Source organism: Mustela putorius, unplaced genomic scaffold (assembly GCF_011764305.1).
Source record: "Mustela putorius furo isolate JIRA1106 unplaced genomic scaffold, ASM1176430v1.1 tig00000596_pilon_pilon_pilon, whole genome shotgun sequence".
In the NCBI taxonomy this organism is placed as follows: Eukaryota; Metazoa; Chordata; class Mammalia; order Carnivora; family Mustelidae; genus Mustela; species Mustela putorius.
The window spans coordinates 4798979-4869765 of NW_025421428.1; the positions used below are offsets into that span (position 1 = coordinate 4798979).

Here is a 70787-nt window from a genome sequence, read left to right on the forward strand (position 1 = left end):
TATAGAAGGGAGACACTGTCATTAAAAAAATAAATATGTAAAGCATATAGTACATTATAAGATAATTAGTTTTATATTATTTAATTATATTAAATTATACATAAATATCTATTTATATTATAAGCAAGGTGATGGGAACAAAGGGTGCTGAGGATTGCATGCAATTACAAGTGGTCTCGTGGTCAGAGTAGGCTTCAGTAAAAAGGAATAATTTACATAAACAGCTTAAGGGGGATAGGAAAAGAAGTTACTGTTTTTATCTGAGGGGAAGAACATTTCATACAGAAGGTGTAGAAACTGCCAAGGGTCTGAGATGGGAGAGTGGTTGGCATGTTGGAGAAACTGAAAGGAAGCTAAACTATCAGGGAGTGAGCAGTATGGTGGGGACTGGTAGGAGATAAAGGTTAGAAGTAACAAAGGATCTCTTTGGGTAAGGCCTTATAGGCAAGTATGACCTTTGATTTGACTGTATGTGATCTGAGAAGCCAACAGAAGGTCATCAACAGAGAAGTGATTTGATCTGTTTCAATTTCAAGATCATGTCTTGAGTTTGAAAAGCATCCTTCTAGCTCTTTTGTTGAGACTAGCCTGGAGAAGACAAGTGTAAAAGTAGGGAAGTTATAAGGTAATTGGAATAATATAGACAAGAGATTTAGTCCTTTCATGTCAGCATGGTAGCATTAGAGGCCATGATGAATGGACTCTGAGCAACCTAACAAGTCTCAATGAATTTAGATGGATTTAAATCACACAAAGAGTTCTCTGACCACAATGTAGTTAAATTAAAAATCAATAACAAAAAGATGTCTGGAAATTCTCCATATATTTGGAGACTCAGTAACACAGTTAAAAATAATACATAAATTGAAGAGGAAATAAAAAGTGAAACTATATTAGAATGGCCAAAATTAGCAAGACAGGAAACAACATGTGTTGGAGAGGATGTGGAGAAAGGGGAACCCTCTTCCACTGTTGGTGGGAATGCAAGTTGGTGCAGCCTCTTTGGAGAACAGTGTGGAGATTCCTCAAGAAATTAAAAACAGAACTTCCCTATGACCCTGCCATTGCACTACTGGGTATTTACCCCAAAGATACAGATGTAGTGAAAAGAAGGGCCATCTGTACCGCAATGTTTATAGCAGCAATGGCCACGGTCACCAAACTGTGGAAAGAACCAAGATGCCCTTCAATGGACGAATGGATAAGGAAGATGTGGGCCATATACACTATGGAGTATTATGCCTCCATCAGAAAGGATGAATACCCAACTTTTGTAGCAACATGGACGGGACTGGAAGAGATTATGCTGAGTGAAATAAGTCAAGCAGAGAGAGTCAATTATCATATGGTTTCACTTATTTGTGGAGCATAACAAATAGCATGGAGGACATGGGGAATTAGAGAGGAGAAGGGAATTGGGGTAAATTGGAAGGGGAGGTGAATCATGAGAGACTACAGACTCTGAAAAACAATCTGAGGGGTTTGAAGTGGCGGGGGTGTGGGAGGTTGGGGGAACCAGGTGGTGGGTATTATAAGGGCACGGATTGCATGGAGCACTGGGTGTGGTGAAAAAATAATGATACTGTTATGCTGAAAATAAATAAATGAAAAATAAATAAATAAAATCTTTTTTAAAAACACCAAAGATACAGATTTAGTGAAAAGGGTGGGGCACACGCACTTCAATGTTAATAGCAGCAATGTCCACAAAAGCCAAACTGTGGAAAGAGCCAAGATGCCCTTCAACAGATGAACAGATAAAGAAGATGTGGTTCTTCTTTATAGTATAGTTTATACTTTATAGTATAGTTCCACTATACAGTGGAATATTATTCATCCATCATAAAGGATGAATACCCATCATTTGCACCAGCATAGATGGAACTGGAGGGGATTATGCTCAGTGAAATAAGTCAATCAGAGAAAGACAATTATCATATGGTTTCACTAAGATGTGGGACATAAGCAATAGCATGGAGAACATTAGGGGAAGGAAGGGAAAACTGAAGGGGAAGAAATCAGAGAGAGAGACAAACCATGAGAGACTATGGACTCCAAGAAACAAACTGAGGGTGAGGGGAAGGGTTGGCCCAGTGACAGGTATTAAGGAGGGCACATGTTGTAAGGAGCACTGGGTGTTATACACAACTAATGAATCACTGAACACTACATCAAAAAGTAATGATGACCACATTGAGATATCACCTTACACCAGTTAGAATGGCCAAAATTAGCAAGACAGGAAACAACATGTGTTGGAGGGGATGTGGAGAAAGGGGAACCCTCTTCCACTGTTGGTGGGAATGCAAGTTGGTGCAGTCTCTTTGGAGAATGGTGTGGAGATTCCTCAAGAAATTAAAAATAGAACTTCCCTATGACCCTGTCATTGCACTACCAGGTATTTAGCCCAAATATACAGATGTAGTGAAAAGAAGGGCCATCTGTACCCCAATGTTTATAGCAGCAATGGCCACGGTCGCCAAACGGTGGAAAGAACCAAGATGCCCTTCAACGGATGAATGGATAAGGAATTTGTGGTCCATATAAACTATGGAGCATTATGCCTCCATCAGAAAGGACAGATACCCAACTTTTGTAGCACTGTTCTCCAAAGTGGCTGCACCAACCTGCATTCCCACCAACAGTATAAGAGGGTTCCCCTTTCTCCACATCCCCTCCAACACATGTTGTTTCCTGTCTTGTTAATTTTGGCCATTCTAACTAGTAGAAGGTGACATCTCAATGTGGTTTTAATTTGAATCTCCCTGAGGGCTAGTGATGATGAACATTTTTTCATGTGTCTGATAGCCATTTGTATGTCTTCATTGGAGAAGTCTCTGTTCATATCTTCTGCCCATTTTTTTATATGATTGTCTGTCTTGTGTGTGTTGAGTTTGAGGAGTTCATTATAGATCCTGGATATCAACCTTTTGTCTGTACTGTCATTTGCAAATATCTTCTCCCATTCCATGGGTTGCCTCTTTGTTTTTTTGACTGTTTCCTTTGCTGTGCAGAGGCTTTTGATTTTGGTGAAGTCCCAAAAGTTTATTTTCACTTTTGTTGCCTTTGCCTTTGGAGACATATCTTGAAAGAAGTTGCTGTGGCTGATATAGAAGAGATTACTGCCTATGTTCTCCTCTAGGAGTCTGATGGATTCCTGTCTCACGTTGAGGTCTTTTATCCATTTTGAGTTTATCTTTGTGTACGACGTAAGAGAATGGTCGAGTTTCATTCTTGTTCAACATAGTATTAGAAGTCCTAGCAACAGCAATCAGACAACAAAGAGAAATAAAAGGTATCCAAATTGGCAAGGAAGAAGTCAAACTCTCTCTCTTTGCAGATGACATGATTCTTTATGTGGAAAACCCAAAAGACTCCACCCCCAAACTACTAGAACTCATACAGCAATTCAGCAATGTGGCAGGATACAAAGTCAATGTGCAGAAATCAGTGGCTTTCTTATACACTAACAATGAAAATACAGAAAGGGAAATTAGAGAATCGATTCCATTCACTATAGCACCAAGAACCATAAGATACTTGGGAATATACTTAACCAAAGAGGTAAAGGATCTGTACTTGCAGAACTACAGAACACTCATGAAGGAAATTGAAGAAGACACAAAAAGATGGAAGACCATTCCATGCTCTTGGATCAGAAGAATAAACATTCTTAAAACGTCTATACTCTAGGCAGTACTTTTAATGCCATTCTGATCAAAATTCCACCAGTATTTTAATCTATACTTTTAATGACATTCTGATCAAAATTCCACCAGTATTCTTCAAAGATCTGGAGCAAATAATCCAGAAATTTGTATGGAATCAGAAGAGACCCCGAATTGCTAAGGAAATGTTGAAAAACAAAAATAAAACGGGGGCATCACGTTACCTGATTTTAAGCTTTATTACAAAGCTGTGTTCACCAAGACAGCATGGTACTGGCATAAAAACAGACACATAGACCAGTGGAACAGAGTAGAGAACCCAGATGTGGACCCTCAACTCTATGGTCAATTAATCTTCGACAAAACAGGAAAAAATATACAGTGGAAAAAAGACAGTCTCTTCAATAAATGGTGCTGGGAAAAGTGGACAGCTATATGTAGAAGAATGAAGCAGAGTCATTGATTTTATTTTTAACTCCATGCACATAAGGAAACAAGGAGGTGCCCATGCAATATTATCAACCATGATCTATAGGACCTAGAAACCATTCTGAAGTCTAACAAGACTTCTTCATTCAAATAGCTATCCCAAGTACAGATTGATTTTTAATGCAAAACAGAACAAATAATAACACTTAAAATTACTCACATATCTTCACCTCAGATAACAAGCATATGATATTCATTTTCTTTTTTTTAGTTTATTTTTTATTTTCAGCATAACAGTATTCATTATTTTTGCACCACTCCCAGTGCTCCATGCAATCCGTGCCCTCTATAATACTCACCACCTGGTACCCTGACCTCCCACCCCCCGCCCCTTCAAAACCCTCAGATTGTTTTTCAGAGTCCATAGTCTCTCATGGTTCACCTCCTATCTGGCTTCAAATAAGCGGGGTTAGAGATGTGTGAAATACAATTGGAATCAGTTTTGTAAGAGAGTTAATGGAAACAATTTCTTGAATGATTTATTCTATGATACTATAAGAAACTTGCACCAAGAGAAGGCTGACTCCACAGCTTTTGGTCACATCAAGATTTATAGAAACTGCATTCCATTCCTCAGGGTCCAGTTTTGGCAATAGGATACAAAGTCCCTTGATCTTTTGTTCCGAGAGTGAAAGTATTAGTGTTTCCAGTGTTCTTAGAATAACATGGAAATCAGAAACAAGAGACTTTGATTAATACACTCAAGCACCAGTTTGGCTTGTTATGGACTTGGAATTACATTTTTCCCAATATAACTGGAGAAGGCAAAAAGCTTTGTGAGTCACCAAGTTCCTAGTAGCTGCTTTGTGTTTATTATCATCATTCCTCCAATGTGAACTCTCCTATTCCCTGCTAGCAACAGTTCTTCCCTCCTGGGAATCAAAAGCAATGAAGCAATTATATCCTGTTTGTCTCTAACTTGGAGCTGGGAGTGGGGAGTTACCCCCTCCCATACTCCCTGGGTCCTCTCTGTGATTTGTAAAGCTATAACCCATTCCCATTGCTCAGGGATTGTGAACAAGTGTATATCACTATATATATTTGATTTGGTTTTGAACTGATAATTCTTCTCCACATTGCAATGCATCTTTGAGACCCTCAGAGACTCCACCTGCTTCATTGTATTCGGTGTCTTATGAGAGAAAAGAAAGAACCTTCCCAGACCTTCTGACTGAAGGTATATGTGCTCACCAATTAAGGGGCAATGTCAGAGCAGGAGTATAATTTATATTCAGTTGCACAATTGCGTGTGTGTGTGTGTGTGTGTGTGTGTTCAGTGTGTGCTACTGATCCCCAACATGGCCCTACCCCCTCACACCAGAGTGTAACAGACAGCCCATGTATAATAATTTATCTCTGATGATCCTCTACCCAATTTTGAGAGGATAGTGAAATACATACCTCCTCCTGCTTATACTTTATTTCCCCATTAAGTCTTACTGGGTTTTCCTCCAAATTTTATCCCAATTAACTTCATCTCCTCTGCCATGATTCAGGTGTAAGTAGGTGTTATTTTGTACCTGAACTATGCCAATAGCCTCCTGTTAAATTTTTGCTGACAATACTGCCTTGCCATAATCTGTTCTCTATGTAATAGCCAGCATACTATTTTAAATTTTTCTTTCACTTCCTTACTTTAACTTTTCCATGGGTGTTCTGTTGCTCTGAGGAAAGAATCAAAACTTTCCATTATACAGAAAAGGACTTATATAATCTGGTTCCTAGATAATTCTCCTACCTCTTAATTTTCCCGTGCTGACCATGCTCCTGAATTTTCTCTGTTCCTCAAATACCATAGCCCTGTCCTCTCCAAATATTTAAAGATTGTTTATTTATTTATTTGCCAAATATTTAAACAGAATGTCCATTTTGGTAATGTCCCCATGGCAAGCTCTTATAATTCAGGGATCCCTTCAAAGAACCCATGAAAACAGGCTTCCTCACCAATTTAGCCTCTTGTAACTCAATGGCATCTATCAAAATGGTGAAAAAACGAATGATGTACTATAGTTGGCTAACTGAACAAAATAATTAAAAAATGGTGAAAAATATATGTCCTCCAAATCCATTTCTGTTTTAGATATGTATGTGAAATGTGAAAATAATGTGAAAAATGACATATGAACAATGTTATTATTAAAACATTGATGGAAATAGAAAAATGTTAGAAACAACCAAAATGCCCAGCAGACAACTAGTTAGCACTTTCATTGTGATAAACTGATTTATTATTAACATGGTAATGACTATACTGAATGTGTGCTTCATCTCAGGCAACATATTAAATTAACAGGACTTTTAATGTAGTGGACTGAAGAATGTAGAAGTTTTTGAGATAATTTCAGTCACACTGGGAGAATTGGTACATAATGTAAACTTAAGTTAAGCCCTAGGATGAATGTGGGTCCTATATTGAGTCACTTTCTTAGCTCTCAGAAAAAAAGAACTTTAAATTGAATAAGTCTTTATGTAGTATGTGAGTTCTATTTTAGTAGACAGACCATCATTTTCCCTTCCCCTTTCATTTTGTGAATGTTCACATGGGCAGGTCTAAGACTGGCCTGAAGAAAAAAGAGGGAGAAATGACAGTGTTAGCAAAGGGTAAGAAGTGCTAGAACACTTGTCATGCTAGAACATGACAAGAAAAAATTGGTAAGGAATCACTGGCCTAAAACCTAGGTTAGGAACTGTGAAAAAGAAGGTTATTTGGTAACCTCTGTTGGACAAACACTTACAAAAACCTCTGTTGGACAAACACTTACAAAAAGCTTATTCTTTGGCAGATCCAGGATATGATTGGAAAAGCCAAAGTATTTCCTGGCATTCTGAGAACTGGCATAAAAGCGATCTGGTTAGAACTCAGGGAATAGGTGAGACTTTGGAAGAGAAATGGACTCCTAACCCTTCACATTGCATGAAAAAAAAATTTTTTTTGTTAATTTTTTTATTACGTTCAGTTAGCCACTGTATATATCATTCGCTTTTGATTTAGTGTTTCATGATTTATTAGTTAGGTGTAACACCCAGTGCATATCACAACACGAGCCCTCCTTAATACCCATCACCCTTTTACCCCCTCCCCTCATGCCTCTCTTTACGAGACCCTCAGTTCATTTCCCATACATAGCCTCTCATGATTCATCTCACTCTCTGATTTCTCCCCCTTTAGATTTCTCTCCCTTCCCTTATGGTCCTCTGTGTTATTGCTTATGTTCCACATACGAGTAAAACCATATGATAATTGTCTTTCTCTGCTTTATTTATTTCAATTAGTCTAATCCCATCCAGTTCTATCCATGTCGATGCAAATAGTGGGTATTCACCCATTCTGATGGCTGAGTAATATTCCATTGTGTAAGTGGACCACATCTTCTTTACCCATTCATCTGCTGAAAGCTCCTTCCACAGTTTGGCTATTGTGGACATTGCTGCATGAACATTTCTTTAGCAAAAGAGATGGTAGACAGAAAATGTTGAGGAACAAGAAGGAATATTTTTTTTAAAGAAAGGACTAATGGCTATATTATAAGATATGTCATAGATCTTCTATGTTATTGACAAAGATTCTTGTCCTCAATGTCCTTGCCTTGAAGAGGTTATGTTTCCACTAAGCCTCCAGATCTTGGTATCAGGAGATCCAGAGCAGCCCATAGGGTTGTCTTGTCTTGATCCAACCCATGGAGATAAAATATTAGCCAAAGCACATATGAGAGGCATGAGGATGGTTAAGAAAGGCCAAGAGACCAGTAGGAGAGCCTCTACTTGCCTTTCCAATAACTGGCTACTGACCTAGACTTGCACCCTAATTTCTTTTTTTTTTATTTAATTTCTTTTCAGTGTAACAGAATTCATTGTTTATGCACCACACCCAGTGCTCCATGCAATACATGCCTTCCCTAATACCCACCACCAGGCTCCCCCAAACTCCTACCCACCATCCCTTCAAAACCCTCAGATTGTTTTTCAGAGTCCATAGTCTCTCGTGGTTCACCTCCCCTTCCAATTTCCCTCAACTCCCTTCACCCTAATTTCTTAATCTCAAATTTCTATCATGAACCGGAATCCTCAAGTTTGAGCCTGATCTGGTCCGATTACCATTTGGATGTTGAAGTTTCCTCCAAAAGAAACTGTGTTGGTTTCTTGGTGGACATATAATAGCCTGAAGTCAGACCATCACTAGCCCATTAGTGAGGAGAAAAGCAGGAGCTATTCAGGTTAAAATTCATGTACTGGTTAATTCAAAACCATATTTCCATAATGTGACAATCACAATGATTTCTTATTCTTTCACATATCCATCTCCCCACCTCCATTTCCAGCAAAAGAGAAGAGCATGAAGATGGATAATCAGAGCAGTGTGTCTGAGTTTCTCCTCCTGGGGCTCCCCATCCAGCCAGAGCAGCAGGGCATATACTACACTCTTTTCCTGATCATATACATGACCACGGTGCTGGGGAACCTGCTCATCATCCTGCTCATCAGGCTGGACCCTCGCCTCCACACCCCCATGTACTTCTTCCTCAGCCACTTGGCCTTCACCGACATCTCTTTCTCATCAGTCACAGCTCCAAAGATGCTCATAAACATGCAGACACAGACTCAATCCATCTCATATGGTGGATGCATTTCCCAGGTGTATTTCTTCTTATTTTGGGGGGATCTTGACAGCTTCCTTCTCACATCAATGGCCTATGACAGGTACGTGGCCATCTGTCACCCCCTCCTCTATACCGCCATCATGAGTCAGAGCCTGTGTTTCCGGCTAGTAATTGTGTCCTGCGTCCTATCTTGTGCTAGTGCCCTTTTGCATACCCTCCTTCTGGCTCGTCTCTCTTTCTGTGGAGACAACACTCTCCCCCACTTCTTCTGTGACCTTTCTGCCTTGCTTAAGCTCTCCAGCTCAGATACCACAGTCAATGATCTGGTTATCATCACTGTAGGGGGAGTGGTCATTACCCTGCCATTCATATGCATCCTGGTCTCTTATGGCCGCATTGGGGCCACTATCCTGAGGGTTCCCTCAACCAAAGGAATCTGCAAAGCTTTGTCTACTTGTGGCTCTCACCTCTCTGTTGTGTCTCTGTACTATGGGGCAATTATTGGACTGTACTTCTTCCCCTCATCCAAAAACTCCAATGACAAGGATGTCATTGTGGCCGTATTGTACACTCTGGTTACCCCCATGCTAAATCCCTTTATCTACAGTCTGAGGAATCGGGATATGAAAGGAGCTCTGGGACACCTACTCAGAAGAGGAATATTTTCACCATATTGAACACTGTTTTCCCTACTAATTAGATACAAGACCTGTTCCATTCTGCACATGCAATGTGAGCATCGTTTCCTCTTTGAATAGCTCCTTTTTAATAAATTTGATGTGGTGTTCTTCAGTCTCTGTTTTAGCTTGGGCTTAGGTTTCTTCTCTATTTAGTTTCCTTGTTAGTTTTAGAGTCATAAGGAAAAAACATAACTGTACGATCACCTTTTCTTGAAGGAAGAACATCAGGAAGAACCTAGACCTGAAGTGAACTTAGGCAGCACTTCAGTCTAGTTTAATCCAAATATATCTGATTAAAAAAACACACACACACAACTATAATTCTAGGAACACTATTATTAAATTGTTTCTTTTGTCTTAAAAAAATAAAATATTCATTAATTCTAAAAAAAGCACATCCCTGTCCCACGTTCATAAATAGAGTGTCCTATTTTTCATCTGAAATTCTCATTTTGCTTTCAGTCCTTGAGAAACTACCTCTATTCAAGGCAGATATAACTAAGAAATTTCACTGCTATAAACTGATAACTGTGACAAATATTTCCATATTCATTATTTAATTTAATCCTAGTAATCGATACAAAGGAGGAAATTCATATTAAGAGACACTTAGTAGATAGCCCAGTGACACAAACTAGGAATGTTTAGTAGAGGTGGTACTTACAATGCTGTATGTATGAGGTCAAATCTCGAGTTCTTTAAATCACTTGAATATTTTTAAATCTGGAATAGTATTTTTACCCATTTTACTGAAAATTTTATTTAAACTTTAAAAAATATTGAAGTAGCATACATAAAAGCATATATGGCATACATATGTCTTAAATTTATGTGTATATGTACATGGTATGTTGTACATGTGAATATGTGTGTATGTGTTTTACACATGTGACATATATAATCACATTTTAGAGAATAATATTAAAAGAAATATTCATTTAACAATCTCTAGGCTTAAGTAGTAGAAAACTAACAATATTGATGAACCCTTGGTACTTAGATATTTCTTAATTTTTGTGACTCTGGTGAGTAGAAAATGACATCTCATTGTGGTTTTACTTCCAGGTTCTCTATTTATGAGGTAGAGCATCTTAACCTACTTATTGGACATTTGTGACAGAGATGGCTGGCTATCCACCAAAAATTCATGACCTTCTTCTTAAGTGTGAAGTTTTCAATGGGAGAGAGCTGCCACATTTCCTAGTAATCTAAGTGTTGCTATGTGGCACATTCTCCCCAGAAGAAGAAAATGTCTATACTTCCCTGGCCAAAATTTTAGAGAAATGTCTGTACTTTCTCCTCTATTGTCTGAGAAAAAAATAATTGCTTCCCTGATAGATAATTGAACCTGATTCTCAAATTATTGCATAGTGAAATGTCATCAACCCTTTAGAAGACCCGCATTGGACCATTAGAGCAGCCATCATTATCCTTATTGGTACAACATTTCTTTTATGAAATACATAATTATGTATTTTCCCTGCTTTTCTATTTGATTTTTTCTCTTCTATTTATTGCATTGTCTGGAATAATCTGGAAATTAACCCTTTTTCAGTTGTATATGTTGCAAATGTCTTCCATTATTGGAAGCTTGTTAGCTTTTTAAATGACCTATCAATGTCTTAATTTTAATGTGATTGAAGTCATTAATGCCTTATTTTATGATTTATGTCCTTGACTTTAAGTGTTTCCTGGAGAAAATCACCTTGAAAATGGCAATCAATCTGTTTTATAGACAATTAGAAAGGGATTTGGCATCAGGAAAAGTTCAGAGGCTGTGGAATGGTAGATTCAGATTTCTTGTCAAAGGGAACATCTTGAATTTACATAAATAGTAAGAATACCCCAGTGTACGAATCCCCTCTAGAACCATTTACTGCAGATAACTCAGTGTTAGGTGGGTTGACCCTTACTCTTGTTCAAAGGATACATAGAGCTGTTTAACAAAATAAACTACAAGACTGATAATGGTTCTATAGTATCGGTGTCAGAGTAAAAGTCCTTCAAACTCAAATAGATTATCATCATTACACACACACAACTTTATGACTGACAGCTAATATGTAAGGCATTGTTCAAAGTATGAGGGAGGTTTGTGACCTTGGGGGGGGGGGAGAAGCCAGTTGAGTTTCTAGAGGGAAACCCATACCCTTGACCTAATTAATTTAATACACAATTAATATTGTGTAAAAAGAAGCTGAGCTAAATGTCATCAGAACAGAAAAGCAGAATATCTATAGTATCTGCTTTGATAACAGTTCAGCAGGATCCAGTTTTTACAGCACTTTGGAGATTTCTATCCCCCATTGGGGCTTTATACTGGCACTGGCTAGTAAATCATGTGATTTTGGGGTGGTTTAAATGAAATATGTCTGGATTTAAAAAAAAAAAAAAGAACTTCCCTGTCTTAGAGACTCCCAGATTGCCTTCCCCCACATCCTCTGGGATATAACTAAAGTATATTTCTTCCTGGGATTGCTTCTCCCCAGAGTCCCTGGTTTTGTGGTCGTGCATTCCCCACAGATATCTTATTCTCTCTCTGAGTTCCCTAGACTTCCTCATGGTCTTATTGGGGAGAAGTAAACATGGCTTCCCACCAGGTCTCTTTCTGACATAACCCACCTATAATCCATAGGAAACTATTTTTTTTTAAAAAACTGAAATGTTGTTAACACATTATGTTACATTAGTTTCAGGTGTACAGCATAGTGATTCCACACATAGGAAACATTTTTGCTTTTATTGCCCCACCATGAAAAGAAGTGAAGGAATTTCTCAAACATAGTTCTATTTCCTAATTCCAATTCCCCCTCTCCCCGCCCTCCCCATGCTATCTTTCCTATTGTTTTTGCTCTCATCAAAGTAAAAGATACATATCAAATTCTCTAAATGGTTTTTTGAAGTTTCTCCCACTAAGCTTGAAGTGAGGAAGAAAGCATCTCCTTGTCCATTGAGAGGATTTGGGGTTCACTGTGCAGCTTTCTCAAAAAAACTCCCCCACTACTTTATGAGAACCTCTCATATTTAGCTCTTAGCATTTTTTTAGACCCATGTCTATGTTGAGAGGCTCATGAGTTATGAAATTGAGCATTGGGCATTTCCTATAAACATCTACATTTTAAATCTTACAACTCACTTTGGTATCTTGTGTCTATCAAATCTTGGTACCTCAGTTGAAACTTCCAGTTTAATATCCTGAGCATGCTGTTCCTTCTTCCTGTGATCACCAGGACAAGATAGAACTTCATGTGTCTGATTAATTCTGATTTGTTAAGTTTAAGATAAAGCAACATCTTCTCTGGGAAGTCTTTCATGTACTCTGCCACTAGGCCGAGCTAATTATTCCTCTCCTGGACACAGTGTTTCATATAAACAATTATAGTTTGTGCCATGCTCAATCACTCTGGAGTCAGACAGTTAAGATTCAAATCTTCCTTCACTAACTCTGATGTTAAGACTTTTTTTTGAGCATGAGTTTTGCCAAAATATTTTTTTGAGCATGGGTTTTCTCAAAATATCTCTTAGGGTTGTTGTCAGAATTAAATTAGGTGATTTTTTAAAAATTTTATTATTTTTAATTTTTTATTTATTTTAATTTTTATTTATTTTTAAAATTTCTTTTCAGTGTTCCAGAATTCATTGTTTATACACCACACTCAGTGCTCCATGCAATACATGCCCTCCATAATAGCTACCACCAGGTTCACCCAACCTCCCACCCCCCGCCCCTTCAAAACCCTCAGATTGTTTTTCAGAGTCCACAGTCTCTCATGGTTCATCTCCTCCTCCAATTTCCCTCAACTCCTTCTCCTCTTCATCTCCCCATCTCCTCTGTGTTATTCCTTATGCTCCACAAGTAAGTGAAACCATATGATAATTGACTCTATTTTAATGTATCTTAGGCTCTTAGACCAGTACCTGAGACAACTGAGGTGGCATTTATTTTGTTGCTGAATATCTGTGTGTGTTTGGGAAGAAAGGACACGTAGGTTGTATTCCTGAAGAACAAGAAAGTAGTGTGTTAATTATTATGTAAGGAAAGTAAGTTTTACTATGTTCTTCTTGGAAGTTCTAGAAGGGCTCAAAGTCCCTGATGTCTGAGTGAAGGAGACTTATCATCACCAAAATGTTAAATTCCTTAGTTATATGCAACTAATGAATTGTTGAACACTACAACAAAAACATGATGTACATGAAATAAGTCAAGCAGAGAGAGTCAATTATTATATGGTTTCACTTTTTGTGGAGCATAACAAATAGCATGGTAGACATGGGGAGTTAGGAGAAGGGAGTTGGGGGAAATTGGAAGGGGAGGTGAACCATGAGAGACTATGGACTCTGAAAAACAATATGAGGGGTTTTAAGTGGTGGGGGGGTGGGAGGTTGGGGGAACCTGGTGGTGGGTATTAGAGAGGGCACAGATTACATGAAGCACTGGGTGTGGTACAAAAACAATGAATACTGTTATGCTGAAAATAAATAAAAAATAAATTAAACCAGTATTCTTCAAAGAGCTGGATCAAATAATCCCGAAATTTGTATGGAATCAGAAGAGACCCCAAATCGCTAAGGAAATGTTGAAAAACAAAAATAAAACTGGGGGCATCACGTTACCTGATTTCAAGCTTTATTACAAAGCTGTGGTCATCAAGACAGCATGGTACTGGCATAAAAACAGACACATAGACCAGTGGAACAGAGTAGAGAGCCCAGATATGGACCCTCAACTCTATGGTCAATTAATCTTCAATAAAACAGGAAAAAATATACAGTGGAAAAAAAACAGTCTCCTCAATAAATGGTGCTGGGAAAACTGGACAGCTATATGTAGAAGAATGAAACTCGACCATTCTCTTACACCGTACACAAAGATAAACTCAAAATGGATAAAAGACCTCAATGTGAGACAGGAATCCATCAGAATCCTAAAGGAGAACATAGGCAGTAATCTCTTCTATATCAGCCACAGCAACTTCTTTCAAGAAATGTCTCCAAAGGCAAAGGAAACAAGTGAAAATAAACTTTTGGGACTTCATCAAAATCAAAAGCTTCTGCACAGCCAAGGAAACAAGTCAAGAAAACAAAGAGGCAACCCACGGAATGGGAGAAGATATTTGTAAGTGACAGTACAGACAAAAGGTTGATATCCAGGATCGATAATGAACTCCTCAAACTCAACACACATGAAACAGGCAAACATATCAAAAAATGGGCAGAAGATGTGAACAGACACTTCTCCAATGAAGACATACAAATGGCTATCAGACACATGAAAAAATATTCATCATCACTAGCCCTCAGGGAGATTCAAATTAAAACCACATTGAGATATCACCTTACAACAGTTAGAATGCTCCAAATTAACAAGACAGGAAACAACATGTGTTGGAAGGGATGTGGAGAAAGGGGAACCCTCTTATACTGTTGGTGGGAATGCAGGTTGGTGCAGCCTCTTTGGAGAACAGTGTGGAGATTCCTCAAGAAATTAAAATAGAATTTCCCTATGACCCTGCAATTGCACTCCTGGGTATTTACCCCAAAGATACAGATGTAGTGAAAAGAAGGGCCATTTGTACCCCAATGTTTATAGCAGCAATGACCACGGTCGCCAAACTATGGAAAGAACCAAGATGCTCTTCAATGGACAAATGGATAAGGAAGATGTGGTCCATATACACTATGGAGTATTATGCCTCCATCAGAAAGGATGAATACCCAACTTTTGTAGCAACATGGATGGGACTGGAAGAGATTATGCTGAGTGAAATAAGTCAAGCAGAGAGAGTCAATTATCATATGGTTTCACTTATTTGTGGAGCATAACAAATAGCATGGAGGACATGGGGAGTTAGTGAGGAGAAGGGAGTTGGGGGAAATTGGAAGGGGAGGTGAATCATGATAGACTATGGACTCTGAAAAACAATCTGAAGGGTTTGAAGTGGCGGGGGGGTGGGAGGTTGGGTTGCCAGGTGGTGGGTATTATAGAGGGCATGGATTGCATGAAGCACAGGGTGTGGTGAAAAAATTAATGAATACTGTTATGCTGAAAATAAATAAATTTAATTAAAAAAATAAAGTATCTTATAGACCATTTCTTATGATCAATATAATTTTAAAAAATTTTTTAAATTTGAATTCATTTTAATTAACATAGAGTGTGTTACAAGTTTCAGAGTAAGAATTTAGAGATTCCAAATATATATGTATGTTTGAAAGACCAAATACATTTTGTAACAAACTGGGACTCCAAAGTCCAAGATTGGGACTCCAGAGTTTGTTCTCTGGAAACAGAATAAATTACTTGATATCAATGGCTTCCATTTGATGATACCAGCCAAAGTGATACAGCATCTTCAAAGTATTTTGTGATCCCATCATCCAAGAAAAGAGCAAATTAAGTCCTATAAACCACATTCCATTTTACTATTCTCCCTAACAGGTGAAAGAATAATGTCTGCAAAGTTTTTCTGAGTGACATTGTGGAAGGAAGACAAATGAGCTATTTTTATGATAATTTGTATTTACATGTAATTGAGGAAATAAGATCATATGGATGTTTTAAAATAGAAATATCAGTTGAAAGAATATGTTTTCTTACTCAAGAGTTTTCTCAAGGCCCCTTTCATGTCTTTATTTCTCAGGCTATAAATGAAGGGGTTCAACATGGGAGTGACCACTGTGTACATCAATGAAGCAATTATGTTCTTGTCGTTGGTGTTGTTGGATGAGGGAAGAAAATAGAGACCAATAATTGCCCCATAATAGAGAGTCACCACTGAGAGATGTGATCCACAAGTGGACAAGGCTTTGCAGATGCCCTTGGTAGAAGGAACCTTGAGGATGGTGGCCCCAATATGGCCATAAGAAACCATAATGCATAAAAATGGTAGCATAATAGCTGTCAATCCTGCAGTAAAGATTACCAGTTGGTTGAGGGAGGTGTCTGAGCAGGACATTTCGAGCAGGACAGCAAGGTCACAGAAGAAGTGGGGGATGGTGTGGTCAGCACAGAAGGACAGCCGAGCTAGGAGGAGAGTATGCAAAAGAGCACAAGCACAAGCAATGACCCAGGACCCAGCCACCAGCATGACACAAATGCTCTGACTCATGATGATGGTATAATGCAGAGGGTGACAGATGGCCACATACCTGTCATAGGCCATTGAAGTGATTAGGAAACTGTCTAAATCAGCAAAGAATATAAAAAAATATGTCTGTGAAATGCACCCTGCATAAGGAATGGATTTGTACTTTGTATGCATGTTCATCAGCATCTTTGGGACAGTGACAGATGAGAATGCAATATCAGTGAAAGCCAAGTGGCTGAGGAAGAAGTACATGGGGGTGTGGAGGCGAGAGTCCAGCCTGATGAGCAGGATGATGAGCAGGTTCCCCAGCACCGTGGTCAGGTACATGCCCAGGAACAGGACAAAGAACACTCCCTGCTGCTCTGGCCGGATGGGGAGCCCCAGGAGGAGGAACTCGGACACGTTGCTCTGGTTCTCCAGTCTCATGCTGGTATATCAGCTGAAGGGGACCAGGAGGTAAGTTGAAAGGAAAAGGTGGAATGTTTCTGGATAAAAAAGTGATCACTGTGGAGAGCATAACAGACAGGACTTTTTGATTTAGAAAAGTCTTCATTCATATTTTCTTATATTTGAGGCATATTTTGCCAGATAAATATAGAAAACATGTACATTTAGGATATGTAACCACTTTCTTTCTCAATCGGTGCCAGGCTCTGCAAATGACAATACTAACAGTTAACATTTATTGAATGTGGCCCTCATGCACTGTTCAAATAGCTCATGTACAGTAACTGCTTCTACCATCTTAAGTATATAAATGAGGGAGGTACCTTGTTATTTCCACTTTTCAGATGGGCTGGCAGAGGAAGACAGTCTCAGAGTCACTGAGGTAAGAAAAGGATTGGCTAGAATTGGGACTCCAGAGTTTGTTCTCTGGAAGCAGAATAAATTACTTGACATCAAAAATCTCATTGCCCATGGGGCACCTGGGCAGCTCAGCTCAGTTAAACATCTGACTCTTGATTCTGACTCAGATCATGATCTAGGGTAGTGAGTTGAGCCATAGTCAGTGTGGAGTCTCCTTGAGGTTCTCTCTCTCCTCCACTCCCCCTCTCCCCACTCAAGCTCTCTATTCCCTCTAAAATAAGTAAATAAAATCTTAAAAAAAAAGAAATCTCACTGCCCTTCTTTATTTTGTGTGTAGTGATCTGTTTAATTCTTCATCCTCTGTTTCTTGACACATTCCATGATTATTGCTGATTTGTTCATTGGCTGTAGATCCAGAATCTATCATAGACAATTAATGAATACACAATATAAATTTGTTTTTCTACCAAAAGGTAGAAAATGTGTTGAATTTACAGGGAGTGAGCTGGCTCCCTTTGCCATTGATATTTATCTCTCAACATGAATTTTCAGTTAAATTCAGTTAAATTCAACATGGCAGCCTCTTAAGAAACTTACCTCAGGCCTGTTGAAGACCTAGGTTTTACCCTAATAATCCTGAGTCCCAAGCATGGTGTAATATTCAAAGAACTGTGATCTAAAAGCCAAATGTAGTTTTTAAAAGGAATTCTAATCTTTCCAGTGTGTCTAAAGCAGTCTACAAGAGATATATTTCCTAACCCAAATCAATATCAAAATATCTATGTTTTTTTTTTTTTAAAGAGAAGGCAGGCATTCATTATAACATATCAAAGCTTATTGTAAAGGCATATTGAGTACAACAAAAAATGTATTTTTACAAAGATAAACTAATAAAACAGTAGAGGAAAATAGAGAACCTAGAAACAGATGTGTTTATGATGAGGACTTAATCTCACCATCGCTTTGTCAACTGGATTTAGAAGGCACCCATGTACCATCAGTCCTGGTTCCCCTATCCACCAACAAGTGAAAGGAATTGTGTAATCATGAACCATTTTAATTTAGTAGGTGAAAATTCATGTTGGGAGATAAATATCAATGGCAAAGGGAGCCAGCTCACTCCCTGTAATGACTGGAACCAGATATCAAATCAGAATATTTATGAATGATTTTCTATTAGGTCTCCCAGAAATAGGTGAAAGGTTGTTTGCCACTTAGTCCTAGAGGCAAAAGCCTCTAGGCTTTCTGCACGGATTCCAGTACTTTGGACCCAACATTGACCCCAATGTCTTCATGGATTGTGGAAAATTAATGACAGAACACTCCCTCTAACTTATTTGAGATTCTTCTAATTTTCTGGGTCAGTTTTCTTGGGGGGACACACAGAACGATACCTTTGTAGTATGATTTCCAGAACAATATCGAATCTTCCATATCTCCTCCCCAAATACCACACTCAATAGACTGTTGGTACTTGAAATTCATTCAGCAAGAGAAAAAAGGTTTTAAGTTCCCAACTAAAGTAAATATTCCTGGATGAGGATTTCCTATGGCCAATCCCTTCACTGATGGGATGACTGGGAGCCATTTATAATATTTGGGGACCAGGTTTGGATGGTAGAACAAGAGCACTGACCTCCTCAGACAAACTGAGGAAAGGAGAGGATTGGGGATTACACACAGAATGAAAGTAGAAATTGAAGATAAAGAACAAATTCACCATTTTTGCAACTGGGCTGCTCTAAGGCTAAAAGTAGTCACACTGTTAATGAGATCTGACTTAACACCTAATTTGTGCCAGGTGCTTTTCAAGTACTGTTCATTTCCTTCCCCAGCTATTTTTTTTTTTTAAAGATTTTATTTATTTGAGAAAGAGAGAGACAGACAGCAAGAGAGGGAATACAAACAGGGGGAGTGGGAGAGGGAGCAGGAGAAGCAGGCTTCCCGCTGAGCAGGGAGCCCAATGTGGGGCTTGATCCCAGCACCCTGGGATCATGACCTGAGCCAAAGGCAGGTGCTTAACAACTGAGCCACCAAGATGCCCTTTCTTCCCCAACCTTTTGACATAGACATCCAGATCCTCATTTAAGAGAGAAGAATGCTGGAACTCAGTGATGAAACTTGCCCATTGTTAGATAGCACTAGTATCTGATATATTTGGGATTTGATCCCAGGTCTATCTGTCCTCAAAGACTATTTTGACTCCACTATATTACATGACTTATTAATGATACCCTCAAGTAAGATAGAACTTGTTGCATGAGAGCACTCAAGAAATTTAAGAAGTATACTATGTGTAGGCTAATCAAATTTAAATTAGAAAAAATAAAAGAATTTTAGGAAGTAAATCAGGAAGTCAAGATATGCCTAGATGGTAATATTAATAATCATGATAACAGTAACATTATAATAATAATAATTCATTAATCACATATTTATCATGTGAGTAATATAGGCTAGCTGCTGTGACATGTACTTTATATTATCTCAACCTAACAGAACAACAAAAAAGTCATTTTTTTCATTTAACCTGTTGGAAACTAGGGCTTGGAGAGTATGAGTAGTTTGCCTAAAATCATTCAGCAAGAAAATTAAGGACAAGTCACTCAATCCAGATATCCATGATTTCAAATCCATGTTCCTAACCATCATCCTATATTGTCTCTAGGAGAGCACGGTTTGATGGAGAAGAGACCTCTGGGTATATGCTCCTCATTAAGGAGAAGAAGAAGGGACCTGTAATTTCCCCCAAGCCTTTGGGTGGATGTATGGCCTCAGTCCTTATTCAGATGATCAAAAATAAATAGAGAGACTAGGACACAAGCTACAGGATCTACAAAGATAGCTGCTCATAGAGTGAATTTTTCAGAGCTCCAGGACAAAAGCAGGTCAGATATTGGTCAATATTTTTTGATAGACTACCTAATTTCTATCAATAAGTGAAAAAAGTGAAGGTAACTATGGTATGTATCCACTGGAAACAATGCCACATAGCTAATAAAATGAGTTTCTAAAAAGCTTATGATACAATTTTTGAAGGAACATAACAGCAAATTGTAGGTAGGTAGGCATATTTACAACCATTTGCAAAACAAGGCAGATTATATTGTTTTTTTAACCTGGGAAGTTTTTCTCATGGTTTGAATGCATGCCATATATTCAGCAGAACTGTAAAAGAGACATTTTTCTACAAGGAAAGTACCAACCTTCAAGGAATTATAATCATTATGTTCACCTAAGTTATTTGAAGTGATATGATGAAATTATAAAAATGTTTGGTAAAAGTATAATAATCTGCAATAATTCTGTAGCTGATCATTCTCTCTCTCTCTCTCTCTCTCTCTCTGACACACACACACACACACACACACACACACATTGCTGAGTGAAGTCTATAAGCACTGCCCTTACCGAACTCAGTAAACTCAAAGATAAACTCAAGGACTGTCAGCTCCAGGATGGGAAATAATTTTTCATTTCAAAAAAGTCACAAGCTCAACCCTCAAATGAGGAGGAAGTACACTCTCTTTTTTTCCAGGTCCAAGGCAACAACAAAGGTATCAATTTTTATCAGCTATCTTGGGGACCAGGGGACCAGGGCTACAAATTTCTGGTGTAGGACAATTTAGAAATAATTACTGAGTTTCCCTTAACCATTCCCGGTGGAGATGTGCCTTTACCAGATATGAAAGATAGTCAATTCCTTTAGGAATATAAATGAGGACTAGTTTGGAGATTCATTTATTCGTAAAGAGCTTTCACATCATTAAGCTCACTTAACCCTCCCAATAATTCTTGAGGTAGATAGCATTTTTCCCATTTTATTGCCTTTGAAAGTGCTTAAAAAAAAAAAAAGCCCAATAGGTTGTAAAAAATGGTAAAAAATTAAAAAAAACCATGAAAAAAAAAAAAGCCTAATCATAGGACTTGTAACCCAAACATGGAAACTTCAAACCTAAAGTTACCCTGGGAAATAAATATATTCCATGGCACCATGATGAACTTCTCTCTCAAAATAGAAGGGGCAGGCTTCTTTATCACCTGAATGGGGGACTGGCTCAGTGGGTTTGCCTTCTCATCATTGATCTGAAACTGGGTAAGAGAGTCGGGCTTAATAGTCCAGGGGAAATAAATCCCTTCCTTTTTCAAGGAATGCCTCTTCTACTTGTGTTCTCTGTCTGTCAAATTAAAATCTTTAAAAAAAAAAAATAGAAGCACATTCTTTCAAGTCTTCCTTTAAAAAAAAAAGAAACTGAATGCACCCAGGATTTTTATTTATTTATCTATTTATTTATTTATTTGGTCAGTCATGACACAATGATAGTTGGCACACACTCAGGGCTCAAAATATATTCTTTAACTATGAGTATGAGAAGACTTCAGAAACCTACTCCATTCAGATTGGAAAAATTAGAGAAGAAACACAGAATCAAGTGGAGGAGATAGAATTTTCATTCATTATTTTCTTCAATAATTTATTAATTTACTCATCCATTTACTCAAAATGTTGTGTAACTTCTGTGTGGCAAAATTTTATGAGGTATGGTGAGTAAAGATTTGTGAAAACACAGTTGTTGTTGTTGTTGTTGTTTCTCTGAAATAGCTCACAATTTAGGAGGCAGGCCAGAGCAAACAGTGTGTGTTAAATGCTGTAGTTAGGGTGGGTGAGTTTGGTAGTTGGTTGTGTAGGCTTTGACACATAACAATTTCTACTCTTTGCCCAATACTTTTTCAAGTACTTTGAAAAATCTTTCTTTAGAATTAGATTAGAAAGATATCTAATCACAGCATAATATAAAAAGATAAGTAGTTACAGCCCAGTTTCCTAAAGGAAAGGGTTAAGGCAATTATGATACACACTCACTGGAAGTAATATTATATAGATACTCCAATGATGTTTATGAAAAACTTATAATATGATCTTTCAAAGAACATAATGGAAAACTGTATATAAGCATGTTTACAACTCTATGAAAATCCAAGTTTTTAATTTTATTTTTTTGAGAAAGAGAGCCCCCACACACACACAAGCAGAAGGGCAGAGAGAGGAGGACAGAGAATCTGAAGCAGGCTCCTTCCTGAGCATGGAGACATTTGTGCTGCTCGATTTCATGACCCTGAGATCATGACCTGAGCCAAAATCAAGTCAGATGCTTAGCTGACTAAACCACCCAGGTGCCCCCAGATTACCATATTTTTAAAACCTGGAAGGATGTGCTCTGAAATGTTAACAGAAGCTACATTTTATAGGAAATAGAGGCATTTATATATTTTAAAAATATTTCTCTGCCATAATATTTATATACTCATACATTTATTTTATAAGCAATGAAAATATTAGAGTCTTATAAACCGTTGTTGAATTTCATGTTCCAGGAAGAAAGGCATAAGAAGAGGAAGGCAGAGTCCATAGTCTCTCATGGTTCACCTCCCCTTCCAATTTCCCAGACTATGGACTTTGAAAATCAATCTAAGGGGTTTTGAAGGGGCCGGGGATGGGAGGTTGGGGGAACCAGGTGATGGGTATTAGAGAGGGCACGGATTACATGGAGCACTGGGTGTGGTGCAAAAACAATGAATACTGTTATTCATTGAAATAAAATTTTTTAAAAAAATTTAAATTTTATTTTATTCATAGAAATAAAAAATTAAAAAAAAAAAAAAGAGGAAGGCAGTTGCCCCTAATAGGCATCATTGCTCTGTCTGATTGCTCTTTTCCCCACTCCCATTCATTACACAGGATCCTGAAAATCAAGGCATAAAACCTTCAAAGGACAAGTTCCTGCAGCCTCAGGGAATAGTCCCTCTCCTAAAAATAACCTGCAGCCAGCAAGCAAATGTTTACTGCCACTGCCAAATAGTCTATATCCCAATACTTTATGGGGCTTCCACCTTTCTAAATACATGTGCAGAGAGAGAAGAAAGCATGATCTTTGTTGAATTTATCCCTGACTTTTTATTCCTTAGTACTGGGAACACAGAGATCCACTTTAAAAATGCTTCCTAAGGGTGCCATTATCTACCATAGATAGCTCCAACAAGGGCTAAGTTGGCAGGTTCTGCCAACTTAGATGATTCAGTTAGTAGGGTGCCTTGTACATAGCCTGAATCAGCTGCAGAGCCCTCTGTTGAGATCCCATTCAAAACTGGCAGTCTATCAAGTCATTTGACAAATTAATTAAAACAGTCTTCTAGGTGTGGTATGTGCTCTCTCCAAACGAGTCCTACAAAGTGCTGTGAAACATGCAATAATTTGCCCTTTGCTTTCCAACTAGAATTTCATCTTTCATCCGCCCAAGTATGAGCTCCTCTGTTGCCTTCTATGCCATGCTACTTGCCACAGGTCTTTCTTCTGTCTGTAGCATATCAGACTTCAGTCTAAGGGGTCTCCATTTTGACTCACTGCATTTCAGTCTTCCCAGACCCACCTTACATAGCTTTGCCTGTGCATTGCTGTCTGCTCCTGTTGATACCGATGCCTATATACGTTCCTGTATCAGTGTTTGAGCTCCTTACATTCTGTATCCAAGTATTGCTATCTGGTCCATCTACTGACTTGCCTCACCATAGATTTTCCCTCCTCACTGCACCAAGTGTCTGCTGTGTCCCTTCCAACGAGTCTGGTGTTTATAGCCATGCTAGCTTGCAAAGCCCACTTTGAGTTTGCTAAGCTGCTACTTGCTAATATTCCAATCATTTTTTTCTCTGGCTTTTGCCTAGAATGCTGTTGGTCTTCAACGATTCTGAGCTCACAGTATCCTGAGTCCCTTTGTTCTGGGGTACATGAAGTTGTGGCATCAATACAGGGTCATCAGAGCTAGAGAACAGCTTGCTCAGCTATAAGCTTTGCTTGTACCTCCCACCCCCTAAATCCAGATATCAAAAAGGCCAAAATAAACTTTCAAAGATTATTAACTCAAGGTATAAATACTTCTTTCTTTATCATATATGTCTCATTCCAGAGAATGACTAATGCCACAGTAAATGAGCATTTTCTTCAAAGGTCAGTTTCAAAGAACTTAAAGCTTTTAAACTTTGAGTCAGTTTTTCTGGATTGTGTGTGTGTCAACATTTTTTCCTTTTTGCAAGTTTGTCTTCTTTGTGGGTTATTTTTTACCTCCTTCCCTCCCTTCTTTTCTTTCTTCCTTGAAAATTATTTTTATTTGATATAACCAAACCTAAGTTTGTCAAGAAAATACTAAAACTTCCCCCCAAAAAGGTGGTTTATTCCTATCTCTTCCCATGTTGCATTTCATAATCATCACCAGAGAGAAGAAAGTCATTTCCTTTGGGCTACCTGGTGGGTAGAGCCCAACAAGAACCCTTTGTATAGGAGATAGTTCTACCTAAATTCTCAGAGGCCATCTAGTCATTTGGCTTTCTGTTTGGATCTGGTTGGGTCCAGTAATTTCTCTCCTTTTTTTTTTAACCTCTCTGAAGTTCACTTTATGTCAAAATGTGATTAAAGTAGAGCCTAGAACAGAAAGGAAACTGAAGATACCTTGAGATCCTTTCCCTGTGGGCTCATTCTCCAAGTTTCTCAGCACTTACGTACCTACCACAGGATATCTTTCCTATGGGAATTAAGGGGAAAATCAGGCCTGTAACCTAAGTCTCAAGGATGTTTAGAACTGGAAATTATAACATCTGCTTCCTACCCCCTAGGGGGTCTCTCCTTGGCTAGTTAAACTCCTCACTTCATAGATCTGGAGCTGGTTCATAGGGGTGAGAGTCTGAATGTTTAACTTTTCTTGTTGATGTCCAAGAAATATCTAGGACCTTGGAGGCTGATATTTAGGTCCCCTAAAGAGAATCTCAGGACATATTTACTTACCAAACACTGGACCGTAAATTCAGGCAAGGTCAGTATTTGGGATGGAATGGGTCTGTCTCCTCAGCGCATATGGGTTTATACACGGGGATGGAAGAGAAAGAATGAGAAAGCTGATTCTGACATGGAGGAGAAGAGAGAATAAAAAAGAGGCTCCCTGGTCTGCAGGGAGTCTGCTTCTCCTGCTGACCTCTCTCCTCTCATGCTCTCTCTCTCTCTCTCTCTCTGTCTCTCAAATAAATAAATAAATAAATCTTAAAAAAAAAAAAAAAAAAGGTGGGGGAGGCACCTAGGTGGCTCAGTTGGTTAAGCAACTGCCTTAGGCTTGGGACATGATCCTGGAGTCCCCGAATCTGAGTCCCACATCCGGCTCCCTGCTCAGCGGGGAGTCTGCTTCCCCTGCTGACCTCTCTCCTCTCATGCTTTCTTTCTCTCGTCCTCTCTTTCTCTCTCAAATAAATAAATAAAATCTTAAAAAAAAAACAGAATAAAAAAGAGAGAATGAGAGAGGGCAGAGAGGAAGGGAGGAGTAGAGACATGGAGGGGCAGAAAAACAGAGACAGAGGCAGAGAGAACGAGAATGAGGGAGAAGGAAGGAGAAAACGACAAAGATAAACTGAAAGGATGGACAAGAAGAGAAAGAAAATAAAAAAGACAAAAGTGAGCCGAGAGATAATGAGGTACTGGGAAGTGGTCCTCAGAGGCGTTTCCACTTGCTTTAGCTCCTAGTACAGTTGCTGAATGTGGGCGAGGGTGTTTTATTTTTTAAAAATAATTATATCTTTAGATTCTCAATAATATTTTCTTCTTTTTAAAATATTTTTTAAAAAATTATTTAAATTCACTGTAAACCTATACTGTATCATTTAGTTTCAGAGGTAGAACTTAGTGATTCCTTAGTGGCATAGAACACCCAGTGCTCACTACATCAAGGGCCCTCCTTAAAGTCTGTCTCCCAGTTACCCCATCCCCCCACCTCCCTTCCAGCAAACCTCGGTTTGTTTCCTAGAGTGGGAGAGGGTGTGTTATAGTCACCGTTGTGACTAGTGGCAAATGTCTCTAATGAGATAGTAACCTCATGGCCTTAACATTTTAGGTAGGAATTAGCTTTACAAAGCAATTGTTTCGTTTTGTTGAATACCACATGGACGTTGGGAAGGACACATGAGTTTTGTTGTATACTGGTACCCAGATAACCAGAGTCTCTGGATATTCCTGAGATCTTTCCAATAGAGGTGTATTCATTTCCCATTAATGCTCTAACAAGTTACCACGATGATAGTGGCTTCAAAAACCAAAGCATTTATTATCCAATAGTTCTTGAGGTCAGACTTCTGAAATGTCAGCACTCCTCAGTGAAGTCTCTAAGGGAGAATTTGGTTTTTTATGTATGTATGTATGTATGTATGTATGTATGTATTATGTTATGTTATGTTAGTCACCATGCAGTTTTTAGAGGCCACTTGAATTCCTTGGCTCATGGCCCTTTCCCCATTTTCTACACCAGCAGTAAAACATTTTAAAGTCTCTCCCTGACTGATTCTTCTGCTTCCCTCTTTTACATTTAAGGATACTTGTGATTATATTGGGCTCTCCCAGATAATCCAAGCTAATCTCATTTTAAAGGCAGCCGATTAGCAACCTTAATTCCATGTGCACCTTAATTCTCCCTTATCATATGCCATACCAGATCCCTAGGTTCTGGGCATTAGGATGGGGACATCTTTGAGGGTTATTATTTCTGCTTATCTCAACTGACTAGCAGGTGTTGTAAGATGAGAAGAACAGCAAAGAGAGCAATGAAAATTTGGGATACAAGCTAAAAACTCACTTCTATTGGCATCTTTTGATTGTACTCCTAATTTTTCATTATGAGATGCTATTATGTTGCATAGGGAGGAAAGGAAATGTATTCCAAAAGACATACTTGGTATGTAATTTGAAATGCTGTTGCATCATCACAACCTTCTAAATGTTGTCAGTAGAAAATAAACTACAAATAAATCTGCATGAAATACTTGCTGGAAATTCGGCCTGATCTTTGCTTTCTCAACATGAGATCCAGGAAACCCAAAACCACCAAAGGGAAGGAGTCTAAGTGATGTCAAATGAAAATGTGTGTTTCTAAGAAGTTGGAACAGAGAAGTCAGCCAAGAGTGAGAGAGGTGGAGGTAAGGGAGAAGAGTTGGAAATGCAGGAGAGACAGATTTTTCAGGGTCTTTAAGCCATATTAAGGTTGTTACACTTCATCTTAAGATCAATAGGAAAACTTTGAGGGTTTTCAAACAGGGAAAGTTTTTTTTTTTTAATTTAGATTTTTAGAAAGAAATATAGGTTTTAAAGAAAAAAATCTCTTTGGCTGCTGTAGGGAGAATGGATAACATAATTCAGTGTTTCGTTAAAAACCCTCTACTGAATTGGGAGAACCCTCTACTGAATTAAAAAAAAAATGTTTGTATATTGATGAGTGCTCTTCAGCCAATAAATACTATTTGTATCCTTTTATTTGAAAAATCCACCTCCCATCTGAAATTGAACAACTGAATTCAAATTGCTGAAGTCAAAGCTTCTTGAGGTTGCTGTGCTGTGGTTGATGATTTAGAATACTCAGCACAGAGCATTCTTGGGGTAGTAACATGGCTGAGACATCATATTCCACAGTCTGGTCATCAGTGTCAGAATTCTGGTTTGTCACTAACCCAGGAAAAGCTGGCTCTCATTAACAGTCCTTCATCAACAATTTTTCTAATTCTGTTATGTGCCAACATATAAAAAAATATGAGAAATAGGTTGTTTCCCACTTTCTAAAATAAAACATATATTTTTCATATGACTACTAAAAATGATTATTTTAGAGTCCTTAATATTTTCAACTATTCTTCATTCCCAGCAGAGGAAAGAGTCTCATGAGGAAGGAGAACCAGAGCAGCGTGTCCGAGTTCCTCCTCCTGGGGCTCCCCATCTGGCCAGAGCAGCAGGGAGTGTTCCTCGCCCTATTCCTGGGCATGTACCTGACCACGGTGCTGGGGAACCTGCTCATCATCCTGCTCATCAGACTGGACCCTCGCCTCCACACCCCCATGTACTTCTTCCTCAGCCACTTGGCCTTCACAGATGTCTCTTTCTCATCTGTCACTGTCCCCAAAATGTTGATGGACATGCATGCTAAGTACAAATACATTCCCTATGCAGGGTGCATTTCACAAATGTATTTTTTTATATTTTTTACTGACCTGGACAGCTTCCTTATTACATCAATGGCATATGACCGCTATGTGGCTATATGTCACCCTCTTCATTATACCACCATCATGAAGGAAGAGCTATGTGCCTTACTAGTGGCTATATCTTGGATCCTGTCTTTTGCCAGCTCCCTTTCCCATACCCTTCTCCTCACCCAATTATCCTTCTGTGCTGCTAACACCATCTCCCATTTTTTCTGTGACCTTGGTGCTCTGCTCAAACTGTCCTGCTCAGATATCTTCCTCAATGAGTTGGTCATGTTCACAGTAGGAGTGGTGGTCATTACCCTGCCATTCATATGTATTCTGGTATCTTATGGCTACATTGGGGCCACCATTTTGAAAGTTCCTTCCACCAAAGGGATCTGCAAAGCATTATCCACATGTGGCTCCCACCTGTCTGTAGTGTCTCTGTATTATGGGGCAATATTTGGGCAATATCTTTTCCCCAAAATAAGCAATTTAGTTAACAAGGACATCATTGTGGCTCTCATGTACACTGTGGTCACACCCATGTTGAACCCTTTTATCTACAGCCTTAGGAACAGGGACATGAAAGAGGCCCTGGGGAAACTCCTCAGTGGAGCAACTTTTTCCTCACGGTGATATAACGTTTATTTAAATCAAAACCTCATTTTGGTTGATGCGTGTATTTGATTTTCCATTTGAATATTTTTAAAACTTTAATGTTCCCACTCTAAGGCAAATGGTGGCATGTTGAATGTGCATGGTAAATATTTGTTGTCCAGAATTTCATTCCCATATTAACAATGCTCTCTTTTATAAATACCTTTTGATCAGCAAATGCTAACTTAACTTTATTACTTATTTCTGCAACTTGGGGGCATGAATAATACAATGATTTGGTTTTGGTTATCCCTTATTTGAGATTTTTGGAAACCCTTATATTTTGGGCCCATAATCTCAGGCTTTAACATGCCCCAGACTCTAAAGAATTAGCTATTTCATTTCATTACACTCTCTTATGTATTTTTTTTTGTAAATCCTACAATTTTTAATAAAAGCTCCCAATTGGCTTTTTATGTGAGCTTCCCAGTTTTAAAATACTATATGGACCAAACAAATGTGTATAGTCAGGGTAAGGTCTGCAAAGGTCACCAGCATTTGTACCCCACTGTAATGGGATAACTCGATGATGAGCATTAAGGAAGGTGCATGACACGATGAGCACTGGGTGCTATATGCAAACAATGAACCACTGAACATCACATCAAAACAATGCACTATACCCTGGGTAATTTGTTTTAAATAAATAAATAAACCCCACTGTCACATCTCTTGACTTGTATGACCTGCCCAGGAAGATAGAAACTACCATAGGCAGATGGTGGGAGGATGAGGAAGGGGGAAGCTAACAGCTGAGTGTCCCCACTGTACACGTAAGGGAATTAAGGCCCAGGAGAGGGGTGCCTGTTCATGGAGCAGTGGTCTCTGGGTGTCCCCTGGAGAGCACAGGTTCTTTCCACTGTTTCCTGTTTCCCTAGAACCACACTAATGGTGGTAATTGTTCGGTCTCCAAGACCGCAGGGGCTTTCTGTGAAATGCCTATATGCTTGCCAGGGGAAAAAATGTGCAAGGTAAGGGTCAAAGAAACTTAAAAGCCTCATTTTTGTAAATCTTATGTATCTTAAACAGATTTTCTTTCCATCTTTATGGATATTTTGCTGTCAGGGAAATACAAATCAAAACCACAATGAGATGCCACTTTACATCTGTTAGATCTTTTGAAATCAAAGTATCCAAACTGCTGGTCACCTGAATAAGAGGAAATGTATTACCCTCTGCCCATGATATAAAATGTTACAACAGCAGCTCTGAAGACACAGGGCCCAGTAGGAAATCAAGACTCACCAACCCTCTTTTGCCAACACTGTGTGGCTGTTGCTGCTTAGCCCCCATATGCAATCACAAGTGAAAGCATGCTTCATGCTGGCCTTCTTTGTAAATATAACCAAATTATAGTGCATCTCTCTGAAAACATCACTACTTTCCTACAAATGCCACTCCAGGTTCAGCACTGACTATCCACAGATACCCCACCTTCCCAAGTGAAGAGTAAAAGCGAAGCTTCTCAAACTTCAGTGTGCATTTCTGTCACAGGAATAAAAGGCACAGCATAGGGAATATAGTTAACAAGAATGTTGTATGGTGACAGGTGGTAGCTATGCTTGTGGTGAACATGGCATAATGTATAGGGAAGTTGAATCGCTGTTGTACACTTGGAACTAATTTAACATCGTTTGTCGACTTAAATTACTCAAATTAAAAAAAAAAATCCTGGAGAGGTTATTTAAACACAGGCTCCTGGAATCTACTACCACGAGCTCTGATTCAGTAGTTCTGGGATGGGACCCCCAATTTTGCATTTCTAACAAGTTTCCACATGACGTTGATGCTGCAGATCTGTGAACTACAATTTGAAGAGCACTGTTGTGAAGACTTAAATCATGGAAGCTGTAGGATCCCACGATATCCTAACTAGGAGAAACAGAAATCTGGCAAGCAAGGGCCAGTAAAGGGACCTTTCAGCATCTCATTTTGGCCTCACACTCTAATATTCTTCCTAAGGATGGTGTTTCTCAAAGTCTTCCCTTAGAACCACCTGCCTCGAAATTAGCTGTCTCCAGATCTCATGCATGAGTATCTCTGGAGGTGGGGCTGGGATGTGCATCTTTAACGAACTCCCAGGAGGTTCTGCTGAACATTGAAGTTTAGGGACATTGCCCTAGGGCATCTGTACTGGAGGGAGAGAGAAGAGAACTGAGCAATTAATCCTAGTTCAATGCAGGTCTCTAACCTAGAGCTTGGTGTCCTGTCTCCTGGGGCTCTTTCCCTGGTGGGTCAATGGAGTCTTCCCATCTCCATTTCTGAAGCAGGTGATTTAAGAAGGATAAGAAGTCATAAGCTCCAGGCGCATGACTTTTCTCTGTGTCAGTGAGAGGTTTAGGATCACGGAAGTTGTAGGCTGAATCTGGCCCCTGGGTGTGCTGACAAGAAGCTGAGAAACCAAATCCATACTCCCAGGAGCTAGATGACTTGTGCATGAAGTTCAGAGCAGGACTGAGTATCCTTCATTAGGAGCAGGCGTGTGTGTGTGTGTGTGTGTGTATGCACGTTCATCACTTCTCTATGCTCTCCCTGAAGTCACTTCTTATTACTAGTTCATAAACAGAAGGATACCACACTCACCACTGGCCACTGACTCTCAGACCTTAAACGCTAAACCTTGGGGAGATGAGGAAGAGAGCCAGCTGGCGGCATACAATTAGTAGGCATATCACCAGATCCAGGCTGGGGGCCGCATCTCATTATTCAAGTCTTAGATGTCAGAATCCTAGTTCTCAGTTGGTTAGTGTTAGTGTGGCTTGGTTCCTAGCTGCTCTTACTGCAGGCACTGTCAACCAGACCTTTCCAATGCTCCTCTTCAAAGTCCCTGATCACTCCCTCCCCTTTAGACAGCATCGTTGATTCCACCTGAAAGTATATTTGAAAGACAACTTCTACTTAGAGAGCTTTGGTTCCTTTTTTTGCTTTACATAGTACCTATATTACAGGTCTTTTAGATTCTGTTTTATGATTTCCTGCCTGAATTCCCTAATATAGTCTCATACCTTCATAGAAAGCATCAAGCCTTGGGCCCAGGGAAGATTATTCTTTCTTTTATTTTTATCTTGAAGGTATTTTTTAAAAGATTTTATTTATTTATTTGACAGACAGAGATCACAAGTAGGCAGAGAGAGAGGAGGAAGCAGGCTCCCCACTGAGCAGAGAGCCCGATGTAGGGCCGGATCCCAGGACCCTGAAATCATGACCTGAGCCAAAGGTGGAGGCTTTAACCCACTGAGCCATCCAGGTGCCCCGAAGGTATATTTTTTCTACTTTAAATTCAATTGCCAACCAATAGTACATCATTAGTTTCAGAGGTAGTGTTCAATAATCTATCAGTTGCGTATAACACCCAGTGCTCATCACATCATGTGCCCCCCTTAATGCTCATCACCCAATTACCCCATCCTCCCACCTACTGCCCCTCCGGCGACCTTCAGTTTGTTCACTATACTTAAGAGTTTCTCATGATTTTTCTCCCTCTCTGACAACTTGCCATTCTGTTTTCCCCTCCTTTCCCTATGGTCCTTTGCAGACCCTGTTCTCTATTCCACATGAGTGAAAACATTATGATAATTGTCTTTCTCTGATTGACTTATTTTGCTCAGCATAATAACCTCCAGTTCCATCCACATCGATGTAAATGGTAAGTATTCATCCTTTCTGATGGCTGAGTGATAGTCTAGTGTGTGGAATATTATTACCACACACACAATATCTTCTTTATCCATTCATCCAGTGAGGGACTTCTTAGCTCTTTGCACAATTTGGCTATTGTGGAGATTGTTGTCATAAACACTGGGGTGTAGGTGACCCTTCTTTGCACTACATTTTTATCTTTGGGGTAAATACCTAGTAATGCAGTTTCTGGGTCATAGGGTAGCTCTATTTTTAACTTCTTGAGGAAACTCCATACTGTTTTCCAGAGTGGCCATACCAGCTTGCATTCCCACCAACAGTGAGGGTTCCCCTTTCTCTGCATCCATACAACATTTCTTGTTTCCTGTCTTGTTAATTTTAGCCATTCTAACTGGTATATGGTGGTATCTCAATATGGTTTTGTTTTGAATTTCCCTGATGCCAAGTGATGTGGAGCATTTTTTTCATGTGTCTGTTGGCCATTTACAATGGCCATTTACAGGTGGTCTTTGGAGAAATGTCTGTTCATGTCTTCTGCCTATTACTTGACTGGATTAGTTTTTTTGGGTGTTGAGTTTGAGAAGTTCTTTATAGATCTTGGATACTAGCCCCAGTTACATTTTTCTGGGTTCCACTGAAGATAAGACCCTGAGTTTTTTCACTAGAGTTCTTTGCATTTTATACTTAATAGGAGCAATATCACTTCTTGTAGGATGCCTCCTAGGAGTGAGGTGTTTTACATGCATTACCTTATTTAACTCTTTTTGATTCAGGGACTAGTATCCTTGTTTTAGAGAGGAAAACTTGAGGCTCCCAGAGGTGCAATGCCTTGCCCAAAGACATGATCTGACAAATAGCAGAAAGGTGATTTTAACCCATTCTGTCTCATTACAAAGCCCATGCTTTGCTCTCTACAGCACACAGCCTGAGTGTCAAAGAAATATCAGTTATTGGTAAGCTGTGGTTGAAGTACTATTGGCCATAAGGCTGGATGTTGTGGAGTGAGAGTTCATATGTGATCTTTATAAAAGGTTTATGCAGAGAGAGAGAGAGAGAGAGAGAGAGAGAGACATGATAAAGTTGTATCCATGGGATTTTTATTAAAATCTCAAATCCCATAGACTAGGTTAGTTTACTAGTTTAGGAAGAAATAATCCTAATTATAAAGCATGAGGGAAACCAGGCAGAATGGAGAGAAAATGGGAGAAGTCCAAAACAGTGGGCTATCAGAGGTGTCATTCTCTACCAGGCAGGATGTGGTTGGACTTCATCTGTATTCCCAACTTCATCATTGATGTATATGACCTTTGCCTATATCAGATCTTAATCCCACAAGGAAGTGGCTTTGTGGCACCTGAACCCTACTCATTATTGACCTGTTGAGGGGAGTGAGCAGCCCAAAGGGAGAAATAAAGGAGTCTCATGAAATAGAGGGCAGGAAACTGACACTGATTTGAGCCAACTATCTGCAGGTGGTGCTTCACTAATGTTATCTTCTTGATATTCGCTATTTTCTCATGACTGAGGCTCATAGTCATGTCTCAGATTTGGAGATAAGAAAATTGAGACTCAAAGTGGGTCACTTACCCAGAACTCACAAACATGAGGTGGTATTGTCAGAATGTGAATCTATTTCTAATTGGATTATTTTTCTAATATACCACATGGCACTCAGACATGAAGCTCCACCCTTAACAAGAGAAGCATGAGGCTGGAGAATCAGAGCAGCGTGTCCGAGTTCTTCCTCCTGGGACTCCCCATCCGTCCAGAGCAGCAGGGTGTGTTCTTCACCCTGTTCCTGGGAATGTATCTGACCACGGTGCTGGGGAACCTGCTCATCATCCTGCTCATCAGGCTGGACTCTCGCCTCCACACGCCCATGTACTACTTCCTCAGCCACTTGGCCTTCACGGATGTCTCTTTCTCATCTGTCACTGTCCCTAAGATGTTGATAAACATGCATACCCAGGATCAATCCATCCTCTATGCAGGGTGTGTAACACACATGTATTTTTTCATATTTTTTACTGATCTGGACAATTTCCTTCTCACCTCAATGGCGTATGATCGGTATGTGGCTATCTGTCACCCCCTCCATTATGCCACCATCATGAGAGGAGGGGTATGTATCTTGCTAGTAGCTGTATCCTGGATCCTCTCCTGTGCCAGTGCCCTGTCTCATACCCTTCTCTTAGCCCAACTGTCCTTTTGTGCTGACAACAGCATCCCCCATTTCTTCTGTGACCTTGGTGTCCTGCTCAAGCTCTCCTGCTCAGACACATCACTTAATGAGCTGGTCATTTTCACAGTGGGAGTGGCAGTCATTACCCTCCCACTAATATGCATTTTGATCTCTTATGGCCACATTGGAGCCACCATTCTGAAGGTTCCATCTGCCAGAGGGGTCTTCAAAGCCTTGTCCACATGTGGCTCCCACCTCTCTGTGGTATCTTTATATTATGGGACAATTATTGGGCTTTATTTTTTCCCCTCATCCAGCAGTTCCAGTGAAAAGAACATAATTGCCTCTGTGATGTACACAGTGGTAACTCCATTGCTTAATCCTTTCATTTATAGCCTAAGGAACAGAGACATGAAGGGGGCCCTGGAGAAACTCTTCAACAGGGCAAAAGTCTTATGTCAGTGATATCTCCTCATCTTTATAACAGACGTATGTATTCATGTATCTTCAGATGTTAGACTCCTAATCCTGAGGCCAGTATAGAATAAGTGCTCAGTAAATATTTGATAACTTCAATTACATTCTGTTACAGTTATTGTCTCTTTTCCTACCAGTCCTTTAGTATGAACTGTGAATCCTGAGTTGACAGTACTGATTATTGCTCTTTTCTATTAGATTGTGATATCACATAGCTAATAGAATTTATGTCTCTCCTCTCCTCTGGGAATTTACTAGTTCTTTTCTTAAATGGCTTTTTTTTAAAAAAATGGCTTTTTGTAAAGATTTTATTTATTTATTTGACAGACAGAGATCACAAGTAGACAGAGGCAGGCAGAGATAGAGGAGGAAGCAGGCTCCCCACTGAGCAGAGAGCCTGATGTGGGGCTCGATCCCAGGACCCTGAGATCATGACCTGAGCTGAAGGCAGAGGTTTAACCCACTGAGCCACCCAGGCACCCCCTTAAATGGCTTTATTTAAGTATAGTTTATGTATAAATGTTATATGTATTTAAAGTATACAACTTGATGTTTTGATATGTACATGTTGTGAAATGATCACTGCAATCAAGCTAATTAATATATCTAACACATCTACATAGTTATCATTTTATTTTATCATTGTGTGTGTGGTAAGGAGATATAAGACCTATTCTCATAGCAAACATCAAGTACACAACACAGTATTGTTATCTATAGTCATCTTTTTTTTTAATTTATTTTCAGCGTAACAGTATTCATTGTTTTTGCACACACCCAGTGCTCCATGCAATCCGTGCCCTCTCCAATACCCACCACCTGGTTCCCCCAAACTCCCACCCTCCGCCCCTTCAAAACCCTCAGATTCTTTTTCAGAGTGCATAGTCTCTCATGGTTCACCTCCCCTACCAATTTCCCTCAACTCCCTTCTCCTCTGTAACTCCCCTTGTCCTCCGTGCTATTTGTTATGCTCCACAAATAAGTGGATGTGTTGGAGGGGATGTGGAGAAAGGGGAATCCTCTTACACTGTTGGTGGGAATGCAAGTTGGTGCAGCCACTTTGGAGAACAGTGTGGAGATTCCTCAAGAAATTAAAAATAGAGCAATCTATATTTTTAAAGCCATTCCAATCAAAATTCCACTGGTATTCTTCAAAGAGCTGGAGCAAATAATCCAAAAATTTGTGTGGAATCAGAAGAGACCCCAAATCACTAAGGAAATGTTGAAAAACAAAAATAAAACTGGCGGCATCACGTTACCGGATTTCAAGCTTTACTACAAAGCTGCGATATAGTGCCCTTCTTCCTCTCTTGTTACATCAGTTGATTTAAAATCTAGTTTGTCTGATATAAGGATGGATACTTCAGCTTTCTTTTGATGTCCAATAGCACAATAAATGATTCCTACCCTCTTGCTTTTAATCTGGAGGTATTTTGGGGTCTAAAGTGAGTCTCTTGTAAGCAGCATATTGATGGCTCTTGGTGTTTTTATTTTTTTTAACAATATAGTTTTATATATTTTTATAGTATACATATTAATGCATGTATATATTATTATGTTCAATTCGCCACTGTATAGTACATTATTAGTTTTAGATGTAGTGTTCAGTGATTTATTAGTTACATATAACACCCAGTGCTCATAACAGCACATACCCTTCTTAATACCCATCATGTGGTTACTCCATCCTTCCCAACCTTCCCTTCTGTAACCCTATTTGTTTCCCAGAGTCCAGAGTCTCTCATGGTTTGTCTCCCTCTCTGATATCTTCCCATTCAGTTCTCCCTCCCTTCCCCTATCATCCTCCACACTATTTCTTATGTTCCAAATATGAGTGAAATTATGGTAATTGTCCTTCTCTGTTTGACTTATTTTACTCAGCGTAATCTCCTCCAGTTCCATCCATGTTGATGCAAATGGTAGGTGTTCATCCATTCTGATGGCTGAGTAATGGATTGCATTGTATATATGAACCACATCTTCTTTATCCATTCATCTATTGAAAGACATCTTGGCTCCTTCCCAGTTTGACTATTGTGGACATTGCTGCTATAAACATTAGGGTGCAGGTGCCCTTTCTTTTCACTACATCTGTATCTTTGGGGAAAATACCTAGTAGTGCAATTGTTAGGTTGTAGGGCAGCTCTATTCCTTATGTATTGAGGAAACTCCATACTGTTTTCCAGAGTGGCTGTACCAGCATGAATTCCCACCAACAGTGTAAGAGGGTTCCCCTTTCTCGACATGCTCACCAACATTTGTTGTTTCCTGCCTTAATTTTTGCCACCTAACTGGTATAAGGTGGTATCTCATTGTGGTTTTGATTTGTATTTTCCTGGTGGCTAGTGATGTTGAATAATTCTTCATGTGTCTGTTAGCCATTTGTATGTCTTCTTTGGAGAAGTGTCAGTTCATGTCTTCTGCCCATTTCTTTCTCTCTTTTTTTGAATTATGTTATGTTAGTCACCATACAGAATGTTATTAATTTTTGATGTAGTGTTCCAAGATTCATTGTTTGTGTATAAAACCCAATTCTCTATGCAATCTGTGCCCTCCTTAATACCCATCACCAGCCTAACTCAGCCCCCCACTCTCCTCCCTTCTAAAACCCTCGGTTTGTTTCTTGGAGTCCACAGTCTCTCATGATTCATCATTGCCCCTACTTCATTTTTCCCTTCCTTCTCTTAATGTCCTCCATGCTCTTCCTTATGTTCCCAAAATAGGTGAAACCATTTCTCAACAGGATTATTTGTTTTTTGGGGTGTTGAGTTTGAGAAATTCTTTCTAGATCTTGGACACCAGTCCTTCATCTGTAATGTCATTTGCAAATATCTTCTTCCATTCTGTGGGTTGCCTCTTAGTTTTGCTGACTGTTTTCTTTGTTGTGCAGAAGATTTTTATCTTGATATCTGTTGATTTTTACTGCAAAAATAATTTTTAAAAAGTTGTATACATGTTGGAATGGTAAGCAAAGAAAAAAACACCCAGAATAAAATGTTTTCATTTGTTTGGTCTTTAACATTCATTTCAAAAAGCACAAGCATCCAAGTAGATGAAAGGACATATAATATAATATGTCCTTTAATATAATATATCCTATAATAGCAGGATAATTTGAGGAATAATTGCCATGGTTAAAAATCAGAGAAACAAATATTCAATCTCACTAGTAACCAAAGACATGCAAGTAGAACAACATTATTTTATACATAAGAAATTGTTAGTGATTAAAACCAGCAATGACACTAAGATAATGTGTGGTGGTTAAGAGCATAGACTCTAGGGGTCATGCAAATCTAGGGTGGAATTCTGTCCCCTGCATTTAGTAGTTGTATGACCTTGGTCAAGTCATTGTTCTCCCTGGACCTCAGTTTTCTCACCTATAAAATGGGAATAAGAATAGTTTCTGTGTCCTAAGCTTGCTGTGAGTATCACTGAGATTGTGTAATGAAAGTGTTCAATAATATTAATAACAGGATTAATTCAATAGTATTCATAAAAATCCAGCAGATGTAACATTTTTAGCAATTGCTCTGTATCAGGCATTATGGCTGTCTTGCTCTATATAGGCTGCCTCATTTCACTGAGAGTTTAGGACTTAAGGGGTTTGTTTCATGCTAGGATTACTCTGTTTAGGAAAATCACCAGCAGAAATAGTCACATTATAATTTATACTCCTGACATCTCCCTCAATCCAGTTCTACCTAGGGTATGGAACAGGCATTAAACTGTCTAGTACATAAGCATGAGTTCCTAGGAGGCCTGCCGCTCAGGCTGAAGTGCACTGTATCCCAGAAAGAGGTCTCAGAATCACTCTCCTGAGATCCACATATGAGCTTAACCCCTGGGAAAGAGATGCCCTCTTTCTGTTCCCCCAAGACCTAGCCAGAGTTGGCTGGAGGACAGGCTGCACGATGACACTGAGGTTGGCTCTAATGAGCACTTTGGGAAATGGTGTTCCAGGAGCCTTTAAAACCCTGACAAAGATTCTTGTCTTTTCAGGCCTAGGGGAGTCAAAATTTATCATACACTCCGTGTTCCTAGTGAACCCCAGACTCAACAGAACCCATCTTCACTGACTGAGTCTGAAAGGTCCCAGCACTTCCTCATTGTGAATTATCAAACCAAGAGAGAGAAATGGAAAATCTGAAGATGCCTGACACTGACTCAAGGTCTCACAGGTGAGAATCTGGAAGGGACCACACACACACACACACACACACACACACACACACACCACCCTCTGTTCATAACCCAACAGCTAAGCACAAGTTTCCTGGGTAGATATGAGCTAAGTCTCTGCCTAGGATCACAAGCTTTTCTATGAACCAAAGAACAGAGGATTAAATGTTCACAGAAGCTTCTAAGGTCCCAGTTTCGACAAGGCCACTATCAAATGCCCTCTCACACCAGCTCCCTCCAAACCCTAGGAGAGCAGAAGAACAGAGTAGCTACTTTCAAACCCAAGGAACCAGAGCCTCGCTCCTTTCACCTTCCTTCCCCTGAGGAAATATCAGGGACATGTGGTACAATTGCAGGGGTGAAGGCACAGGATCTAGAGACACACCTGTGTTTGAATATCATTTACTAGTTATCTGAGCACACCAAATATCTCTGAAGCTCAGTTTTACCATTTACAAGGTTGTCAAGGATACCTACTTTGTAGCCTTGTGAAGAGTAAAGACAAAACCATGAAGGTGTCTGGTATTTAACCAGTCTCAACAAATAGGGGTCATGACAAGAGGCCAGGACAACTGAAGTATAAGCTCCTAGAGCAAATAATAGGTGCTGAAGAGCAGAAGGGGAAGAGGACAAAGGAGAGAGAGTGATGGAGGCAGATGCAGCCTCCTCCCTGTTTAGGGAGGGGAAGGTCCTAGTGATGGATGGGGAGGATGGGATATCACAGACGCTCACTGCCCCCAGCTTATATACCCCGTGCCACCATTTAAGGAAGGGCACAGGGATGGGAGCTGAATGGTGTGGTCAATTTCTAGAGATTGGGGAAGGCAAGTAGAGAGGAGGCTGTTTTGTCTATGTGTGTGTGTGTGTGTGTGTGTGTGTGTGTGTGTGTGTGTGTGTGTGTTGGGGGAGAGGCAGCAAGGGAAATCATCTATTTCCTTTCCAACTGGTAAACATAAATGACTTTTCCAATCTTGCCTTCAAGATTATGCTCAATTCTTACCTCCTGCTATAGCCCATACTGACTTCTCTGGCCAAACTAATCTCTTCTCTGGACCCTACTGTAACACAAAAAGCAAAATTTTCATTTGTATGGGTATGGGTATTGTCTTGCCTTCCAGTGTTCCATGGGTGTTTTCTTTCATCCCAATTCTCATTGGCAAGGTCCATGTATTTCCCCCCCCCCTTCCCATATAGTTCTGGCTACACAGATACACATCTGTGACTGATCTAGTAATTAAATACTAACATATGGAAGGGCTTTATCTGAACAGATAAGAAGAACTACAAAGGATGGGAAAACCAAGCCAAGTGAACCAAACAGCTGTTTCAGACTTCCTCCTTCTGGGACTCTCTGAGAAGCCAGAGGAGCAACGACTCCTATTTGGCATCTTCCTGGGCATGTACCTGGTCACCATGACAGGGAACCTGCTTATCATCCTGGCCATAAGCTCTAGCCCACACCTTCATACTCCCATGTACTTTTTCCTAGCCAATCTATCATTAACTGATGCCTGTTTCACTTCTGCTTCAGTCCCCAAAATGCTGGCCAACATTCATACCCAGAGTCGGACCATCTCTTATTCTGGGTGCCTTGCACAGCTGTATTTCCTCCTTATGTTTGGTGGCCTTGACAACTGCCTGCTGGCTGTGATGGCATACGACCGCTATGTGGCCATCTGCCAGCCACTCCATTACAGCACAGCTATGAGTCCCCAACTCTGTGTACTAATGCTGGTCATGTGCTGGATGCTAACCAACTGCCCTGCACTGATTCACACACTGCTGCTGACCCGTGTGGCCTTCTGTGCCCACAAGGCCATTCCTCACTTTTACTGTGATCCCAGTGCTCTGCTGAAGCTTGCCTGCTCAGACACTCGCATTAATGAGCTGATGATCATCACCATGGGCCTAATGTTCCTCACTGCTCCCCTCATGTTGATTGTCCTCTCCTATGGCCGCATTTCCTGGGCTGTGTTTGGCATCTCAACTCCTGGAGGGCGATGGAAAGCCTTCTCTACCTGTGGTTCCCACCTCACAGTGGTCCTGCTCTTCTATGGGTCTCTGATGGGTGTTTATTTACTTCCTCCATCAACTCACTCGGCAGAGAGTGAAAGTAGGGCTGCCATTCTCTACATGGTGATTATCCCCATGTTAAACCCATTCATCTACAGCTTGAGGAACAGAGACATGAAGGAGGCCTTGGGTAAACTATTTGGTAATGGAAAAATGTTCCTCTTACCATGACAGGGATGCCTCATCCTGGTATTCCAATCAATCCCTGCCCTTCATTATTTCAGTGATTCCACCATTCTGACTGATTTTTAGAGGAAGATTATCACTAACTCAGGGTTAGGAATGTAATGAAAAGGAGAGTTCCACTCCTTTACTTGACTCTAGAATGAGAACTTCTGTCTCACTCTCTCTCTCTTGATCCCAGTGAAGCATCCATCACTAAGGGCAGGACACCATTCCCCCTTCCTCACCTCTAAAACCAGATTATTAGCCAGAGTGGACTAAGGGATATGATTCATGTTCTAGAGCCAAGTAACCCTCCCCTTGTGTTCTATGGCACAAGGTAAAGGGATAAGAATACAAACATGTACTGAGTATCTATCAGGTTCCTTACTGTTCTTCATAACAGTTCTTTGAAGTAGGATTGTGAAAAGTGTGAGTCAGAATGTAAACAGCTTCCCCAAACCAGGTAAGCTTGATTCCAATACCCATCCTCTTTTTACCACACCACATTGTGGAGATCATGACAAATACTGAATGATCATGATAAGAAGTAAAGAATTAAATTAATATATAATTTCCATAATATTTTATTTCTTTAACTTAAGAACACTCCTTTCTCTTATTCTAGAGGAAACAGAGTCGATATTTATGTGTGCCTACTGTGTGCCAATTTTCTACTAAGTACATGATTTATCCTCTGAATTTTTTCATAAAAAAATCAAAATACAAATACAAAACCATAAATCAAGTGTGCTAGAAATTTTAGAGCAATAATTTGAAGAAAGTTAGTCTGGTAGAAATGGGTGTTCCAAGAAGTCACAAGCTTAACAAAGATTATTTTTTTGCAGTCGGATTACAGGTTACTATTTTATTATTTATTTATTTATTTTTCATCATAACAGTATTCATTATTTTTGCACCACATCGAGTGCTCCATGCAAACCATACCCTCTATAATACCCACCACCTGGTTCCCCCAACGTCCCAACCCCCGCCCCTTCAAAACCCTCAGGTTGTTTTTCAGAGTCCATAGTCTCTCATGGTTCACCTCCCCTTCCAATTTCCCTCAACTCCCTTCTCCTCTCCATCAGTTTACTATTTTTTAAATATTTAAATGTTTTGAAAATTCTAGATAAAAATGTTCCCAATATAGATGTTTTTGGAGGCAGGAAATGAAATTTGAGGGCTGGCACAAAAATATTCTAATGACTAGCAAGTCACTCCAGAGAGATAAAGAAGTACCCCCAAACAGAGCTCTCCAAAGTTTCAAGGTCAAGTTCATCCTGGATCAAGTTTTTATTTTTATTTTTTTTCCAAAAGACTTATTTATTTATTTTAAGAAGAGAGAGTGAGGTGGGGGAGGGGCAGAGGGTGAGATAGAATCTCAAGCAAACTCCCCACTGAGCCTGGGGCCCAATGCTGCCTGGATCAAGCTTGCTTTTTTTTTTTTTTTTTTTTTTTTTTTTTTTTTTTAAAAAAGGAGGGTGTATGAATTGCCTGAGTAGCCCAGTCTTTTGAGCATCCAATTCTTGGTTTTGGCTGGGGTGATGATCTCAGGGTCATGAGTTTGAGCCCCATGTCAGGTTCCATGCTCTCCCTCTCCCTCTGCCCCTCCACCCCACTTTCTCTCTCTAAAATAAATAAATAATTCTTTTTAAAAAGGGAGGGTGTGACTTTTTGATGTCTCGTACAATAGATCTTGCTTTGAAAGGAAGATCATGAAGGAAGAAGACTGCACCTGTGTATGTTTCCCTTTGACCATCATCCCTTCTCCCCTCTGTCCTTTCTTCTTGGATAGAAGAGGTAGGAAGAACATGACAGCCAGGCAAACCAGACTAGAGCCTCCTGGCCTTGAAGTAGGTTACTTGGCTCTGACTACAGCAATCTACTACCGCAATTTCCAGTAAGAAAGCAAAGCTTAAAAGAGCAAGTTTTGTGTTTGTCAGTAAGCCCCATTTTTCTGGACCAATTTCCTCCCTGGAATATTCCCACCTCCGTCCTCCTGTCATCCAGGTTCACCATGCTGTTCACCATCTATTCAGTCTGCTTCCTGCCCTGCATTAATAGACTACCCCAGATCAAACTCCCATTCCTGAAGCACTGAGCCAAATATGATTATATCCCTTAAAAGACAGGCACTCAATTTGTAAGTAAGGTTCATTCTTTCAGAGGACCATTCACATTTTGGAAGGTGATCTTTTTAAAACAAATGGATCTCAAATGGATAGGATATTTCTGAAGGTATTTCTGAGTCCAGAAATTTTAGATGCAGGAGCATAGCTAAATATAGGGTGGGTACACCCTACCGGTTTCTCCTTTCCCCATTTTCAAATACAACTGACTCAGAAGATAAAGAGGGATACTGTTCAGGCAAAGTGAATGAATTGGAAAGGAAGCCTGCATACATACTGTAAATCGAGACCCCATAAATTTAAATAGTCACTGGTGCTTTACTTTTTTCCTAGAAGTTACATATGTGTCACCTGTCATTTTAATCAAACTTTAATATGTGTTAACTAGTAAAAGTGTTTCTTTTGTATACAAAAATTTAGAGACTTTAATGACATATCCAAGAATTCCACTATATCTTCTGGGATATAGATAGCTAATTACAACTAATAAAATTCTAAGAATGGAAATAGTCCTTCATATAGTACAGAATAATAATGGAAAGACTTTTGGAAATAACACCATGCCACATTTATACTTTAAAATACTGGGTTTAAAATAATTGGGTTTTTAAATGACAATAATTGATGGTGTATAAAAGCAGATAAAGGAGATATTCTCAAGTGCTACTGAAAGTATAAATTGGCATAGATTTCCAGGAAATAAGTTCATAATAAATATTATGAGCACAAAAATATTTGTACCTTATGACCTACTCTTTTCAAGGAAATAGTACAACAGTATTGTTAAGAATTTATAAATAATGATGTTAGTCATAAGAGAAACAGAAACCACCCAAATTTCAACAACTGCAGCTTGGTTAATTAAATTATACTATGTCAGTACAATGGATAGTGTGTGGACTTTCCAGTTATTTGATAACACATTTTTAACATAGAATAATGTAAACAGGTTTTCCATGACATACACTGGGGCTGTGTCCTGATAAGACCGTTGTAAGTTGAAAATATCCTAAGTGGAAAATTCATTTAATACACCTCACCTCACCTACTGAGCATCATAGCTCAGCCCAGCCTACCTTAAACATGCTCAGAACACTTAGCTTAGTCTACAGTTGGGCAAATCATCTAACACAAAGTTTATTTTATGACAAAGTGTTAAATATCTTATGTACTTTATTGAATAGTATACTGAAAATGAAAAGGAGGATGGTGCTATGGGATGGAATGGTTCCAAGTGTATGGGCTGTTTCCCCTGTTGATCACATGGCTGACTGGGAGATGCTGCTGCTGGCATCCCAAGAGAGCATCATGATATGTGCCACATATTGCTAGCCCAGGAAAAGATCAAAATTCAAAGTACTGTTTGTACTGAATGCATATCACTTTTGCACCATGTACTGTGAAAAAATCATGAAGTTGAACCACCAACCATCTGTATTCTGCTACAAGGGAAAAGGGTGCTTTTTAAAGAAAATGAAGTACTTAAAAAAATAAAAGTAATTATTCCATCTGTATTAGAAATCAGTTGTGATGTTTTCATTTGGCACTGAAAAGTTTCCTGTCTAACTACACAAGCATAAGGGGCCTGACATCATAATTATTCCAGCATTAAGTCTACATTTCATTATCTATTTTATTAATCAAGGTTCAGGGTAGCAATAAGAAACCACTTTGGTATTTTAAGCAGAAATTAAGTTAATTTAGGAAATTGGGTCCTTACAAAGTCATTCAGTTTTATAGAATGTCTCTAGGATGTCTTCAGGAATAATCTTAAGAACAGTAATTAGGGGCGCCTGGGCGGCTCAGTGGGTTAAAGCTTCTGCCTTTGGATCAGGTCATGACCCTGTGGTCCTGGGATTGAGCCCCACATCGTGCTCTCTGCTCAGCAGGGAGTCTGCTTCCCCTTCCCTCTCTACCTGCCTCTCTGCCTACTTGTGATCTCTGTCCATCAAATAAATAAATAAAATCTTTAAAAAAAAAAAGAACTAATAATGTGACCAATGTGAAGTACTACCATCTCTTATGTAATCAAGAAGGTGGGGAATCAGAAGGTTGCCACTGGAACTATTGAATTCAAGAGAATATCAGTGCAGCTGTGACCCAAATAATGGGAATCAACATCAAAACTACCTCTTGATATCAACTAACTTGATGGCTGGACCCAGAAAAGTGGGATCCAGTTACTATTCTCAATGTAACTGCCTCTCAGCATTATGTAACTACTGATTGGACACTGAAATTCTGCTATTGAAAAATGCTCCATTAATGCATCTGTCAGTAGAAAAGGCAAAAACAAAAACAAACAACAACAACAAACAAATGCCCTTCATCTCATTTCAATATTCCAAATTTCACATAAGTGCATCTATTCAATAGAACTAAATTCATATCTAGGAACTGACCTGCAAAGGAGTCTGGGAAAAGTATTCCTTTCTTCTTTCCAGCTTTTGAAATATAGGAAGGTAGAGCAGAACAAGGTCAGATTGGATGGAGAGTGCCAGCTGATTATTTCTCAAATATTTATTAATAAAAAAATGGACTCCGAAAAACAATCTGAGGGGTTTGAAGTGGCAGGGGGGTGGGAGGTTGGGGGAACCAGGTGGTGGGTATTAGAGAGGGCACAGATTGCATGGAGCACTGGGTGTGGTGCAAAAATAATGAATACTGTTATGCTGAAAATAAATAAAAAATAAATTTAAAAAGAAAAGAAAAAAATAAAAATATTGAAGAACAACTTTTCTCTTCCCCTAAATTGATATGTCTGATCTGCAGTAATTTACATTCTTCTATTGTCAAGGCAGAGGAACAAAGTTCTGAGATATTTAGTACTGAGTACTGATATTTAGTACCGAGATATTTAATATTTAGATATTAGAGTTTTCAGGGCATATGGATTGGTGCTAAAGACCATAACATGCCAAGAGCACTCACAAAAAATATGGAAAAGGAATTCCCAGGAAAAGGGTAAATATTTCAATAGTCAAACTAAAGATCATGCTCTAAGTCTGCATTTCCATCAACAATGTAAGAGGGTTCCCCTTTCTCTGCATCCTCACCAACATCTGTCATTTCTTGACTCATTTTAGCCAATTTTCAGCCATTCTGACTGGTGTGAGATGGTATCCTATTGTGGTTTTGATTTGTATTTCCCTGATGCCAAGTGATGCTGAGCACTTTTTCATGTGTCTGTTGGGCATCTGGATATCTTCTTTGCAGAAATATCTGTTCATGTCTTCTGCTGAATGCTTGATTGGATTATTTGTTCTTTGGGTGTTGAGTTTGATAAGTTCTTTATAGAATTTGTATTTCTTATAAAGACTAGAATCCAGAATATATACAGAGGACAAGCAACCTAATTATTTATAAAAGTACATGTAAAAGAATAAACAGGTATTTCATGAAAGAAGATACATAGCAAATCAGCATGTGTAAAGACACTCCACATCATTGGTCATTAGACAAATGGAAATGAAAGCCACTAGAACATATGGTGATGAACCCACTAGAATGCCTTAAGTTCCAACAACAGCTGGTGAGGACGTTGGAGAGTGGAATTCTCATACATGCTGGTAGTAATGCAACTGTTGAGCCATTCTGGGCAACAGTTTGGCAGTTTATCATAAAGTTAAATATACACTTGACCCAACAATTCCACTCCTAAGTACTTAGCCAAGACAAACAAAAATGTCACACAAAGACTTGTATGTGTGGCTATTCATATACACACACAGAGGGAGCAAAGGTGACCTTACAGTGAGTGAAAGTGATATGCAGTGAAGAAAGGATGGCCTTTCCAACAAATGACACTAAAGGAACTGTGTGTCTTTATGGAAGAAAGATGAATTATAACTCTCAGTATTAAAAAAATTACTTCCAGAGGGATAATAATAGATCTAACTATATATAAGGTAAAAGACAAGAGCATTTTGGAAATAACATAGAATATTTTTATATATTTGGCCAGATTAACACAAAATACAAAGATTACTCATCATCAAGGAACAAACAGATAGCTAAAGTATATTACATTTATGATTTGTTATTCATCAAAATATATCATTTATTCCATTTAGACAGTGGAAGGGCAACACACAGAGTAGAAGATTCTCTCTCTCACTCCCTCCTTTTTGCTTTTCCTCTCTCCTTATCTATCCATCTATCTTTAACAAATAAATCAAATTCAGAATACAGGAAAGATCCTTCAAATCAACAAGAGAAAAGAAAGAAAATGCAATAGAAAAATAAGCACGTGATTTGAATAGCTACTTCACACAAGAAGATTTCCAAATGAAAAATGTACATATTAAATGGTGTTCAAATTCAGATGATATAAAAGAAACCCAAATTGAAAACCACAATAAGATACTATTACACACCCACCAGCATTGTGAACATTTAAAAGATTAACAATCTGAGTCTTACAGAAGATGTAGAACTAAAACCTCCTTAGGCTACAAATGGGGGTATGCATTGCTATAAACCCTCTGGAGTGCCACTGGGCAGTACCCTCAAATATACTCCCCATGCCACAGCATTTGCATTCCTTGTCATGTAATCAAGAGAACTACATATATATGCCTCTCAAACGATATTTACAAGAATATGCACATCAGCCTTATTCATAATAGTCCCAAATTGGAAAAAACCTAAATGCTCATCCCCATTATAATGGGCTAGAAATTGAGGTATAATCACATAATGGAATTCTAAACAGAACCAAAATAAAATAAACCAAATATATATTAAATGTTTGGTGAATGTCACAAATAAATCACCCAAAACTGATAAATTGGTTTACATTAAAATTCAGAATTTCTGTTTGATAAGACTCTCGTTACATTTTTTTTTAAAGATTTTATTTATTTTATTTGACACAGAGAGAGAGAGATCACAAGTAGGCAGAGAAGCAGGGAGAGAGAGAGAGAAGCAGGCTCCCTGCCAAGCAGAGAGCCCAATGCGGAGCTCAATCCCAGGACCCTGAGATCATGACCTAGACTGAAGGCAGAGGCTTAACCCACTGAGCCACCCAGGTGCCCCTCGCTCATTACATTTTATTGTAAGGGCCTGATTAGCCAGAGGGAGCCATTTGTAGTGAACTTGGATTGACCCTGCCCCTCCCAGAGGAACTTACTTGCAAAGCCCTGATACAAGGGTGGGCCAGGCTGGGTGGAGACATCCAATCAGTAGGGCACGCATATATTTACTATGGTAAATTGAAATTCAATTGGCCACCCGTATTGCCGACCTAGCATGACTGTGCAGTTTTCCCTGTGTATTGAAATTTCATTGACCACCTGTGTATAGCCAAGCTCAACCACCTCTATAATTAGTCTGTGATGCTGGGAAGGGTCATTGCCTCTTTGTAAGAGGTGGCCCCAGCCGGTCGGTTTGATTCTTGATGCTTGGCATGAAATAAAGCTTTGCTTGACCTTCGCTTTGTATCAGCCTAGTTCCTTTGTTCACGGACCCATTATTGAGGGACCCTAACAATGGGGGCTCATCCGGGATCAAACAACAAGAACTGAGCTAGCATCAGAATTTCTAGGGAAAAGCCTCTGGAGGTAAGATCACGGGATCCTATCTGTCTGGTTACGGAGCTCCAGGGTATGTCCCACTGGGGAGAAGCTGGACGCAGCCATGTTCCCCAGCTGGAGTGGATGCAGGGATGCCCCTTCCCTCTACTGGTAGATCAACAGGGGTTTCGAATCCCCCTTGATGGTCAGGGGGTTTGAGTCCCCCTAGGTGGTCACTGGGGGTTCGAATCCCCCTGGGCAGTCAGGGACCTGCTGGGGGGTTCGAGTCCCCCTAGGCAGCCAGAGGATTGCCAGGGGGTTGGGGTCCCCCTGGGCAGTCAGGGGCCTACCAGGGGGTTTGAGTCCCCCTGGGCAGTCAGGGGCCTGCCAGGGGGTTCGAGTCCCCCTAGGCAGTCTCTGGGGGTTTGAGTCCCCCTAGTGGTCTCTGGGGGTTCGAGTCCCCCTGGGCAGTCTCCAGGGGTTTGAGTCCCCCTGGGTGGTGGGGGCATTTGAGTCCCCCTAGGGACTCAGTCTAGGTCTCCGGGGGTTCGAGTCCCCCTAGGCAGTCGGGAGGTTTGAGTCCCCCTAGGCGGTCACCAGAAAGTCCCCAATGGTGGCAGGTTCTGGGTAAGGACTGCTAGGTCTGTGGTTGTCTTTGTGTTGTCTTTTTGTTGTCTGTTGTGTTGTTTGTTGTGTTTGAAGGAAAGGGGCAAGCAGAGAGTAAGGGGACTCTGACTTTCATCTCTCTGCTCCTCATAATATATGTGGAGCTTCTCCCTCACTCATTTCCTGTGTTAAGGGCTATAACTGGAGCCAACTGGGGTTAGTCTAACTTGAGACAGAGATTTTAAGGAATATTCCCAAGCAGCTGCTGAAACTCCCTTTGTTTCGGGGAATTCCTTGCCTTCTGTGGCATGATGTGGACTGCCTAACCCCTCCCCCTTGCTGGTGGGAAAGCATGGCATCTGAAGTGGAGTGGGCCCAGGTGGAACGTGAAATCTTTTAGCAAAGAGATGACTGAACTGATGGTTGATTGTCTGTCTCAGGGATTTAGTGGGTAATTGTTAAAGTGGCTTTCAGAGTCTTTGGTAACCTGAAGCTTTGAAGTTTTGCTTGAATGACAAATGGGATAAAATGCTAGGGCGCTGGTTGCTGGAACTGGCTTTGTGCTTTTGAAATCTGTTGATAAACATGTTTTGTGCTTAATTGCTATTGCAACAGTTCATAATTGGTTAATATTTAGTCTTCACTAGAGATTGAGATGTTTCTAAGAAAATGTAAATGGTTTTCTCTTTGCCCACCTAGAATTGTAAATGAGATCTCTTTGACTCATAAGACTTTTCCTTGATATGCTAAGTTACTCAGGAAGTACTGCTAAATCAATGATTTGGGTTACATTTGGGTAAATGCTGTAACTACTCCAGAGGTTCTATACATTTCCTAAAGTTTTAATGTTTTGATAGGGATCATCACTTGATATTTAACCATATCTATTCTGAGTTTTTGTCATTTGTAATTGTTTTAATTCTCTTGTAAGAAGAATTCCGCCTTAAAGGAAATACATATGGGAGACTTTCAGAACAAATACAGGTCTTTGATATGTTGAAATCCTGGAACTGAAATGGGTAAGAATTTCCAGAAGTAAAAGCTGCACTCAGACTAAACCAGAATTAGTACGGTGACTCAAGGTAAGAATGAATCTCCAGGAGCTTTCCTAGAAAGGCCTATTGAAACCTATAAAATGTATAGCCTGATCAACCCTGAGGCACCCAAAAATCAGAGGGCAGTGAATCTTGCTTTTGCCAGTCAGTCAGCCCCAGATATAAGGAGGAAAGTTCAGAAAATTGAAGGATTTGAAGGGAAGAATCTGACTGAGTTAGTGGGAATAGCAGAAAAGGTGTTTACCAGCTGCTTCATTTGGGAACAAATTCCTTTTCTGCTATCCCATCTACGACAGGGATGAACAGGAGGACCCTAACATTATGAGGACCATAACACACAGAAGGGTTAGAATATGGGACAACATACTTGGGCCAAGACAATCTCAAGTTCAGATGAAAAAACAGATGCCTGGACATTTTACCCAGGAAGTTATATTTAACTTCCTTCTGAGTTACTGACTGCCGTGACTAGAGTGACAGTATCAAGGCCAGATGAAATGCCAATTGAATATTACCCCCCACCTTAAAAGACCACCAGAGACGTGAGTCAAAGCCAATCAGCAAGGGTCGTTTATTGCAGGTTCGAACCTGGACCTCTGCGCCGCTCGTTGCCGATAACGCCGAGAGGTCCAGAGCTGGGTTGGTGCAGGGTTTTTATAGACAGGTACAAACAAGTTTTGGGTGGGGCTGAGCTGATTGATTGACAGTTTGAACAGGCATACTTGGCGTCAGTGAATTGGGTCAGGGGACCCCGCGCAAAAGCAGACAAAGCAATCTTACAGAAGCAGAACTGGCCGGTTAGCCCACGCATGCTGAAAAAAGCACTATCAGGATATTGAAGGCCTGGTTACTATCAAGTAAAGACAATTGGGAGTCTCCTGGTGGAATGTTACACTCCTGCTATCAAGCATCCTTGTTAATGAGATTTAGGTTTAAAAGAAATTTAACTTTATTTACTTTTCCTTCTACCTCCGCCTCCTTCCGTTTTTCATGGAGGGGAGGGTGACATTAGGGCTTGAGGAACTGAGTTCTGTGTCCCTGGAAATTGGGCTATTGATAAGGTAACTTCTTTGTTTGTAAATCTCAAGGACATTTGCAAACCAAGGGAGACTCCTGTCTTGCAGGATTGTGATCTCAGCAAGTTAACCATTTATCATTTTATGGCAGTCAGGGGTGCCTGAGGAATGCCACACATATGGAGGGGAGTGGGTGAAGGGGGGGTGCAAGGCGCCAGCCTTTGCTTTGTCCTCAGTCAGCCTCCTGCTCCTTCACAGAGAAGTAACCCCCAAGGTGAAGGACAAAGGGAACACTCTCTGGAGTGTGCATGTAGAACAGGGCCACACTGGAAAACAGTGGTGCCCTCCTCTCCTTAGGGATTCAGAGACAATTAGTTCTCTGTTCCCACTAAGGAGAACACTGCAGCTTTCTGGTAAGTATTCCCAGCGTGGGTCCCCATAGGCCCTCTCAGTTCCATTTACTATGACTCCAAAAATCCACCCCACAGTTGCCTACCACACTCGATTTCATTTCCATCACATAAGGGGCACAGCCTGAGCCTCCAGATGGAGCTGTGATGGGAATTTGCATTGCCCAAGGACAAAGTGTTTGGGCCACAGAAGCCCACTGCTCAAAAACATGTGAGATTGGTTGAGAACGGTTGAGACAGTGCTGAATCAGAGTTCACATCAGAGTTCAAGTCTGGACTTCACTACTTACCAGCTGCTTCATTTGGGACAAATTCCTTCACCTCATTTTCCTTATCTGAAAAACAGAGAGTTCACCTAATAAGACAGTGAAAATACAACCAGGTAAGTAAAGCCATTGCAGCACAGTGCACCTGGCAGGTAACAGTCAATACTCATTCACACTCCATGTTGTGATCACTGAGTCATTTCGTAATAAACCCACAGCTAATAGCTGGCCTTCAACACCCACGTCCGTACTGCTGAGGACTAAGTCATTCCTGTCCCCTGTTCTGGGGGGAACAGACTAGAAAATGAGATTATGCTGGAAAATCAGGAGGCACCTACTCTGCATCTTTCTGCAATGCCACGCCCCCGACTGCTCTTTTCTCCGAGTCTCTTTCAATGTCCCCACTGTAGATGCGTCTCAGTTTCTGTCCATCTGTAACAAAGGTTCACATGAGGCCTGGTGGGCTGGGATGCTGCTACTTTTCTTTATTCTACAGGAACTTCAATTTCTACTGTACTTAGGTCTTCAGGTCCCAAAACTAACTGACTAAGCTCTCTGTATCACTAACTCCAAGTTTCGAAAAGACAACCCCACTGACTCAGGTTGATTCAGTAGACCCCATGGTTCAGTCACCTGTGGCCAGAGATCCTAGCTCCTAAATTATGCAACTCTTCTTGCTCACTGTTCTCTGGGCCCATGGTCCTCCCCTGCCTGCCAGGCCCTTTACCACCTGATGACTGTCGCAGGTGCTGGGTAGTTTACCATCCTACTGTCAGAGATAATTAGTACCTCAGACCCTCAGTTTGATCTAAGTTTCTCAAAGAATTGTCCCCTGGCCTCTGATCTAAATTAGGTCCTCCAATTATACTTTCTTGGTGATACTACCATACCTCTGCTTTTCGGTACTAATCAGAGTTTCTGACTATATGTTCACTTGTTAAGTTGTTCATTGTCAGTCCCTTCAATTAGCCTGAAAGCCCAGGGACTGTGCCTGTTCTGATTAGTCTTAAATATCCAGTGCGCACAGGCATTTCTGCCATAAGGTAGGCGAGCAGCAGATATTGGCATAGATGAAAAATTGCAAACACAGCTCCCTAGACACTGTAGAGGCATTCTAAAGAATGGATCAACTCCACATGGTTACATTCCCAAAGTATTGAGAAATACCAGAAGTACGCCCAAAGTTGACAAGTATCTATAGTATCCATGAGAAAACAAAGATCTGCCTGTCTTAGGAAGTAGAATTGCATAGTAGACTGACTTCCGGATTTGGCAGAAAAGAGATCTTATTAGCTGTGTGATCTCAGGCTGGTCGGTTAGCCTCTCTGAGCCCTGTTTCTTGATCTGAAAAGTGTGAGGGAAATACTTAGCACAGGGGTGGTGTGGATTAAATGACACTAGTCATTGGAATACTGTAGACACATCATAAATGGCTTTTATTTATACCTTTTAGCAAATGGGCCCTAAACACCTTTTCCCCTACATTCTCTCCCCTGCTGGGGATAACAAGAGTTATTCATGTCTCTGGCACTTCTCCTCCTGGTCTTTTTACATTTCCAGGACATTCCACGGCTTCTGCCAATTAAGAAATAATCTAGAGATCATTTCTGTGCTTCTTGTAGCTGTACAGTTTTTAAACAACCCCTGTGGATAAAAGAAATCACCTTAATTCTTTCCTGTTCACTTCACACAGCTTTACTATTTGTACCTCAAAGGTGCAGGTACAGCTGGGGAAGTCAAAGGCCATTTACTAGGGCCCAGATCCACCACTTGTGTTTCCTTGGGTAAGGCCCCTAAACTCTCTGAAACCAAGCCCAAATCCATCCATTTCACTCTATCTCCCCAGCGGCGTTGCTGGGGCCCACATGTTCTTTCTTATTATCCTGTCTGCTTTCTGGTCCCTACAGCACTTCTCTTCACAGCAGCAGGATGCTCTTTCCATACCTGAGGTCAGATCATGGCTGTCTGCCGCTTAAACAGCCCCCACGGCCAGGCCTCTCTGATGGTTCTGAGAATCTGCACTCCATGCCATTCTCTAACCTGCCCGCCTCCTCACCCACACGTCTGCTGCTCCTGGCCTATACCCACCACACTTGACCCCACTTCCCTTCTTCTTGCTTCTCCAAATGTATGTGCTCCTTCCTATGTTTGCACTTATGGCTCCTTGCAACTAAAATTCTTCTATGAAATTCTTTACTTGGCTGGCCCCATCCTACCCATTCCTCCATAGTCCTTTGCTGACCACAACATTTAGACTAATCTGCTAGTCACTGCTACATTTTGTTTTCAGTTGAGCAACCCATTATTGTTTATTTAAGTGTTTGTTTGCTCCTCCAGCTAGAATACTATCTACATGAGGGCAGGGGCCCTGCTGTATTTGTTACCATTGTCTCTCTGGTCCTTGAGAGCAGAGACTGACACACAGTAAGTACTGGTTGAATGTGGAATGAATAAATGAATTAGTTCTGGGTGCATGATCAGAGGCAGATCGATAAAGAGGTTATGATCACAGATTCTAAAGTCAGAATTGCCAGATGTAAACTTTACCTCCACCACTTTCTAGGTGACTCAGTTCTTTCATCAATAATATCAGCATAGCAAAGACTACCTCATAGCGTTCTTTCAGATAGATGCCAAGGAGACAATCCATCTTTATTTTATGTATTCGTTTCCATCTAGGCAATACCAGGGCTGGAAACATTTTTGAAGTGTCATCCTCCATTTTGTTCCTTAGTTACACCCGCGACATGAAACCAGGAAACCACACAATGAATGTCTCTGAATTCTTCCACCTGGGCCTGTCTGAGCAGCAGGAACAGCAACCCCTCCTATTCAGCATCTTCCTGAACATGTACCTGATCATGTGCTAGGGATCATTGTCATCATCCTGGCCATTGTCTCTGATTCACACCTCCACCACCCCCCCCCCCGCCATGTTCTTCTTCCTGGCAAACTTCTCCCTCACTTATTTGTGTTTCGCATCTACCACAGTCCCCGGGATGCTGGCGAACATCCAGGCCGATAGGAAAACCATCACTTACAGTGGATGCCTGTCTCAGATCTACTTCTTCCTATGGTTCATTGGTCTAGATGTCTTCCTCCTGGCAGTGATGGCATATGACCGGCTTGTGGCTACCTGCCACCCCCTTCACTATGCCTTGGTCATGACTCCCAGAAGCTGTACTCTGCTGTTGGTCATGTCCCTAATACTCACTGAGTCATACTCTCTGGCCCACACCATTCTCCTGGCTCAGTTATCCTTCTGCACTGACAACATTGTCCCCCACTTCTCTTGTGAGCTTTTCCCCCTGTTGAAGCTCTCTTGTTCCAATACTTATGTCAACCAGTGTGTGCTAATATACTGGGGAGGGACCTTAACCACCTTGATCCCCTTGCTAATTATCATTTCCTATGTCCGCATCATGGCGGCCATTATGAGAGTCCCATCAACGAGTGGGAAGTGGAAGGCCTTCTCCACCTGCAGCTCCCACCTCTCAGCTGTTTGCTTGTTCTACGTGTCTGCTATTGGGGTCTACTTCATTCCCTCCTCTGCTGATTCAGCCAGCAAGGACAGGATTGTAGCAGTGATGTATGCGTGGTGACTCCCATGCTGAATCCGTTCATCTATAGCCTGAGAAACAAAGACATGAAGAATGCCTTGGGGAGACTCTTGAGTGGAAGGGCACTGTGATCTCCATGAGGCCAACGACATCATTCTGAGAATTCAGGGGATATCAACTAATAGAGTTATCTTGGTGCCTATCTAAATCTGCATCTGCTTCTTACCAGCTTTCCAACCTACACTAAATTAAATAACCTCAGTGAGCCACAATTTCCCTACTCACAAAAGGAGGTAATAAAATACTCTCTATCCTGTCAACTATATTAAAATTAAAAAATTTAAAAATGTATTCTCTATCATGCAGTGTTTCTGAAAGAATCAGGAGAAAAAATGTTCAAATTTTCTCCTTCTGGGCATTATGCTTAGATCTTCATTCTCTTGAGCAATGTTCAACATATTTCTTTGAGGCAAATATTTGCATTGTACAGAAGAGAAAACAATGACTCAAAAAAGGTTAAATTACTTATAGGAAGTAACACAGTTATTAAGTGGCAGAGCCAGAATTTGAACCCAGGTATCTGGTTCCAAAATGCACACCTGTAATGGTTACACTATGCCTAAATGGATATGAAATCACAAATTTCTCTCAATTTTTAAAAGATTTTATTTATTTATTTGACAGGGAGAGAGGGAGAGAGAGAGACAGCGAGAGAGAAATAGAGCACAAGCAGGGGGAGTGGGAGAGGGAGAAGCAGACTCTCCACTGAGCAGGGGGCCTGATGTGGGGCTCGATCCCAGGACTCTGGGATCATGACCCAAGCCAAAGGCAGGTGCTTAATGACTGAGCCTCCCAGGAACCTCACAAATTTCTCTCAGTTACTAGTTTGTTTTCTTTTCTTGCTTTTGTCACATTGTTCACATACACATTTCCAATCATCAACTTCTCTCTCAATACTACCACATGACTTAAGGATGGGGCAAGGGAAATCAGAAGCTAGGACAAAAGTGTAAACAGCCTCAGATCCTCATACTTCCCCAAGAGAACAGGCCCTCTGCTTGAGCATAAATCTGTAGCTAGCTTTTCTGAAATGACTTTTGAATCAAGCCACATGACCTGGATTCTCACCATGTCTCTTTAATGAGGCCATCATTCTTCAGTGAGTACAATGCCAACAACCAATGTTCAGATACATTTTTAAATACATCGATTTCATTACTGCATCCCCCCCTGAGGGGTCTAACCTAACAACCTGCAGAGGATTTTTCAATAACCCACAGGAGAAACTTTGGAAACTTCACTACGCTCCATCAATTTCTTCCCTGCATAATTATGACACTGAAATCTCACTCACTGACCAACTCAGATTTTTTCAATAATTTTTTAAGGGAAACTAAGGCTTACACTGGAATCACAAATACCCAGTTTATGTATCAGTTTCATTATTCACTTCCTGAATGACTTCTAGCACCAATGGGCACCAATGCCCCTTTTCCAAATATAAACAAGTGAATAGTATTAGTAACTACAGTAACTACCATCTAAGGCTGTTGTGAGAAATCAAAAAGATAACACATCTAAAGGGCTTAGTCTGTCTTTAACACATATGCTGCAATCTTCAAGTTCTGCTTAAAATACAAATCACATGTAATTTTCTCTTGTCCTCCTGGATTCATCTATCCAGGAGGACTTCACCAAGGAGGTAACATTTGTGATGGGTTTTGAAGTATGGGTATGTTATTGCAAAACAGAAAAGAGAAGTTTTTCAAGGCAGGAGGAAAAGAATACAGAAAAGCACAAATTTATGTCAAGACAGGAAATGAGAAGTTACTGGTCTGTAGGTGTGTTGACATGGGGATGTAATGTTCCTGATCTTGGAGTGTCCAATCATTTCCTGATGTAGTCAGTTTTTACAATGTGCACAGACTGGGTACTGCCATCTAAAATGGTCCCTGGCCATTAACTCACTGATCAGTGCATGCTTATGATTCACCTGATCTTCAAACACTAGAAAGCAAGAAGGGTGATGAAATCAGCATCTGGCTAGACTTCAGGCAGCAAGAAAAGTCAGGGATTTGTTAACGCTGTTGTAACCCAGGTTGGCATCACCAGAAAGCACGGGCAGGAGCAGAGAATTGCAGTTGCAGGCACCATTCAAGGAGGAGGTGGTCCAGAGCCACTGAGTGCTGAGACACACCCCCGATATCATTTGAAAGCTGGAGGCTAAAGTTCTGGTATCAGAGATTCATTCACTAGAACAAGCCACCCATTTCCTGAAGTTGTTGCCTCGCCCAGTTGATAGGCCGCAGACCACAGAGCAGGAGTGAGCCTACCCAAAACCCGGGAGCCAGCTGACCCAAATCTGAAATGTTAACCCAAAGAAATGTAAACTAAGTAAAAGGTGATGGTTGTTGTCTAAACTCTAAGTTTGGGGGTGGTTTGTTATGCAGCACTAGACAATTGATAAGATCTTCTCTGAGAGCTGGAGACAGCAGTGCCTTCCTCAAAATGCCTGCGTCACCCGTTTTCTCTAGACTAGTAACTTGCAACAGATGTCAGCGCAGCCCCGGCCTGAAATAACAGGAATATTTACCTGATTCATCCAAAGGGGAGCAGCACTTAGCTAATACATTTCACTAGTCAATGAAGGAATGTAAATGGCTGGAGAAAGAAATCATGAAATATTAGGCTAGACAGGGTAAAACTGGTTGACATGGGAGGACTCTCCTGTGAGTCAGGAGACAGGAACACCCGGAACAAGGGCTCCTGCACCGCTGGGACCGTTGCTGGGCTCGGACATGATGGCACTCACAGTCAGTAGAATGCAGATGCTGCAACCCCTTGCAAAGTATAGAGGAAGAAGTGAGAATCTCAGGGATTCTGGGGCCATGTTGGAATGGATTCATCATCCGAGACCGGAAATCATCTGAGATACTTTCCCTAAAGCAATAAGGAATACATTAGTGAGGAGAAATACAGAATCACTGAGAAGTTGACTATGATAAAGTTTTAGAATATAAGTGAGGGCCAGAGCGGATGGCCAAGAAAGAATTCTTAAGACCTCCCTGGTGAAAAAGGTGGTTCTATTAAATCACCGGGACAGAACCCACGGGCAGAAAGAGTTGCTGCCCCTGGGGTTGTGAGGGATGGCGAATTGGGAAATGTAAAGAAAAGGGAGGTTTCAAAAGAATTTTTCATATGCTAAAGAGGACCTAGGAGATACCTGAGGCCTTGCCATGGTCAGGTTAAAGCTGTTTTTCCCCTCTAGCAAGGTACTAACATTAAGACAGGAAGAATGTCACCCATGCCCTACCCTGGAGTTGGGGGGTATGGAGAGGTTACAGTGGGTCTTCTTCTGCCTTGTCCTCAGCGAGCCTTCTGCTCCCTCATCAACCAGGGGCTCCCTGTAGATCCATGTTCCCCATGTGGGACTGGATATCTTCCAGGAACTGTGCAGTCAGCATGGCCGAAAAGCGGTCTGTCCTGAGAGCTGAAGGAGATGGCAAGACGAGCACTAAGTAGGAAACCTGCGCTTATCATCAACCACAGTCATTTCCTCCTGCCTTTCGGCATTCCATTTCCCAGCGTTTTTTGTCTCATCTGTATCTTCAAACTGCTAGGATCAAACAGAAATGAAAAGAAAAAGCGGTCTTCCTATGGTAATACCTCAACACCAAGTACTTAGTGTGAAGAAATGAGAGTGAATTTCATAGACTAGTCACTAAGTGTCCACTTTCCTCAACTCACTATCCAGGAAAACTTTTTTTAAAAAAATTATTTATTTATTTGACAGAGATCACAAGTAGGCAGAGAGGCAGGCAGAGAGAGGGGGGAAGCAGGCTCCCCGCTGAGCAGAGAGCCCGACATGGGGGCTTGATCCCAGGACCCTGGGATCATGACCTGAGGCCAAGGCAGAGGTTTTAACCCACTGAGCCACCCAGGCACCCTGGGACTTTTTTTTCTTAGTCCCCATACAGTACATCATTAGTTTTTGATGTAGTATTCCATGATTCATTGTTTGCAAATAACACCCAGGGCTCCATGCAATCTGGGCCCTCCTAATACCCACCACCAGGCTCACCCATCCCTCCACCCCACCTCTAAAACCCTCAGTTTGTTTCCCGGTGTCCACAGCCTCTCATGCTTTGTCTCCCACTCTGATTTCTCATTTCCCCCTTCCTTCTCCTGAAGTCCTCCATGCTCTTCCTTACGTTGCACAAATAAGTGAAACCATCTGTTAACTGACTTTCTCTGCTTGACTTACTTCACTCAGCATAATCTCCAGTTCCATCCATGTTGGCAGTAACCTCTTCAACATCGGCCACAGCAACTTCTCTCAAGACACATCTCCAAAGGCAAGGGAAACAAAAGAAAAAATATCCAGAAGGTCTTCTGTGGAGAAGTCCAAACCTCTGTCATCTAAATACTCCCGGTAGGGGCGGAGACAGGCGAGAGCAGGCTTGATTCACTTTTTCCCAGTTTCCTCTCACAGGGAAGGGATAGATCTCTTCCCCATGGCGAGTCTCTACCCAGACTTCTGTCCCCACACCACATTCGGCTCAGAGCCATCTTCCTTAGTCCCACGGGACTCTCACTTTTTAATATTCTTGTGATTGTCTGGATTTTTTGCTCACCTCAGTTTGTCTAGGATTATTTTGGTGGGTGGAGCTGGCAGTCTAATAAGTTAATTACCCTCTTAGCAGGAACTTGAAACCCGAAGGCTCATAGAATTCAAACAACCCACCCCAGGATAGCAAAGGCCAGGACACCTTCTGTCCAGGTTGGAATCAAAGTTTGTTGTTTTCCACCTCCTGTTTGGAGCCCCTTCTGCCCCAGTTACCAGCTTTCCCAGCAGATTTCTCAGAGCAGCCACCACGCTAAGAATGGAGATGCACACAGATCCCTGGGGACAAAATTTATCAAATGAAACCCAGCGATGTGCCATGCGTTCCCTCCACACATGCTCCTCGGTGAGTGCTGGCCTAGGAAGCCAAACCTTGAAGCTGCAGCAATTACTTCAGATTTGTCTCTGAGGACCAGCTTGGGGAATCACACTCCTGGGGCACAGAACCTAGAAATACTTCTGTGACAATGTGGGAAGCACATCCAACCTCCTCCTCTGTAGTCTGGGCTGCTGCTCCCTGGCTGGCCTGGTGTAGCCCATGGTCCTGGGGCCTCTGCTCTCTCATTTGCTGTAGGCTAAGAAGAACCTGCAGGTCCAAAGCAAGGTCCTGTGAGACCAAACCGAGAACAGGTGCAGGGGTTTGACTTTGATGGTGGATGCTGCCTGGGCCAGACACCCATGGTGAGTGCTCCAAGAAAAAGACAGGGTTGGGTGTTCCCTCTGATACCCACAAAAGATACCAGTCAGAGTCTCTGCCTCCTGTCTCTCAGCCCATCCTGGGATGGGCAGTGAAAACTACTTCCTTAGAGAGAAAGTCACCTACGTCTGCCCCGGCAGAGGATGGGGTTAAGTGTAGTTGGCCTTGATTCAGGGTGTTGAGGGGCATGAGAAATGACTTCAGACCCCCCCATGCTATATTCACGTCTTCTTTGTAATACTATGCAAATGACTTAATTTCACTGAATTTCAGTAACCCATTAGTGAAGTGTATGTAATAAAATGTGTAGGTTTTCAATTAGATGCTGCACTGGGTAGTGCTTAGAACTCAGTATTGGCTCTTGCTGTTCGCACTTTAGATGGGCTTATGACCTGGAAGTCAGGGATGTGGATCTCAGTGAACATATAGAAGTGACGGAGGTATCCTGACTTACTTCTCCAACAGCTACCTATCACCTTGCTTTCACATTTTAGAGTTTTTTGTTTTGTTTTGTTTTCATTTGAGACAGAGAGAGAGAGAGAGAGCATGAACAGGGGAGAGAGGCAGAGGGAGGGGGAGAAGCAGACTCTACTGAGCCCAGAACTCCATGTGGGACTCCATCCAAGGACCTTGAGATCATGACTTGAGCAGATGGCAGGTGCTTAACCAACTGAACCACCCAGGCCCCCCTAATTCTGCATTTTAACCTCTCAGCCAGCTTGATCTCCTTTCTTGGGTGGATTGAAAAGTAGGGAGCAATGCAGACCTTGGAGGAAAGGTCCAGGAACTTGGAGTAGAGACATATTTGAATTGGGTGGGGGATGTTTCTTTTAGAGAAGGCTAGAAGTACCAACTTTTTTTTTTACACTATTTAACTTGTTTTTTTCTCTCCTTCCAGAAGGGGTAGTGGCATGGACAGAATCAACCAGTCCAGTGTCACTGAATTCCTCCTCTTGGGTCTTTCTGAGAGGCCAGAGCAGCAGCCTCTCCTATTTGCTATCTTTGTGGGCATGTACCTGGTCACTGTCATGGGGAACCTGCTCATCATCCTGGCCATTGGCTTTGACCCACACCTCCACACGCCCATGTACTTCTTCCTGGCCAACCTCTCTTTTGCTGATGCCTGCTTTTCTTCCACCACCGTCCCCAAGATGCTGGTGAACATCCAGAGACAAAGTCAGACCATCCCATATGGAGGGTGTTTGGCCCAGATGTACTTCTTCATGACATTTGGAGCGTTGGATGACTTCCTCTTGGGGGTGATGGCCTATGACCGCTATGTGGCCATCTGCAGGCCTCTTCACTACTCCATGCTCATGAGGCCCCTGGTGTGCATGCTCCTTCTGGTGGCATGCCGGCTTCTCACCAACCTTGCTGCTCTCCTGCACACTCTGCTTATGGCTAGGCTTTCTTTCTGTGCAGGGAACAGCATCCATCACTTCTTCTGTGATGTGGTCCCTCTGCTGCAACTGTCTTGCTCAGACACCAGCACCAACCAGGTAGCCCTATTCACTGTGAGCTGCATGATCCTCACTGGTCCTCTCTCTCTGATCATTTTGTCATATGCACACATCATCTCCACCATCCTCAGGGTCCCATCTGCCTCTGGGAGGCAGAAGGCCTTCTCCACCTGTGGGTCCCATCTCACTGTTGTCTTCCTGTTTTATGGGACAGCAATTGGTGTCTATCTGTTTCCCCCTTCATCTCACTCTGGGGGTAAGGACAGGGTTGCAGCTGTATTTTACACCGTCGTGACTCCTATGCTGAACCCCTTCATTTATAGCCTCAGGAACAGCGATATGAAGGCTGCACTGAGAAACCTTTTTGGAATTCATACATTGTCTTCTCAGGAACTTTGATCCTACATGTGTATTTTGACATTGTGCTCCGGAGAACCCATGTGTTTGTGAAGCATCACCATCACCTATCACATTTGCTTAGGTTTCAAAAGAAGTGATGCAGAATCTTCTTTTAAACTTCAAACCTAGCAGTGTATGGTGGGTGTATTTCATAAAGGACTTGTGCCTTGTTATAAATGTGTTATTTCCCTGGTGTTGTGTAGGGTGATCTAAGCTACATGGGGCTAAGGTCAATTAGAACTTCTGTTTGCTGTTATCCTAATGCATGTATATTTTTTAACCTATGATTCAACCAGAACTAATTAGTCTCCAGATACTATATCTGGTGGAGGAGGCACTGATTCCATGCCTTTATGGAATTCCCTGATAGAATTAAAAATGGCATGCAGCTGCACATACATTCAATTAACTAAATACGAGTCCAATAATCATGACTTCTCCATAAAGCTTATTATCACTTTTATTCCATATTCTTAACTCTCTACATGTATTATGCCATTTATTTTTCCAATTATAATGATCTTGGGTTAAATGCTATGATTATTATATTTTACAGATGGATACCAAAGCTAATAAGTGGGGAAAGAAGTATTAAATTTAGTCTTAGTCTGACTCTGGTATTCAAACTTCTGCTTTACTGTCCTGCTTCTTGGTGCTAATGTTTGTGGAAAGAGACATATTCATTTTAAGCTAGTATGTACACTGACGCCGACCATATATCAGACACTGTGCTATGCATTATTGGTAAAATGTAAAAATGGGGCACCTGGGTGGCTCAGTGGGTTAAAGCCTCTGCCTTCGGCTCAGGTCATGGTCCCAGAGTCCTGGGATCAAGCCCTACATCAGGCTCTCTGCTCAGCGGGAAGCCTTCTTTCTCCTCTCTCTCTCTGCCTGCCTCTCTGCTTACTTGTAATCTCTGCCTGTCAAATAAATAAATAAAATCTTTTAAAAAAATGTAAAAATGGCACTTCTCCAATGAGGACATACAAATGGCTATCAGACACATGAAAAAATGTTCACCATCGCTAGCCATCAGGGAGATTCAAATTAAAACTACATTGAGATATCACCTTACACCAGTTAGAATGGCCAAAATTAGCTAGAAGGAAACAACATGTGTTGGAGAGGATGTGGAGAAAGGGGAACCCTCTTACACTGTTGGTGGGAATGCATGTTGGTGCAGCCTCCTTGGAGAACAGTGTGGAGATTCCTCAAGAAATTAAAAATAGAACTTCCCTATGACCTTGCCATTGCACTCCTGGGTATTTACCCCAAAGATACAGATAGAGTGAAAAGAAGGGCCATCTGTACCCCAATGTTTATAGCAGCAATGGCCACCGTTGTCAAACTGTGTAAAGAACCAACAGACGAATGGATAAGGAAGATGTGGTCCATATACACTATGGAGTATTATGCCTCCATCCGAAAGGATGAATACCCAACTTTTGTAGCAACATGGATGGGACTGGAAGAGATTATGCTGAGTGAAATAAGTCAAGCAGAGAGAGTCAATTATCATACGGTTTCACTTATTTGTGGAGCATAACAAATAGCATGGAGGACATGGGGAGATAGAGAGGAGAAGGGAGTTGGGGGAAATTGGAAGGGGAGGTAAACCATGAGATACTACTGACTCTGAAAAACAATCTGAGGGTTTTGAAGGGGCGGAGGGTGGGAGGTCGGGGTACCCGTGGTGGGTATTATAGAGGGCACAGATTGCATGGAGCACTGGGTGTGGTGAAAAAATAATGAATACTGTTATGCTGAAAATAAATTAAAAATAAATTTAAAAAATGAATGAGATATTGTTGATACCTATACATGGTAGAGACAGACATGTGTCCAATTTAATCAGATGGTGACCAGTCAAGTCAGATGGTGATAGTTGTCATGACAAAAAGGAACCTGTGTAACCGTGGTCAGGCATAGTTTTACCCATGATGTGACATTTTGTCAGCTCACTGGAACTTGTGAGGAAAGAAAAGTGAGGATTCCACAGTGACAGGCTGTTTACAGTGGGGGGCATGCGGGTTGTTGGAGCCATGTCAGCCCAGCCTTGGAAGTGTTTTGTAGTGGTCTCTCTAAATACAGGTCTCAGGTTTTCGTTCCCAGTTCTGTTGGCCAATTCTGTTCCTTGTAGCTATCTGTCATTGTCAGTGCTTTTGAATTCTAGCTTTAGATTAGTGTTTTCTGGAGCTTTAGAACTCTCTAGAGAAGAGATCCTAGTATTTTTTATAAAGTGTGGTCCACTTCCTCAGCCACACTTACAGTGTCCATCTCCAGTGGACACATTCTTCTGGGTTTGTAGAAATCATGTGTTGTGGTTTTTATGTGCATTTGTCTGAGAACTCTACATGTAGTTTATCTCTTGTGCCTGTGCTTATTGGTTTTGCCTATTTTCTCTTGTAACAAACCTGTTCCCATTCTTTTGCTACTGTTTAATTAGGTATTCTGCTTTTTAAACATTAATTTGTAAAAATTATTTATATATTGTAGATAGGAGTCCTTTGCTAAATATATGTATTGAGGATTTTTTATTATGTAGCTTGCTTTTTATGGTCTATATAGAGTTAATTTTGAACACACAAAAAAAGATTCAACTTCATTCTTGGCATGTAGGTATTCAGTGTTCCCAGGGCCATTTATTTAAAAAAATATTTCTTTCCCCTACTGATTTGTCGTGGCACCTTTTAAAATTCCTGCTGGATATAAATATGAGGGATTACTTCTGGATTTTCAACTCTGTTCCATTGGTCTAAATCTATTTTAATGCCTATATCATACTATCCTGATTACTCTACTTTTGTATTAAGATTTGAAATCAGGACATATGGATCCTGACACTTTGTTCTATTTCTCTGAGATTGTTTTTGTTAGTTGGGATCCCTTTAATTTCCATATATAGTTTAAAATCAGCTTGTCAATTTCTATAAAGAAGACAACTGAGATTTTGGTAATTATGTTGACTATATAGATCATTTTGGAAAATATTATCATCTTGGCAATATGAAGTGTCCCAAGCCATGAACATGGGATGTATTTCCATTCATTTACATGTTTAATTTCTTTCAACAATATATTTTGTTGTATTTAGATCATGCACTTTCCACTTATTTTGATGAATTTATTCTTAAATATGCTATTCTTTTTTATCCTATTGTAAGTAGAATTGTTTCTTTTCTTGTTGTTATGTTAGTCACTATACAGTACATCATTAGTTTTAGATGTAGTATTTCAAGATTCATTGTTTACGTATAACACCCAGTGCTCCATGCGATACATGCCCTCCTTAATACCCATCACTGGGCCAACCCATCCCCCCACCCCTCTCTCCTTCACAGCAGGAGTGGAAATCATTACCCTCCCACTAATATGCATTTTGATCTCCTTTGGACACATTGGAGCCACCATTCTGAAGGTTCCATCTGCCAGAGGGATCTTCAAAGCCATGTCCACATGTGGCTCCCACCTCTCTGTGGTATCTTTGTATTATGGGACAATTATTGGGCTTTATTTTTTCCCCTCATCCAGCAGTTCCAGTGAAAAGAACATAATTGCCTCTGTGATGTACACAGTGGTCACTCCATTGCTTAACCCTTTCATTTATAGCCTAAGGAACAGAGACATGAAGGGGGCCCTGGAGAAACTCTTCAACAGGGCAACAGTCTTATGTCAGTGATAGCTGCTCATCTTTATAACAGACGTATGTATTCATGTATCTTCAGATGTTAGACCCCTAATCTTGAGGCTAGTATGGAATAAGTGCTCAGTAAATATTTGGTAACTTCAATTACATACTGTTACAGCTATTGTCTCTTTTCCAAACTGTGAATTCTGAGTTGAAAGTACTGATTATTCTCTTTTCTATTAGATTGTGATATCACATAGTTAATAGAACTTATGTCTCTCCTCTTATTTCCTTGGAATTTATTAGTTCTTTTCTTAAATGGCTTTACTGAAGTATAATTGACATATAAATGTTATATGTATTTAAAGTATACAACTTGATGTTTTGATATGTACATGTTGTGAAATGATCACCACAATCAAGCTAATTAATATATCTAACACCTCTACATAGCTATCATATCATTTTATCATTGTGTGTGTGGTGAGGAGATATAAGACCCAATACACAACATAGTATTGTTATCTATAGTCATCTTGGTATACATTAGATCTCAAAAACTTGTTCGTCTTGAGTAGCTAAAACTCAATACAATATGCTAGGTGAAATAAGCCAGATTCAGAAAGACAAATCCTGCATGATCTCACTTCTATGTTGAACATAAAAATAGTCAAATTCATAGAAGTAGATAATAGGATGGTGGCTGCCAGGAGCTAGGGGGAGGGTGAAATGAGGTGATATTGGGAAGTTATCAGTTTTTAAGAACCTTAGAAGATACAGGGCTCTTTTGGCAAGAAAGTGTGCAGAATTGGGAATGTGAAAAGTATCTCTTTTCCTTTCCTCACCTCCTATTCTGTGCTCTTCTATTTGTTGTTGGTGGTGGTGCTGCTGGTGGACTAGAAGAAGAAAGTGTATGCTGCCCTATATAATTCCAGGAAACTATCCATTGTTATCAGTTCAGGTGCTCCACTTAGGAACTTGAGGCTTCTGGATTTTAAGAATACTGATCACTCTTTTTTTTTAATTTAATTTAACTTTTTTTCGGTGTTTCAAAGTTCACTTTTTATTCACTATACCCAGTGCTCCCTCTTAACAGACTACAGTGACCTTCAGTCAGCAGTTCACTTTCAGACCAGTTATCTATGAAGCTTTCTGAATGCATGTGTGATTTTCAATCAACAGACAACCTCAATCCAGATGGAGAATGAGTAGACAAGAAGGCATCCATAGCCCAGAGCCTTCTGTTGCCCCCACTGAATTTTGTGACTTTCTCATTCAAGTTCTTATTTATCTCCCTGGAAGTCATTTCTACTCAGTTCAGTGACTCCAGGTTTGTATTATGAGCCCAAGTGATCAAATTTCTTCAGCATACAGTGAAGAACCACAGGGTTCTCTTTCTTCAGTCTATACTTAGTTAAGGATAAACAGGATTACAAATTCTTGTGAGATTCAGCACCATGCAATTAAAAGAGAAGAGTATTTGGGAAAGACAGAACTCAGTTGTAGCTACCAAAGTGTGTGGCCTCAGGCAATTGACTTATTTCCTCTGAACCTCAATTTCTTCTTCTGTGTAAATGTAAAAATTGTAAAACACCTAACATTTTTTTTTTGGCTTCACTGGATTATTTTATTAAATACTTAAAAGATTAATGCCCATCCTTCTCAAACTCTAAAAAAACAGGAGAGAATATCTCCAATCTTATTTTATAAGGCCAGCATTACCTTCATATCAAAACGAAACAAGGACTTTAGGAGAAAATTACACACCAATATACCGATGAACACAAATGCAAAAATCCTCCAAGTATTAGCAAACCAAATTCAACAATCCATAAAAGTATCATATACCCATGACTGAGGGAGATTTATCCCATAAAGACAAGAATGGTTCTGTGTTGTATAACATAATAAGAAAATTAAGAATAAAAAAACAAAACTGATTACTACAGCTTTCTAACACCTAACATTTTTTATTTGAAATAAATGAAACTAGAAATTTGGCTTAGCCAATAAAAAATGATGAATATTAATTTTCCCTACTTGTGCATCAGAGATGAGTTTTGGAGCAGAACTTGCACAGATACTCCTGAATTATGGTGATTATGAGAGTACAGCATATAGATTATATCCCCTATTCAAAGGCAGTGAGCTGTCCTAGGATGCAGCAGCACATCTGTGGCTTGGGCTAGAATCAAATGACTAAGGAGCAATGGGTGAGTTTGTGGGTGCGTAGATGAAGAAAGACAGATCAGCAGAGTTATCTTACTTTCTACTTATTCAATATTCACTTCAAGAGTGGCCCTTGACCTGGGAGATGATGAAGCTTCTGTTTAACATCCCAGCTTTCCTTGTAGAAGGACAGGGAGTGCCCCACCCTGCCTGATTGAACTACAGCCATGGAGTCACCCTGTCTGCAGACTCAGACTCAAGCAGGGCCAAAACAAAACCTGAAGAAGAACTATTCTTGCTGGTCTAGAGAAAGTTTGCCTTGCTTGGCCAAGACACACCCTTGATTACTTGACTCAGTTTTTCTGTTTACACTGCAGTTCTTTGTTTGGATCTCTGACCATCTGCCTTGCCCTGTCAGGCCCATCTTCCAAAAAGTAATGCTATCGTTCATATTTTTAGCCATGGCTGGTGACATTGCTCTAAACAGACTTTTCTCAAGAAATGTCAAGTCCACTTGCCTGCTGGGAAGTGTTCTAGCAATACCTGTCCTGCTAGATTGGTTTTCCTTGGTTGTGGACAGCCCAAAGCAAACTGGTATGTGCCATATTGATTTGGTTATGTATACAGAACTTCTGGAAATCACTTTTGAGGTATGTCCTTTCCCCTCAGCCATATCTGGGCTGTCTCATGATTTTCCCCAATAAAGCATCCCCTTAGGTTTAGAACAAAGTTTAGAGCAAAGGTTTGCTACATTTTTTTTTAAATGTGAGTGTGTGAAGTAATCACAGGTTTACAAATACTTCTAGAAGTTAGTAATTATTGACATTTCAATTGGCTGATTTATGTCCTTCTCAAAACTTAAAGTTACCATTAATTCTTTTTTAAATTGAAATGTAATTAACATGTAGTATATTCTTAGCTTCAGAGGTAAAGTTCAGTGATTCATCAGTTGCATATGACACCTGGTGCTCCTCATACCAAATGCCCTCCTTAATGCCTATCACCTGATTACCCCATCCCTCCACCCACCTCCCCTCCAGCGACAACCCTGTTTGTTCCCTATAGTTAAGAGTCTCTTATGGTTTGCCTCCATCTCTGTTTTCATCTTATTTTATTTTTTCCTTCCCTTCTCCATGTTCATCATCACACACACACACACGTATTTTATATACACACACACACATATATATATCGATATATATGCTATATATAATATACAAATACATTGATATATATGATGTGGGTATCATATATATTGATATCATATATATGTCAAAATAGGATTTTCCTCTTAAAATTTACATATCTGAGTTGAAATTGTATGTATATAATTTATTTTTATGTGTACATTATACATATATGACTTACATGTATTTTGTTATAGATGGAAATTGTATGAGAAGATCTACTACAGAACTAGAACAGGGGTGCCTGTGTGATTCAGTTGGTTAAGTGTCTGCCTTTAGCAGGGAGCTTGCTTCTCCCTCTCCCACCTCCCCTGGTTATG

The 70787-nt window shown here is 40.5% G+C and overlaps 6 protein-coding genes and 1 pseudogene across 6 annotated transcripts; 6 read left to right on the plus strand and 1 right to left on the minus strand.

Annotated features, from left to right (window-relative positions):
* The first annotated feature begins 8490 nt into the window (after positions 1–8490).
* LOC106003445 (olfactory receptor 50-like) lies at positions 8491–9432 on the plus strand. Its single transcript, XM_013050785.2, has one exon. The coding sequence runs from the start codon at positions 8491–8493 to the stop codon at positions 9430–9432; it is 942 nt and encodes a 313-aa protein (XP_012906239.2).
* A 6575-nt stretch (positions 9433–16007) lies between these two features.
* LOC106004636 (olfactory receptor 1J1) lies at positions 16008–16949 on the minus strand. The gene has a single exon (XM_013050792.2). It carries the CDS (start codon positions 16947–16949, stop codon positions 16008–16010), a length of 942 nt encoding a protein of 313 aa, XP_012906246.2.
* An 11118-nt stretch (positions 16950–28067) lies between these two features.
* Positions 28068–29009, plus strand: LOC101679491 (olfactory receptor 1J2). Its single transcript, XM_013050786.2, has one exon. The coding sequence runs from the start codon at positions 28068–28070 to the stop codon at positions 29007–29009; it is 942 nt and encodes a 313-aa protein (XP_012906240.2).
* A 5365-nt stretch (positions 29010–34374) lies between these two features.
* Positions 34375–35316, plus strand: LOC106004631 (olfactory receptor 1J4). Its single transcript, XM_013050788.2, has one exon. The coding sequence runs from the start codon at positions 34375–34377 to the stop codon at positions 35314–35316; it is 942 nt and encodes a 313-aa protein (XP_012906242.2).
* A 5442-nt stretch (positions 35317–40758) lies between these two features.
* On the plus strand, positions 40759–41754 carry LOC101679790 (olfactory receptor 1N2). Its single transcript, XM_013050789.2, has one exon. It carries the CDS (start codon positions 40801–40803, stop codon positions 41752–41754), a length of 954 nt encoding a protein of 317 aa, XP_012906243.1. The 5' UTR covers positions 40759–40800.
* A 13736-nt stretch (positions 41755–55490) lies between these two features.
* LOC106004632 lies at positions 55491–56434 on the plus strand (annotated as a pseudogene).
* Positions 56435–62535: 6101 nt separating this feature from the next.
* LOC106004633 (olfactory receptor 1J4-like) lies at positions 62536–67162 on the plus strand. The gene is made up of 2 exons (XM_013050790.2): positions 62536–63216; positions 66902–67162. The coding sequence occupies exons 1-2, from the start codon at positions 62536–62538 to the stop codon at positions 67160–67162; spliced, it is 942 nt and encodes a 313-aa protein (XP_012906244.2).
* The last annotated feature ends 3625 nt before the right edge of the window (positions 67163–70787 follow it).

What these genes read in the sequence shown, in the direction of transcription:
- LOC106003445 (XM_013050785.2), top strand. Translation starts at nt 8,491, where the DNA reads ATGAAGATGGATAATCAGAGCAGTGTGTCTGAGTTTCTCCTCCTGGGG.
- LOC106004636 (XM_013050792.2), bottom strand. Translation starts at nt 16,949, where the DNA reads ATGAGACTGGAGAACCAGAGCAACGTGTCCGAGTTCCTCCTCCTGGGG.
- LOC101679491 (XM_013050786.2), top strand. Translation starts at nt 28,068, where the DNA reads ATGAGGAAGGAGAACCAGAGCAGCGTGTCCGAGTTCCTCCTCCTGGGG.
- LOC106004631 (XM_013050788.2), top strand. Translation starts at nt 34,375, where the DNA reads ATGAGGCTGGAGAATCAGAGCAGCGTGTCCGAGTTCTTCCTCCTGGGA.
- LOC101679790 (XM_013050789.2), top strand. Translation starts at nt 40,801, where the DNA reads ATGGGAAAACCAAGCCAAGTGAACCAAACAGCTGTTTCAGACTTCCTC.
- LOC106004633 (XM_013050790.2), top strand. Translation starts at nt 62,536, where the DNA reads ATGGACAGAATCAACCAGTCCAGTGTCACTGAATTCCTCCTCTTGGGT. An exon ending in TCATCTCCACCATCCTCAGG is followed by an intron (nt 63,217 to 66,901) that starts GTCCCATCTGCC and finishes ACCATTCTGAAG; the next exon opens with GTTCCATCTGCCAGAGGGAT.